Source organism: Malaclemys terrapin, chromosome 1 (assembly GCF_027887155.1).
Source record: "Malaclemys terrapin pileata isolate rMalTer1 chromosome 1, rMalTer1.hap1, whole genome shotgun sequence".
Taxonomy (NCBI): Eukaryota; Metazoa; Chordata; order Testudines; family Emydidae; genus Malaclemys; species Malaclemys terrapin.
Genome location: NC_071505.1, coordinates 195666711 through 195727702, shown reverse-complemented (window position 1 = coordinate 195727702; position 60992 = coordinate 195666711). Strand labels below are relative to the sequence as shown.

Genomic DNA, 60992 nt, shown 5'->3' with positions numbered 1-60992 from the left:
GCTTATGCTCCAATACATGTTAGTCTTAAAGGTGCCCCAGGACTCTCTGTTGAAATAAGGGAGAGTCCCTTAAACTGGGGCAGGCACACCCCCCCGACCTGTGCTACAGGCGAGCTTGCAAGGGTGGTGGCTGAGCTCTGGCAGGCAGCCTCCCTCGCCGGTGCGTACAGCGCCTTGCACAGGGGCCCGGACCCCGCCGGCTGCGGCAGCCTCGGGGCGCGACTGCAACAGCCCTAGTGTATAGCCCCGCCCCCACAGCCCGGCGCGGCGCGAGAGTAGGCGGCCCCCTCCGCGAACTACGACTCCCATGGTGCTTTGCTGGCGGGCGGCCGGGCCGGCTTCCGGTGGAGGGTGGTTTCCGGAGCGGATCGGAACCTGGAGTCCGGATTCGATCCGGGTCGGAACATTCCAAAAGCAGGTAACGCAAATCCCCGCATTCCAGCGCGGCGCGCGGCGTTGCCCGCCCCTGGCCGGCGACCCCTCCCCACCCCTACTGCCCCACCACCGCGCGCCGCGCGGCCCCCGCCCCCCTGGGGCTGCCCCTGGCGCGCGGGGCCCCAGGTCCGGCTGCGCCGGAGCCGCCTCCGCCTTCGCCTCCATCTCCATCTCCAGGCCGCCTGTTCTTTGTTACAGCGGCCGCGCCGCCGCCGCCGGGGGGGCCGGGCGGGTCCGAGGCAAAACCCGGCGGAGCCGCTCCCGGATCCCGACCCAGCCGCCCGCTCCCCCGGAGCCTTGGAGCTGCATCCCGGAGCCGGGAGCGGCCGGGTTCGGGGCCGCGCGGAGCCCGGCTGGGGCGGGGCTGGGGCTCGGCAGGTGCCGGGAGCCTGCAGGCCCCATGTCACGCTCTGATGGCTCGTGTGCAGCCCACCCCCATTTCCCCGGAGCGCGGGGTGTAAATGATCCGCCCTCTCCCCCCGCTGCACACCACCCCCCTGGGTTCCCAAGCCCTTCCCAGGGCTGCAGCCGCTGTGAGCTAAAAGCTACTAAGTCCGATTTTAACTATAGCCACCCCCTCGCCCCTCCTGGAGAGCCCGGCACAGGCTCGCTGCTGAGACCGGAGAGAGATGTTATCTGTTGTCGCAGGGGTGAAATCACCATAACTTAGGTGTTGATGAACAGACTCTTTGTGAGTCTTTCCAATCCATAAATGCGCAAACTGATTATTTAAACAGCATATTAAAATACAACGTGGAAACACTTTGCACGTCCACAGAGAGGCAGGATTTATTGTATATTTCCAGAGAGGGTTGTTATTACTTCTCTGTCTGGATACACAAGCCCTCTATGAGCTCTGTGCCGAGGTGAGATGCTTTGACTTCCGATTTTAAGGGGTTTGTTCTCCTGTCTTTGGGCTACACATTACCTAGACCTGAAAGGATTTAGCTGTGACAAAGCATTATTCTGCCACATAAAGTGAAACCTGTGCTAAAGACCCCCACCTCCAGTGAGGGAAACCACTGCTGTCAAAAGAAGCCACTTCAAAATCTCTCCAATTTTCTTCAATCTTTAAAGGCCACCTCTACCAGGCTGTGGGGCTTTTTCTGGTTGGTCCCTTATATATTTTTGAAGGATGACTCACTACTCTCTTGCACTTAATGTAAACAGGATCTTCGTTGGCAATGTTAACAGATTGCTTTGGGCCCAATCCTATCTTAAAGTTAAATTGGATCAGGCCCTTTGTAAGCAGGTTGGGAAGTGGTCTCATTTAGGAAATTATTATTAAGTATTATTTATATAATACAGGCATTACCATCGTGGTATTGATATATAAATTTCTTAGTCTTTTTACATTTAAAATAGCCAAGCTCTATTGGCCTCCAGGGGAAATGTACTTTTCAGGCAGTGGTGAGGATGAAAGTGGTATGGTCCTCTCCACCCTGTAACTGTCATGGTTAGTTCTGAATTGTCATTCTGGCCTGTGGAAATGGAAGACACTTGAAAGTTTTGCAGTAACCTTATTTTATTTCGTAACAGTTAGATTTTAGCCAAAAATGTAACATTTATCTGCTTATTGGGGTGCATCAAATGGTATAAATGAATGTATGTGATACCTAGGTTTATTGCTAAAGTATGTGCTTTAAAGGCGTGATGAAAAGTCAGGAAGACAGGACTAAGGGAGGGCAAGATAACCTTTCATGTTACTAGGAAGTACTTTGAGTTTTCTGATAGCAGTTAACAATGTAATGTTATGGTTTTTTATTTCAAGCCATTTAAATTATAAAACATATTGGTCCTATCATTTTGATTCTGCTTTGTAAGTGCTGGCCTATAACTTAACAAGGTGTGATGCTGTGGGTTGAATTATAAAGGAAAAATGCCCTTTTCCATGGTGCATTCAGTGCTGTTTCCTGTAAAACATTAATTCCTTGCTGATGCCTTTCATTAAATACACTTTGAAGTTTACTTTTTCTTAGTACACACAAGTGATTATCGTGCTCACAGAGGGGCTAAATAAAATATGCTGTTTTTAAAAGGTACAACACAAACTCAGAACTTTACATTTTGCTAATCTGCACTCTAAATGATTGGGGCATAAAAAATAAGACATCCTTTCCCCATCTCTCAGCAAAAAAATTAACAGTAGAATTGTATACTCAAGCCTTGTGTTACTAAACCTTTATTACTTGACAAAGTATACTGCAAGATATCTTTAGTATGGTAAGAAGTATTATAAGTAAACTACACCGTGAAATAAGTGAACGAAGTAAACTTCTGATGAATTTTTCTTGTTTTATGTGTGTATTTGCAACCTTCATTCAGTTGTAGTGTGTTCCAGTTATTTGGGCAAATTAGTGAAGTTCTACTGTAATGTAGAAAGGGAAACCTGTATCATACACTTTCATCCTCATTTGTTTTCATAATGACAGGTATCCTCATAAATTCAGACAGAATTAAAGGTTTGAGTCTATGCATCTTATGCTTGAGTTTTAAAAAATTATATTGTTTCCCTTTATATCTAGGTTACCAGTTCAGTTTGTGAAACCAAAATTGCGCATCTTGCCACTATGACCTACATTTTCCAACTCTGTGTTTTAAATATGTAACAATGTGCACTCACTCTGGTATGCTCAGATAAATGGAAATATTTTTATAAGAGCAATTTAAATATGTAGGTCCTGATCCTGCAACTGGCACCATATGCCTGTATAGACCCTCAGTGGGGCTGACTTCAATGAGGCTCCACATGGATTTTATAGTTCGTGCATATGGAAAAGCTTTCAGGATCGGAGCCTTAATACAATTGGAAAAAGGGAGTTTACCTGGTTATGTTCTCAGAGCTCTTGCTTACATACAACATTGCTCAGTTATAAAATCTGAAAATAGGCATCACCTACATTTACAATCTGCTGATGATTATTAAATTATTACAGTAATGCTGCAAACTTTTGAGGGGTGAGTAAAATTCTCCCATTTACTTGCAAAATCTTAACTGGTTTAACATATAACTATTTATAGGATGCTATCTATCACTTGGGTATAGTTATGTATTTTGGTAACTGAAGGGACAAACCAACAGATTCTCTTCACTAACTATTATATTAGAAGTATATCAGGCTGATGATAGCTTGCTGTTTGTGGGCTGACAGAACTCGTATGCTCCTTAGTGTAGATAATTTGCTAAAGAAACTTGGCTGTTCACACATGATTTCTTCAACCCTTGACCCCCAAAACAAGCGCAGGTCAGGAAGTCAAAAATCACCTATCAAGCTGATGTGAGTTTCTCGCCCTTTCTACGTAAAGGGTATACTGTCCTGCCCTTCCCGCATAGCTGAGAGTACACTCTGCACCTGTGATCTAATGGCCATTGTCCGCTTAGCTGAAACGATATTTGTAGAACTCCTCATGCATAGTGATGGGAACATTGCTGTTCATTTGCTTAGTCACCACTGAACTATTCCTATCAGTGTTGTTGGGCTTCGCAGAAGTTCATTATCATCTCTATAAGCAGATAACTATGTGCAGTGGAATGAGTAACTTAATAGATTTCTCCACTAGTACGAATTTTAGTATCTTAGGGAGGAAATGAACATGGTCTCAGGGTTAGAGCAGAAACTGGGAGTAACAACTACTGGGTTCTATCTTCAGCTGTGCCACACAGTGTGACTTTGTACAAGTTTTTCCACCTCTTCAGGCCTCATTTACCTATGTGTTAAAGGGGCATAGTAACACATTTCAAAAGGGTATTATGAAAACTTACTTCAGGTTTGCAAAGACCTTTGAGGTCCTTGCCTGAAAAGTTCTATGTGAATGCAAAGAATCATCAGCAATCCAGTTGTAGGGTTACGCTTCCTCCTTCGAATTTGGAAAAACCAAAGATGTAGAGACTAGACAGAAATCTGTATCAAGAGAGTGCATATAGTAATGTACAGTAGTCTTTGAGATCTCTCTCTGCACTTGAGGTGTTTCCTTTAGCAAATTTTATTAGCTCAGTCCCAGTGGATATATTTACACAGCAGTTTTGAGTCTACTTGATACAAAATTACGGCTTCTGGTTTTCAGGATTTTTTAATTTAATTTTTCAGGGCTTATTTTTAGCAAGTTTTGAGTTCCATGTAGATGTCCAAAATTGTTTTTTGGGGAGGGGCTTTCTCTTTGTACATATATGTAGTACTGTTTCAAAAACACTATGTTAAAGCGCACTAGGGAACTATTAGTGCACGCCAGCAGTCTGGACCAGTGGTGGACAACCTGCAGGCTGCCTGCTGCCCATCAGGGGAATCTGATTGCAGGCTGCGAGACATTTTGCTCACATTGACCGTTTGGAGGCACGGCCCCCTGCAACTCCCAGTGGCCGTGGTTCGCCGTTCCCAGCTACTGGGAGCTGTGGGGGGCTGTGCCTGCAGACGGTCAATGTCAGCAAAATGTCTCACGCCCCGCAATCAGATTATCGTGATGGGCCACAGGTAGCCCACCACTGCCTTAGATACAAGCTGGGGAGCAGGGACGTTGCCTGTATAAACAAACTGCACTTGGAAAGGGGTGATGTCAACATGAATTGAGTAACCATTTCTGATGTTTTTCTGGTGTTCATGGGATAAACAGCAATTTATTTAAGTGTTTCATTGGTGTTTGTTGGTAAAACCCTAAAATCATCAGCCTTATACATATTGCATTATCTGTTCTGTCAATATAATACAGTAGGTCATTGTGCTAAACTTGCTGAAAAGACCTCTGATGCATCAGAAATCACTGTGCTGTGTAGGAAACAAAAACACTTGTTTAGAAAGGTGGACATTAAGTTGATGTGAAACATTTACTGAGAATTAGTACCTTCTTATCAATTAATTAATGAAGTGTATTTGGGTGACCTCTTGTTTTCTATCCTCATCTCCTTAAAGGGTAGCATTATGATGTTACTGTGTTGTCCCCTTTCTCTGTTAAATCGCTCGCACTTTCCCAAAGCAAATAGCAGTTTTGGTTCTTCCACAACAGTACACATCCACATCCTCATTATTATCAAAAACATGTTTTGATTTAATCTGCTGTTTGTGAAAAATGCCATTCTGATAGTCCTGGAGCCAGAGTTGCTTGCACAACAAGTCTGACACAGGCAATGTGCCACACCAATGAGTCTCAGCCCAATTCTATAGGGATTACTTTAGGACCCATCCACATGACGTATGGAAACCATTGCAAGGGCACAGACTATGTATAACCTAGAATTCCACAAGTGTCACAGTCATAGCACTGAACACACTAGGGAGAAGCTGTATGGGCTCTTTTACACTAGAACAGTAGTTCTCAACCTGGTTACCATTGTGGGCTACATATGCAGCTCTCTGTGCATTATGTGGGCTGCATCCACACCATATATATACTATCTGTATGGCCCTGAGGATGTCACATGGGCTGCAGCTGTGTGCTGATTGGACCGTGGGTTGAGAACCACTGCACTGGAAGCACATTACATTAAAGCTTGAATGAGTGGCAATGGTTGGAAGTGGTGTCTGGTGGAATTCATAAGGAGACTGTGGATATCCAGACTATCGTCCCAGGGGGATGTTCGCTGGAGGACAGATCCAGGAGGAGTCCAAGTGACTGGACAATAGCTGCCCACCTTGTCCTCTTTCTTGCTATGGAACTTGCCCAGTGGAGTGTTAGCTCAGATCCACTTGGTAAGGAAACAATGTTGTGCCTAATTGATCGGAAATAGCTTCTTGATTTCAGAAGGAGGAAGAACGTGTTTAGTATCTCTGTGCAGAGCTGACCCTGTGTTTCAGTGATCATCAATACGGCTGAGAGCTGTAGGGGAAATATCAGATATTGCTTTCTGGTACATATATGTGATACTGGCAAGTCTGCAGCTTGGGCTGTTGTGCTAGGAGTGTGAATTGTAGGGAAATCTTAAAAATATCCCTGAGGCTCAATAGAAAATGTTGAGCATGAGTTGATCTCATTTACTTGGTAGGGCTGTTGATAAGAATGGCCATACTGGGTCAGACCAAAGGTCCATCCAGCCCAGTATCCTGTCTGCCGACAGTGGCCAATGCCAGGTGCCTCAAGAGGGAGTGAACTTAACAGATAATGATCGAGTGATCTCTCTCCTGCCATTCATCTCCACCCTCTGACAAACAGAGGCTAGGGACACCATTCCTTACCCATCCTGGCTAATAGCCATTACTGGACTTAACCTCCATGAATTTATCTTGTTCTGTTTTAAACCCTGTTATAGTCATAGCCTTCACAACCTCCTCAGGCAAGGAGTTCCACAGATTGACTGTGCTCTGTGTGAAGAAGAACTTCCTTTTATTTGTTTTAAACCTGCTGCCCATTAATTTCATTTGGTGGCCCCTAGTTCTTGTATTATGAGAACAAGTAAATAACTTTTCCTTATTCACTTTCTCCACACCACTCATGATTTTATATACTTCTATCATATCCCTCTTTAGTCTCCTCTTTTCCAAGCTGAAAAGTCCTAGCCTCTTTAATCTCTCCTCATATGGGGCCCATTCCAACCCCCTGATAATTTTAGTTGCCCTTCTCTGAACCTTTTCTAATGCCAGTATATCTTTTTTGAGATGAGGAGACCGCATCTGTACGCAATATTCGAGATGAGGGCGTACCATGGATTTATATAAGGGCAATAAGGTATATTCTCAGTCTTATTCTCTATCCCTTTTTTAATGATTCCTAACATCCTGTTCGCTTTTTTGACTGCCGCTGCACACTGCGTGGACGTGTTCAGAGAACTATCCACGATGACTCCAAGATCTCTTTCCTGATTAGTTGTAGCTAAATTAGCCCCCATCATATTGTATGTATAGTTGGGGTTATTTTTGCCAATGTGCATTACTTTACATTTATCCACATTAAATTTCATTTGCCATTTTGTTGCCCAGTCACTTAGTTTTGTGGTCACTATTTCCAAGCGGTCCTGTTATGGGTACCTCTTGGACCAGATCCTGCGCTCCACTCAGGACTAGATCGAGAATTGCCTCTCCCCTTGTGAGTTCCTGTACCAGCTGCTCCAAGAAGTAGTCATTTTAAAGTATCGAGAAATTTTGTCTCTGCATTCCGTCCTGAGGTGACATGTACCCAGTCAATATGGGGATAATTGAGATCTCCCACTATTATTGAGTTCTTTATTTTGGTAGCCTCTCTAATCTCCCCTAGCATTTCATAGTCACTATCACTGTCCTGGTCAGATGGTCAATAATAGATCCCTACTATTATATTCTTATTAGAGCACGGAATTACTATCCACAGAGATTCTATGGAACATGTGGATTCATTTAAGATTTTTACTTCATTTGATTCTACATTTTCTTTCACATATAGTGCCACTCCCCCCACCCCCACCCTGCACGACCTGTTCTGTCCTTCCGATATATTTTGTACCCTGGAATGATTGCGTCCCATTGATTGTCCTCACTCCATCAGATTTCTGTGATGCCTGTTATATCAATATCCTCCTTTAACATAAGGCACTGTAGTGCACCCATCTTTTTATTTAGACTTCTAGCATTTGTGTACAAGCACTTAAAAAACTTGTCACTGTTTATTTGTCTGCGCTGACGGAGCTTGCATGCTTATCCTATGCGCATTTTAGGAGCCATCACCCAGAATGACTATTGCTCCATTCAGAAGCAAGTGCTGGTGACTGTGAGATGGTTCTTGGATATTTCTGTTTGCTGGACAGGCAAAGTGCATGAAGCATGAATTTTTAAGAAATCTGGTTTGTACAAGAAGGGACAGCGTTTCCATTGTCAAGGGGGGTCTCTGCCTCTACAATGATCCTGGGTGACTGCTGTGCTAGATGTATCTTTGGTGAATGTTTCCTATGGCAGGATGAAGACCTTTCGAATCTCAGATCAGACTAGCTTTGCTGTTTATCACCATCTGCTGGGTGTGTCTTTAGTCTTTCTCCCTCCTCCCTCCATTTGCAGTTTTAATCTCTCATTCTTCTGCATTTATCCTCTCTCAAATGCATCCAGCCTCTTTCTCTCCTTCCTTAGTTCTTCTGCTGATCATTTTGCCTCCTCCTCTCCCACTATAGCTCTGGGAATAGTCTGTCCCTTGTTTGGGGGTTCTGCTTCTCTTTCTTATGCCTCTGGATATGTCACTACAGGACCAGAATGACCTCTCGGAGATGGGAGAGAAATGATCTTCCTGACCTTGTTTGTGCTTGCCCATTTTTTTGCTGTGAGCCCCAGATAATCACTAACAAAATATAGGGCCCAGTTATAACAACCGACCATTGACAGTTTAGGTTATTTAGACATCAGTGAGAAGCAATTATCAACATCAGTGAGAAGCAATTATCCAATGATTTTCATCCGTTAACACTCAAAGTGCTTTAGAAGTGAGGGTACGGGTTCTTAGCCTCATTCACTGGTGAGGGGAAACTTGTTTGCGTAGAGGTCAGGTGACTTGAGTAAGTACAATCACACAAGTCAGTGGCAGAGCTTGGACGAGATTGTGCATTTCCTAACTCCCAGTACTTAGATTGTAAGCTCTCTGAGGTAGGGACTGTCTTTTGTTCTGCGTTTGTACTGCGTCTACCACCGTGGGATCCTGATCCATGACTGGGGCTTCCAGTAATAATAATACTGCATCCACTCCATCAAAGCACGCTACCTCTCTGGACCAGATGTGCAAAGGCATACGTGATTTACAGCCACCAAAATTTAACCCGAGCTTGTGGTTGGTGCGTATCAAAGAAGTAACTCTCCTCTCTCAAATAGAGTTTTTCCTTTGTTGTTCTGTAATACCAAAAATAAATCAAATAAAATCAGCCTTCCACAGCTGGGGTTGCCGTTTTTAGAATCCCGGCTCCTTAGCTCTCTGACCCATGACCAAAAAACCCAGCATCATAACTTGAGCATTGGGATTCACATTGCAGCATTTCTCCATTCTGCTTGCTCTCTCCAATCTTCTTAGGGAACAGAGGACTGGCATTACGGATTCTTGTCATTTTCAGAATGTCGTCTTGTCTTGGCTCAGAAGAACGGTATTTGCAGGTGGAGGGAGGAATGATGTGACATGACTGTGCACCACACCAAAGCTGGCAGACCTCATTTCAGGCTTGTGAAGCAAAGGCATTGAGAAATGAGTCTTCTACTTCATGCTCAACTTGACACTTTATGGCTGAGAGTTGTGTGGGATCTGAGCTCATTGTGTGAGGTTATGTACCATGTGCTGTACTGTCTAGATCTGGGGTAGGCAACCTATGGCACGTGCGCCGAAGGCAGCGCGCGAGCTGATTTTCAGTGGCACTCACACTGCCTGGGTCTTGGACACCTGTCCAGGGGGCTCTGCATTTTAATTTAATTTTAAATGAAGCTTCTTAAACATTTTAAAAACTTTATTTACTTTACATACAACAATAGTTTAGTTATATATTATAGACTTATAGAAAGAGACCTTCTAAAAACATTAAAATGTATGACTGGCACGCGAAACCTTAAATTAGAGTGAATAAATGAAGACTCTGCACACCGCTTCTGAAAGGTTGCCGACCCCTGCCCTAGATGATAAATAATTAATGGAGATATCCCATCTCCTAGAACTGGAAGGGACCTTGAAAGGTCATCAAGTCCAGCCCCCTGCCTTCACTAGCAGGACCAAGTACTGATTTTGCCCCAGATCCCCAAGTGGCCCCCTCAAGGATTGAACTCACAACCCTAGGTTTAGCAGGCCAATGCTCAAACCACTGAGCTAGAGGGTATGAGTTCCTGAATAGTTGATGCACACTTAAAACATTTCTGTCCCCTTTTCTGTGAACCTTGCCTTAGCTGACACATTACTAACAGGTGCTGTTGTAATGTACAGTGGAATGCACTTAGAGTAAACTCAGAGAGAAGGTCAGTTTATAGTGAAATGGAATAAAAATCCCACATTGTTTAGTGGGTGTCTATTCATAGTGAGCCGTTATGTGGAAGGGAAAAAATACTTGATAATAAAAGAAAAAGTTGCATTGTGTTTATGTGCCTGCTTGTAAAGGTGTGATAGTGCATGAACTGCTGTGAACTGTTTGTTCATAAATGATTGTATAAGGATTAAGGATTGAAGTAATGTATTTTCGTTCTTTTCATTAAAAAAAACCCTGCATGAACAGAGTGGTTAGGAAAAGCATGATATTTATCATAGGACAGGTCTTGCAAGGCACCTGACATCACCCTTAATAGAGACATTAGTGGATCATTAACCACTTTAATTTGTGTTTTACATTCTATGAATGATATACTGTGCTAGGGTTCAATAATCTCTTTGCACACACATTGGGTCAGTTAATATTATCACTCAGTAGGTAACTCTTTCATTAGATCTGCACATTAGAACTGTGTCAGGAAGGAGCATTTACATTATGCTCAGTTTTCTCCTTTTGTATTTTGACAGGTTTCAGAAATGGCAGAAGATGGCAGCGATGAGACCATGTTTATTTGTAAGTACTAGAAGAATAATGATGGAGTCATAATGTGACGTGTATTTACAGAGCATTAATTTTAAAGCTCAGACCAACTTACTCTTATATTGTTTTCCCAAAGGGGATTATTGAAGGGAAATCTAAATAGTTTATGGCAGTGTGGAGGGAATCGCACTAAAGTTAAGAATACAAATTCTCAATTTTTTGTTGGGAAATGCAAGAAATGGCTAGATATGAATTAATAGCTCAGTTTATTAATTGCTAGCCTCCAAGAGACTAAGGGTATGTCTACATTGTAATTAGACACCTGTGACTGGCTCATGCCAGCTGTCTCAGGCTAAGGGCTCTTTAACTGCAGGACAGATGTTTGGGCTCAGGGTTGGACCCAGGCTCTAGGACCCTGCAAGATGGGAGGGTCCCAGAGCTGTGGCTCAGCTGGAGCGCGAATGTCTACACCGCAACTAAACAACCCCTTAGCCTGAGCCCCATGAGCCCGTCAGCTGGCACGGGCCAACCGTGGGTGTCTAACTGCAGTGTAGTCATATCCTAAAAGCCTAACGGTCATCCGTGGCTGAATAGTTTCCTTTAGGTTAGGTGACTGCTGCCACCTTGAGTGACACACTGGGGAAGGAACCGAGGAGCTCCAGAGTTAAAAGCTTGAACTGCTACAGCTGGGCTAAAGAGTCAAGACTCTCTAGTGGGGGCTGTGACAGTGTTGCATCCTCTGTGGATATGGCACAGAGGTGGAACTGGAACTGAAACACACACTCACCAGTGAGCTGCACTTACATAAGTGGACGAGACCTTGATCTATCTGGCGTGGGGAGATCAAGAGCAGATAGTGCTGCCTTGATGGTATGTGTCATAGTCCCTTCCCCTCGCAGTCCCTGTAGGTGCACTTCAGGGTTGGGGCTCCAAAGGTCAGGACGGGACTGACTGGGACATCTTCTCGCTTTTCAAAATTTGCTGGGGTTTCCCCCCCCCCCTCCAAACAGTAATGCTGATTCAGTTGATATAGTCTTATTTGGATTGTTCAACTCCAGAGGGAGCCTTCTTCCCCTGCCCCTCCTCAGAAGAGCTGTAGAAACTGGAGAGGACTAGGAAGCAGAGAAAAAGGCTCTGATCTCTATGGGTTTCAGGGGGCCAGTTATCTTGCCAGTTCCACAGATGGTGTATGTCAAACAACCCTCCTCCCCCAACCCCAGATGGGACAAGATGGATGAATTCATGAAGTTTCTTGCCTCCTATGTGAGATTTTTCCACAGAATTTAAGGGCCGCTTCTGTTTCAGAAAAGTGAATTTCTAGACCTGACATTGTGGGCTTCCATAGTTACTGACCGTCAATGAGTTTCATATCCAGTTACCTCAGTTTATAAGCCAGACAGCTTGTTTCTAAAATGCCAGCTCTTGCTGCTCAGTCTGGGGCCTGAAAATTGTGGCTGTCTCTTTCTGTTCCATGCAGCATCACCAGAAATAAGGGTTGACAGTCATGTTGGTAAACCTGAGGCCAAATATAACATGTGGTGCTCTTCAGCAATTATGATGACTTTGCAGTGCCAACAGCAGTGACACTTTTTCCTTTCTGCCAGCAAACTAAGCACGTGTGTCTGAAAAGATTCACGTAAAGTCCCGTACTTCGACTTCAGTGGGAGCAGGGAATTCTGCCTTTGAATTCAGTGGGAGCAGGATTGAGCTGTCATTAGGGAATAGGAATATGCAGTGGAGGGCATTGTAGTCTAGTGGTTAGAGCTGGGAATTGGAAGCAGACTTCATGTGTTCTGTTCATAACTCTCCCAGTGACTGTGCCAAAGTTTTACCCAGTTGCAAAATGGATGTAATACCCACCTCATATGTCACTAAGATTTAGTTGTTTGCAGAGTGCTCTGAGATCCTTGAATAAAAAGCACTATATAAATGCAAAATATATTAAGGTTTGTACTTTTAAAATATGTATTGATTAGAGTTATTCTTCTACCGTAAACTCAATTTTAAAAGGCATCTTCACTGCTAAAGCCCAACTGCATACACTCCCCTTAGAGAAATCTACGGTTTATCTCTTTGTGTCTGACTTTGTGTTTCTTCTGTGGTCGTAAGGCCTTAAGTATCACATATGGTGAGCACTCCGATTCAGGGGAGGGTCTGGTATGAGGCATCCTGTACAGATTCTGTAGACTTCAGAGACATATGTCAGAAAACGCTAGAGTTCCCCACTTCGATGATCTTTAATCCTCTAGCGGATGAACAAAAATGATATATGCTTCTTGTACTCCTAAATAGTGCTGGACAATAAGAAATGTGGAGAGCCCAGGCTGTACAGTGTGTGCTATCTTTGCACAAGTTTCAGGCACTCTTAATTCGAATGCTGAACATTGAGTGAAAGCTTCAGCTACAGCAAATCCTTTAAGGAAGTGCTATGTAAGTTTCACAGACAGGACCACTGCTGGTGAGAGGTTAGTTTCCCATTGTAAAAGCAAGGTGTTCTTTCTCACTAGCTACAGTCTGGAATTAAATTCTGTATCACATTAATTTACAAACATGTATGTAATAATATACTTGGGCAACCTTACTGAAGTCCTCAAGGTTCCCCATGTTTGACTTGAAGCAGAATTTGACAGCTGGGGAATATCCCCTCTGTGATGACTTCTTGTCCCTATCCAATCAACTGGCTTCACAGTAACATTTTGACAACTCTTTATGACAGAAATGTTTGTTTCAACTAGTCCTAAATTGACTCTTACTTTATCATTATCCAGGGCTAAAGGTTATTTCTTGGGATCCCGTTATCCCTGGATAACTTACAGTATTTTAAAATAAAAGTCAGATTAGGGGAACTGAAAGCTTGTATTATTTTGCCCTGTAATAAAGAATTGCCAGATTACATTGGAAAGGGACCAGAGGTCCAGAAGAGCTGTTGCCATAGTGCCAGCTTTCCCCCCCACCATACACATGCAAGGGAGGGTTGCATAGGTACAACTGTGGGCAGAGCTTGCTACCCAGAGTCTCTGAGAGCCCATCGGATTTTGACTGTGCATTTTAAACCCCTGGCTCCAGTGAACAGAATCGTGATTTTTTTAGCCGAGAGAGAGTAGCGCAGTGGTTGTTTTAAATCCTCCTGCCTTTAAACAAAATATTTACTAGAGTTTTGTTTAGCAAATATTCTCTTTAGGAAAATATTTACATTTTAAAGTGTCTTCTGGTAGTCCTAGGTATATGTTGAATGATACCTTTGATTCAATTGTGTATATCCTTTGGGGCGCAGTAAAATTTACTACTTTATTGTATGTCATTAGTTCAGTGTTCGAATTTTCTGTCTGGCTGCTGACTGAGAGAGCACTGCCCGAGGACAGCATTTACCTTGCAGCTCTATGTGCTGTTTACTTACAGGGTGCGAGGATTGTGGTCAGTACCATGATTCGGAGTGTCCTGAGCTGGGCCCAGTGGTGACAGTCAAAGACTCCTTTGTGTTGAGCAGGGCAAGGTAAGTAACTTTAGCATGACTATATGGCTTGCTTGTTTTTTAAAGAGAATTTCGTCTTTGTGAAAGGTGCCAGACTGACAGCTGAAAAATGAAGTCCTCTCTCGACAAAATAGATACAGCCTCAAGTAAACAAAGAATCGAAGCACATGCTTAAATGATTTGCTGAAACAAGGCGGAAGAGAGTCTGTTTATGCATTTCTTGGCAACTCTCAGAGATAGTACCAGTTGTGGTGGTGACTTGTTTCCTATATTGGTTGAAAATCTTTGACATTTATCCTGTTCCTCCTCCTTACATGTGCTGCACTACATTTTCAAATTTCAAAATGGTTCATGGGAATTTCCCAGTGGTGTTAATAAGAGTTACACAGCTTTGCACTGCCTCTGTAATTCCTCTACTGTGAGAAGCAAAACTTGGGGACTTTTCCATCTTTGTAAATCTTCTAAAGAGTGATCATCAATCCCAGTTTTGTCAGTAAATCTAGGTCTATAATACAATAGCAGAAATATTTATGCTCCCCAAAAGAAAATAAATTAAATATAGATTTAGGAATAGGATAAAACAAAATTGAGGAGTAAACTTTATATTGAAGCATTAAATGTTTCCAGTTGGAATTATATTCTGATGTAGAATGTTTGATTGTTTGCTTATAATGGCTGTTGACACATGGTAGGAACACAGGAAATCAGAGAAGGATACTAATCTCTAACGTATAGCATGGGGGCAATGCAGTGAATGTTTGATCAGTACCAAACTGACTCATTGAGAGCTAAACTGTCCATATCAACTTTCTTCTTCATAGCGCCTCTGGTGGATGAACACCCCCCTCATATCACCAGCAATGACAGTAATGCTTAGATAACCCAACTGATGTCGCTGTACAAATGTATTATAAGAAGAGATGATCCCTGTCCTGAAGAGCTTACAGTCTAAATAAACAAGATAGGCAACGGGTGGGAGAAATATTGCCATCCCTGGTTTACATTTGGGGAGCTGAGGCTGAGCGAGATTGACTTGCCTAAGGTCAAATGGGAAGTCTGCAGCAGAGCTGGGACTGGAACACAGATCTCTTAAGTACCAGTCCAGTGACTTAACCACAAGATCACCATTATAACAAATGTCCTTTCCTCTCTTATAACAACATGATCTCTTAGGATATTAAAACTGCTTTTAAAACTCTCCTTTGCTTTTCACGAAAAGTTTAATTGGTTTACTTTCTGTATTTCTCTCAGCCTTGAACACAGCCTCTGTATTTCTCTCAGTGAAAATAGACTGGTCAGATTCACCTTTGTTTACAGTTGATTTCTAGCCAATTTCATTCTCAGGTTCTCATGCACTAGAGCGGTGTTGAAAAGTTGCGTAGCTAACAATGCAGAGGGACGTTTGTCTTTTTATAAACTTGACTTAATTGGAATTTTAAAAATGTTTGGAAACCATTTCCCTTGAGCATAGGCTTTGTAACAACTTGCTTTTATAAAACTTATATTTGGGCCAAATTTGACTAGCCAGCATAACTTTTTGAAGGTTAAAGTTCTATAAATGCACGGGGTCAGATCACTCCTCCAGTAGGAAAACACATGGTGGGAATCTATGTGGGGGGAGAAACTTTGAATTACCCCATGTACCCCATCCCTCCCTTCTGAGGTGAGTTATTGAGAAGGAAGAGGGGCATGGATTTTGGAGGCTTTGCCCCATGCCAACCCCACACATCCGGAGAACTTGGGAGCATGGAGGGAAAGGAACTCGCTGGCTTTTCTTTCTTGTAACACAGCTGTTACTGAAGCTGAGTTGCCATTGCCTCAGTCCCCCTGCAGGTGAGAAGCGCCGCTCAGTGGGAGGCAATGACAGCACTAGCGGTATTATTTGCTGCCCGGATTTGCATGAGGAAATCTGAGCCCAAAGGAAGGGATGGTATTGTGGAGAGCAGCCCCTCCCTGGTCTGTTTTCCTTACCCTTCTACAAAGCCCTTTCAGCGCAGCTCTCACTGGGGGCATTCATGAGGGGCTGGAAGGGGGATAGTATAGAAAAATACAGTTCCTCCTCCCCATTTCTATGCCTAAAGTTTGGGCCACAATAAGTTAAATAGGAAAACAGATTTACTGGGTGTGGCTGCAACACTTGAATATAAAAGCATGCTTAGGCTTCTTATACCAACATATTTTTCTTCTGTTTGTTACACCAGTATTGAAGAACAATGGAGAATGGTTTACAGTCTTTTACATCAAGTTCCCATACAACTATTACCTAAACTACATGGTGGCTCTCGTCACAGGAAGTTATTTCAAATGTGTGTCACATTTGGACACGGTTCCCCTTAAAAACAGATTTGGAAAAATGGTGAGGCACCAATGACCAAGGCACCTATAATCTGAAGGAAAGCTACTGCTAACCTCTGGATTTAGAAAGGAGACAGGATTTGACATCAGAGATGGGAAAGATTCTGATTAAAGAGGAAAATATCTTGAAAGCAAGTGATCTTTGAAAAGGGCTCAGATTTGGACCAAAAAATAAATTATTTTAAAAATCAGCTTTTATAGAATTGAAGCTCAGTAGAAATGTTTCCATTGTTTTTGTTTTTTTAAATTCCAATGGAAACTAGTTTTATTCAGCATAACAACTTCCTGTCATTGCAGCATTGAGAAATGGGTGCTGATTTCTTTTGGACATTGCAAGAATTGTGTTCTGCACAGCTACTTTACATGGTATTTAGATTCTCTCATTTTTGTTTTCAATAGGTCATCCCTTCCTTCCAATCTGGAGATCAGACAACTAGAAGATGGGACTGAAGGAGTATTTGCAGTGACGCAGCTTGTCAAACGTACCCAATTTGGCCCATTTGAATCCAAGAGAGTTGCCAAATTGGAAAAGGAGTCAGCATTTCCACTGAAGGTACAGTATGGCACCAGCGAAATGATACTGACAGGAAGTTAGTTTTAAGGTCATCACCTACAGATGATGTAAAGAAGCTGATAAGTAGAGACGGGTTCAAGCCACAAAACTTGGAGTCAGTTATTGAACTGTCGGGTGCTCCAGGTATTTTTAATGAAGGGTTCGATTTGATCCCACTTCTCTAATAGGTAGTCACAAAAGCCAGTATGCTTTTGCCTTGACAAGAACATAAGATGTGGTGGTGCTGTTTACATAACATCCAGAAGAAAAGTTTGTTTCTTTCTCACTGGGATCTTCTCCCACTGGGAAGAACTCCTGGGATCTTCTCCCACTTTGCCACTAGCTTTCTGTGTGACCTTGTGGGGGGGAGGGATAGCTCAGTGGTTTGAGCATTGGCCTGCTAAACCCAGGGTTGTGAGTTCAATCCCTGAGGGGGCCATTTAGGGATCTAGGGCAAAAATCTGTCTGGGGATTAGTCCTGCTTTGAGCAGGGGGTTAGACTAGATGACCTCCTGAGGTCCCTTCCGACCCTGATATTCTATGTCATTTTTGTTTCATTCTCTCCCCTTGAAAAGTTCCAGTGAAAAACTACTTTGGGTGTTTCAATCCAGTCTTCCCTTCTCAGTAATATCTGATTCAGCAATAATGATCTAGAAACCAAATTCAAGGGTAATAAGTGTTCAGGATTTTTTCCCTTACCCTTAATAGGTAAACAAGTTAAATGACATTTCTGTTTTGAGGGAGGAATTGTGATCTAGAGGCTAAAGCAGCTTACTTCGAGTCAGAACTCCCTGGGATCTTCTCCCACTTTGCCACTAGCTTTCTGTTTGACCTTGTGCAAGTCTTTGTGCCTCAGTTTACACATCTGAAAGCATATGTGACGCGTACCTTGCAGGAGTGTTGAGGCTTGCTTTGTTTCTAAAGCGTTTTCAGACCCCTGGATGAAAAGCACCAGCAAGGCACTAAATACACACTTATTCATTATTAATAACAATAATGTGTTATAGGGCTGTCAATTAATCACAGTTAACTCATGCAATTAACTCAAAAAAATTAATCACGATTAATCGCAGTTTAGTCGCACTCTTAAACAATAGAATACCAATTGAAATTTATTAAGTATTTTGGATTTTTGTCTACATTTTTAAATGTATTGATTTCAATTACAACACAGTATACAAAGTTGACAGTGCTCGCTTTATATTATTATTTTTATTACAAATATTTGCATTGTAAAAATGATAAACAAAAGAAATATTATTTTTCAATTCACCTCATATGAGTACTATAATGCGTTCCCTTCATTGTGAAAGTGAAACTTACAAATGTAGATTTCTTTTATTACATAACTGAGCTCAAAAACAAAACAATGTAAAACTTTAGAGCCTACAAGTCCACTCAGTCCTGCTTGTTATTCAGCCATGCTCAGAGAACAAGTTTGTTTATATTTACAAGAGATAATGCTGCCTGCTTCTTATTTACAATGTCACCAGAAAGTGAGAACAGGCATTCACATGGCACTTTTGTAGCTGGCATTGCAAGGTATTTACGTGCCAGATATGCTGAACATTCGTATACCCCTTCGTGCTTCACCCACCATTCCAGAGGACATGCTTCTATGCTGATGATGCTCGTTAAAAAAATGTGTTAATTAAATTAGTGAACTCCTTGGGGGAGAATTGTCTGTCTTCTGCTGTTTTACCTGCATTCTGCCATATATTTCATGTTATAGCAGTCTCGGATGATGACCCAGCACATGTTGTTCATTTTAAGAGCACTTTCACTGCAGATTTGACAAAATGCAAAGAAGGTACCAATGTGAGATTTCTAAAGATAGTTACAGTACTCGACCCAGAGTTTAAGAATCTGAAGTGCCTTCCAAAATCTGAGAGGGTCAAGGTGTGGAGCATGCTTCCAAAAGTCTTAAAAGACCAACACTCTGATGCAGAAACTACAGAACTTGAACCCCCAAAAAAGAAAACCAACCTTATGCAGGTGGCATCTGACTCAGATGATGAAAATGAACATGCGTTGGTCCGCACTGCTTTGCATCGTTATCAAGCAGAACCTGTCATCAACATGGATGCATGTCCTCTGGAATGGTGGTTGAAGCATGAAGGGACATATGAATCTTTAGTGCATGTGGCACTGAATATCTTGCATCGCCAGCTACAGCAGTGCGATGCAAACACCTATTCTCACTTTCAAGTGCCATTGTAAACAAGAAGAGGGCAGCATTATCTCCTGCAAATATAAGCAAACTTGTTTGTCTGAGCAATTGGCTGAACAAGAAGTAGGACTGAGTGGACTTGTAGGCTCTGAAGTTTTACATTGTTTTGTTTTTTGAATGCAGTTACTTTTTGTGCATAATTCTACATTTGTAAGTTCAAATTTCATGATAAAGAGAGATTGCACTATAGTACTTGTATTAGGTGAATTGAAAAATATTATTTTTTTTTACAGTGCAAATATTTGTAATCAAAAATAAATATAAAGTGAGCACTGTACACTTTGTGTGTTGTAATTGAAATCAATATATTTGGAAATGTAGAAAACATCACATTTATTTAAATAAATGGTATTCTATTATTGTTTAACAGTGCGATTAATTGCAATTCATTTTTTAAATTGCGCAATTAATCACGATTATTTTTTTTAATTGCTTGACAGCCCTAATTTTATTATTTATTATGTTTGTATATATATGCATTTGTTTGTATGGGTGGCTCACAGGTTTTCCAGAAGGATGGGCCCCTGGTTTATTTTGATACCTCTAACGAAGATGACTGTAATTGGATGATGATGGTGAGAGCAGCCACTGAATATGAACACCAGAACCTGACTGCCTTCCAGCATGACAATGATATTTACTTCACCACCTCCCGGGACATCCCACCAGGAACTGAGCTGCGAGTGTGGTATGCAGCTTTTTACGCCAAAAAAATGGAAAAGCCAGTGCTGAAGCAGGTCACTAGTATTGCCAATGGTACGTTTTGGGGGCCTTTTTCTTCTTCCCTAAGGGCCCAGTCCAACTAGGTGCTGATCCTCCCCCTGAGCTCAGTGGCAGTTGAGGGTGCTCAGTACCTTGGAGGATCTGGCCCCGAATTTGTAAATTGTGTAAAAAATTGGACTCTCAGATGCATTTCTGCCCTACAAGAAAGAAGCCTAAGTTCTGCACCAAGAGGTATCTGAGTCTTTAAAAAAAGATGCATGTCCTAATTGGTTCTGCAGCGGTTTGAGACCCAAGACTGGAGGAATGGTCGTTAGCTGCAGAATCAGTAATTTCATCAAAACGTTTCTTCATGGAAGAGCTTTCCAGTCTCTTCCCAAAGAAATTCAAATGTCAGCACAGTGCAAACACATAAATAGATCACCCGAGAAGCAGTCGTCTTTTCTTTTAATTGCAACGAAGCTTTCTGTCCTTGCCATTGAGTGTTGTACAATTGGGAGCAATTACATACGCCTTCGCAAGTCTTGTGTAGAGCCCTGTGAAGCAAGGAGATGAGTTCAAACTGAGCTTTTGTTCCTCATGATTACTCGAGCTTCTGCAAAGGAAGGTAGACGTCTTTGGTAGAGTTCTTTAAATTAATGTTAAAGCTTCTATGCTTTGTGCTATGGTAATATAAATAATAATCATTTCCTCCTCAATTCTCTTCTACCTTTACATTTCTGCAGCCAAAAAAAAAAACTTCTAGTGTTATTGTTGCTGTTTAGTTGAGAATACTTTAATGTACAGTGTGGTTCCTGGGCTGAGAAAAATTTCCAGGATTATGAATGTAGCCATGATTGCTTAGTGATGTGCCAGCACCATCAGTGTGCTTGGTAACTTTGTGTTCTTGACAGTGCAGCAGGCAATCTGAAGTACCGTAAAGCTGATTGGTATTTAGGTCATTCTGGCAAAGTAGTTTTGGTCCCCCAAGATGTTTCTCAGTGGTGTAAATTGAAAGCCTACCTTTTGTTTGGTTGTTTTTTTTTCGGAGCAAAAGAGCACCAGGGTTGGTTAATCTTGTGAATGCGTTGCGAGATTAAATCAAATATCCTCTGTTCAAGTTTTCTGATTAGCTTAGATCAAGCTTCAAGTCTGTGCTAAATATTGGAATGAATATATACATTTGTAGGTTAATCCCTTCCAAATGACTTCAAAGCATTGGTGGCTTATATAGTGTTAGTGATCTTTGTTGTCGAATGAAAATACGGAGACCGTACATACCTCTGTAAGGTAGTATATCCATACACAGTGAAATCCATGTATTTGCATCCTGAGTACACACCTTCTGCTGTGCGATGCCGCTGTATCCCAGATTCTAAACTGGAAGCTATTCTGCAGAATTAAGGCATACGTAATGTTTTGCCTTGATTAGGCTCTCTCGCAGAGTAAGTTGTCGAAGACCTGCTGGGTGGCATAGCCTGCAGCACCCACATATGTCACACTGGCACCACAGCAAGGATACCAGTCAGATATTGGGAAAATAACAAAAAGGAACTATTTTTTCCTTCACCGCAGATATATGCTTAGTAGTGATGGAATGCGACAAGGAAGGGAACAAAATCTCTTCAAAGCCTCCCAGTGCAGTCTTGTCTCTTAAAAAAATCAAGAAGTCCAATGTGCCTGTAGCTGACTTTGCAGGTAAATAAAATATTTCATCCTCTGTTCCTGTCTGTGCTGTATGGAGCCAATAGTGACAGTTGAAGGGCAGATCTGGATGGAGCAAAGGAGCTGCTCAGTGCACAGTGTTTCTGCGGTGATGGAAACATCATGATTATGTGACGTACAGTAAATATGTAAGTGCTTAATCCATCTTTGATAGTTAATGGGGAGAGAATTTAAGTCTATGGATTTTCCCTTCCCGGGTGCTGTGCTTAAAAATCCACTGAAGATAAAAAAGGGAGTGAAGGGACATGGAAACTTTTTCAAGCAAATGTTTCTTATCCTAAATGCCACTTACTGTTTTTAATTTGTTTTTTTTTTTTTTTTTTCATATTACCTTTTTTTTTTTGGAAGACATAATATCTGAAATGTGGTAGAATACAGGAAGAAAACCAAAAAGATATAGCAGAGTGGGAGCAACGCCATTTTGGAAATGGCAAGAACAGTGGTTACCCCTGAATCTTGTGTTGGCTAAAGTAGAAGGATGTAGTTAAAAATCTTAAATAAACTTGTAAGCCAGGTGGATAATATTGATAAAGAACAGATCATTTGGAAAACCTAAATGTGTTATAAAGATTGGCTCCCACTTCCCATAGGCATGAAGCAGAAAAAAAAAATCTAATCTTTGGTAACTGGGGCAAAGAAAATTTTTAAAAAGCATTAAACTTTTAGAAATCGCCACACTAAAAACCCAAATCAGTGTACATTCATGATCCTGGAATCCAGATCAAAAAGAGATCATCTGGGATTGTTCTTTGAAAAGTAGTTACGCTAACTTTTGCATATTAACATTAAAGATGTCATTTTCTTGGTTGCAGAAGTGTAAAACACTCCACCAGAACATCCCCCCTTTGTTAGTTCCAGTACTGTTATTGCCAGAATGTAGAGCTGGACAGGAAACTGAAATTCAGTTCTGTGAGAAATTTTAAATTTTCAGAAAATTTTTCATCCACAATTGGGACAAAATATAAGACTCAAGACATTTTCATGGAATTAAGCTTCTGCAATATTCTGTGTTGGAAATGGGAATGTGTTTCCAAAATGGAATATGGCCCTTGGGATTCCTGGCTACCCACATGGCAGTCTGTGGGATTTCAATAGATTGTGAAATATTCAACTTTGGAGATCTTAAACAATCTGCAGAATGTTCTAGATTTCTCAGGTCCACCTGATGGATCCTTAGATGACCTGTTTAGAACTTAATCTCTGTTCACAGCGCACAGTTATTTAACAGTTTTCCTGATTCTGTTACCTTCCTTTTCCCTGAAAGATCCATAATAGCATTATGTGTCGCATGGTTACTTAAAATAACGTCCTATTTTTCTTTCTTTGTGTGTAAGAGCTGGGAAGTTGCTTAAGCAAAACATCAATATGCTCGTCTGGCAAAATATCCAGCTCACTAAACTGTTCAAATATGTGATTTCCTTATCACCACCCTTATTTACTTTAACCCAAATGTTAGTGTTTCCATGATGCTTTTCAGACAGTACTTTGTTCAGTCTGTATCCCCAGTTTGTCCAGAGCTGGGTAACTCCGGTTTTGAAGGTGCCCAAGATTGGTTGCTCCAGGTGTGCTTTTTGTACTGTTTCTTTCATCTCCACTTAATTTAGGGAGAAGGAGATCCAATCCACAACTCAGATGAGACGTAGGAAGGCTCCCACCTCATAAATCTCTCCTGTTTTTTTTCCAGTTTCTGTTTTGTCTCCTTAAATGTTGATATGAGAAAGTCCTGTTTGCAGCCTTCTCATGGAGTAAACATTAGACTTTGAGTGTCATTTCTGGCATTTTGTACATCTTAAAGTATCTGAGGAGGTGTGGTTTTTATCCCTCCTGTTCTTTACCAGACTACAATACTAGTGCCAAGATAGCAGCAGCTGCCTCCTGGGGTCTTTCATGACTGATTGATTGTAATCTGCTCTTCTGGGGACTTCCTTACAGGATAAACAAGATAGTAAATCCTAGAAAGTTGCTGAAGGGTTTGCTGACTTCATTTTAAAAACTTGTAATAATTTCTCCTTGGCATGTCCTAGTGAGCGCTCCAGAGAGTACCGGGACCCTTGAAGCGGAGTCCAGCCAGTGGACGTGTAAAGTGTGTTCATCTGTTTTCCCGGAACCTCAGCTATTGACAGGTAAGGGGAATAAGGAATTCATATAAAAAATATACCCAGAAATATTCTGGAAGTTCTGTCCTTCCAAGCCAACAGATTATGGGCAGGGAGGTGGCTGCCAAGAATTACACTTTTGTAGATTCCCTCCCCCCCCCCCCCCCGATCCTAAGGGGGGAAAAAAGTAAAACTGCAGTAGCAACTGATATTGACTGTAGGCATCCTGTCTGATAAAATGTTTGTGTTATTGGATCTGGAATGAAAGAAACACTTGTATAACATATGGTAGATTAATATTAAGACTCTCAAAGGATAGGGAATTGTATACGCAAAACGGTGCAAAATTAGTGACAGACTCAGTGTTGTTATCAACAAAGCGATTGGAGCTGAACGACACTATAAGTAAAAGCTAATGGAACTTGTCATTTTCATACTTTGTGTTTATAGCTATTGAGCATAATTTCTGAGCACCTAAAAGGCTTAGCAGTGGTGGTCCCATTGACTTTCAATGAAACTTAGGCTACTAAGTCATTTTTTAAAATGGCACGCTGTTAAATCATTGAGGTACATCAGTGGGCCGTAGGTCTGTTCAGTAAAATATAATGTAATCATCTTGGCTGATACACCAGGGATTGAACCAGGAACCTTCAGAGCAAAAAGTATGAACTGCCACAGCTTGAGCTAAAAAGGCAAGGTTCTGTAGTTGGGGTGTGTAACAATTCATATCCTCTGCAGAGTGGCTCAGAAGGGGGACCTGAGCACGCACTCACCAATTTAATAACAAGTATTAAAACCTCTAAAATTTCAATCCATCTCAATGATCAATTTAGTTTATAATAGAGAGCGTACTTTTAGTTAGAAAGGTGTTTTAACTGCAGTGAAATACTTGATCTAGGCAAGATTCAGTTCAATAAAGGAGATCTAATTATAAGTTTTGGTGCTGGAGCCGTCTACATGTTACATGACTGTGTTTCCCCCACATACACGCCTGCAGAACATCTGTTGAGTCACCTGGAACAAGCCAAAGGAGTCCCCCAGACAAGCCAAAATGATGCAACTCCAGAGAAGCCTGCAGAGGCTCCCATTGCTGATCAGCCTGTGACTGGCGAAGGTGCTGGTGCCAACGTAGACTCCAGGAGGACTCCACGAAGGGGAAGAAAGCCCAAAGCAGCAAAAGCAGAAACACCTCTTGTCATCACTGAAGATAAAGACCCAGCAGGTGAGATGAGAGAGGTTTAATAAAAGTAGTTGCCAAACATGCTTCCACCTTAATGATCTATTCTCAGCAAAGTCTGCTGAGCTTAGAGTCTAAATGGGGAAACCTGGAGATTTTTTTAGTTCACATAGAAAACCCTAGTGTCATTGCAGAAAATGATTGTCAGTCTTTTCTAGATGCCTCAGTGCTAAACACTGCAGCAGCTGCGTTTAATCTGGTGGGCAGATTTACCACTGGGCAGCCAAAAGAACGCCCAAACTTTCAAGTTCAGGTCCAAGTCCCTTTCTTTAGGGCTGGTTTTAGTAAAGCAGAAGTTGCAGAAAGACTCAAAGACGCACAAAATACTGGGTAATGGAGGCCTAACTTGCTTTCCGCAAGCTGGGAAGGGAAAAGACACATCCTTCTGCCTAGCCTCTCCTGGCTGTCCCCTAGGCCTTCTGCCTTGCTCCCATGAAGGGACTTCCCTCAGGATCTTTCCTCGATCCTCATCTTCCTAAGATTGAGCCAGGAGCCTTCCTTTATATTGTCTCCAGTAGGGCGTCACATAATGCATGGTCAGCCAACCCTTCATTGACATGTGCCCTGTCTTGAAACCACTGTTCTTACAAGGCTGTGCCCCTGTGACAGACATATTGGCTGTGCCTCAGCTACAGTCTGGCACTCTGTTACACGACACCTGTGTTATCAGTGAAGCTGTTGAATGTGCCAGTGCCACACAGGGCATAGCACCTGCTGTCCATGCTCTGCACACCAAACTGTGAACAGCTCTAGCTTTAGCACTCCCCTGGGGGAGTGGCTTGTGAACCTAAGTCTGCAAAATAAATTTGACACCTCGTCCTTTGCAGTACACTATTCCGTGGGTGTAAAGTTTTTGTCTGAGGCGGTTAGCTCAGCAGGAAAAAAAAATAGATTGGACATTTATGTGGCTAACAAGAATATCTACAGTTACATTAAATAGGATAAAAACAAAATTTGGAAAGGAGATAAACCCCTGTGTTTCTGGGAGAATAAGCCAAGCTCTAACTTGAGTTTGTTGGCAGAAACATTTCTGATGGGCAGATTTTTCTGTAATTGCCTACTTCCAGCTAAACATCTGAATCCTGAATACTGCTGGTGCTGACTAGAGGCTGTGGCAATTCTCTTGTTTCTGTTCTTATTGTAGATCGAGGTGGGCAAACTTTTTGGCCCAAGGGCCACATCAGGATTGTGCAACTGTATGGAGGGCCGGGTAGGGAAGGCTGTGCCTCTCCAAACAGCCTGTCCCCCACCCCCTATCTGCCCCCTCCCACTTCTCGCCCCCTGACTGCCCCCCTCAGAACCCTCAACCCATCCAACCCCCCCGCTCTTTGTCCCCTGACCGCCCCCTGGGACCTTCTGCCCCATACCAACCAATACCCCACCCCTCCGTTCCCTGACTGCCCTGACCCCTATCCACATCTCTGCCTCCTGACAGCCCCCCTGGGACTCCCACACTTATCCAACCCCCCCTGTTCCCCTGACCACTCCCTCCCAGAACCTCCACCCCATCCAACCTCCCACTGCTCCCTGTCTCCTGACCGCTCCCCTGGGTCCCCCCGCCCCTTATCCAACTCCCCTCTGCTCCCCGCCCCCTTACCATGCCACTCAGAGCAGCAGGAACTGGCGGCCACGCCACCGCGCTGCCCAGAAGGAGCAGTGGGCCAGAGCGCTGGCGGCGTGGCGAGGTGAGGCTGTGGGGGAGGGAGAACAGCAGGGGAGGGGCGGGGGCTCAAGGGTTGGGCAGGATGGTCCCGTGGACCAGATGTGGCCTGCGGGCCATAGTTTGCCCACCTCTGTTATAGATAGATCTGTCTGGAGACCTTGGTCTCTCTTATGTAAAGAAGGGTCCTGTGGAGAAAGAGAAATGTTTTCTTTTCTGTTCCTTCTGAGACTAAATTGTTCCAAAAGAGTCCTGTCCTGCCCTCCCCACATAATCAGATGGTTTTGTTTGTCTTGGAGGTGGCTGTTGAGTTGGGTTCCCATTATGGACTTGAATTTGAATCTTCATTTTTGACTGTCCTATTTATTTGGAACTCAATCGGATGCCAAGAGTTGAAGATTCATTTCAGTTTATTTCTGAATCAAGAGTGTGTCAAAGTAAATATAATGGTTAACGTCTGCCTCAGAAATATTCTGAGTTTTATTCCTGTGTGTGTGTGCGTGCGTGTGTTTAAAACTCTTCATGCAAATATTGTATTTTTATAATAATGTATTCACAGTGGATCGAGTAGCTGAAATTATAACAGAGATCCCACCTGATGAGGCAGCCCTTCCCTCTCCAGCAGAAGAGAGGATTATGGAACTGGTTTTAGGAAAGCTGCCAAGCACCACAAACAACATCAGTTCAGTAACAAAGTAAGTCAGAGTGGGATGCAATCCTTCATAACGGGGTAGAACCTTCTCTCCTAACATCTGTAAAGCACCATTGTAGTTTCCCCCTGTTAGCATGGAGGAAGGGCTCATTTGGAGCAAGTGATGAGAGCCATATACACTTAGACAGACTTCTTCAGAGTATAATGACTCTGATGAGAATTTGGACACATAGCCATATCCATTCAAAGCCTTCTGTCTTGTATGTGCATGCGCACACATGCATGCTGCCGGTGGAACAGCTGGTCAAGGAGTCTCTGCACCCTTGTATGCCACAAAGGGGGATTCATGCAGGCCCAATGCACTGATGCTGGGTTGTAGCCATGGGTGATGCGAGATCGGTGACATGATTTTCACTCTCAGAGTGCAGTGCAATAGGATTATTTCTCTGTCTTGCTACAGTTTTGTACAGTGGGATATTTGAAACCCATTAGAGGCTGCAAAGTTAAATGTTACTTCCACTGAATGTTGGTGCTAGAGATATGGATGTTTAAATAACATGCCTGGGAGAGATTTTGTCTCTCACTGATATTTGTAACTTGTGAATTGCGTCTCTTGCGTCACTGCGAATTTCAGGGTTTGTAATAAACCTTGAGCAAAGGGGAAAAATGTCTATGAAATTTACAGAACCTCATAGAGGCCTTTGTTGTACATTTAATTACATATTTAAAAACTTGTTCCAGTGAAGCTAGCTTCTTGAGAGACTTGGAGGTGATTGATCCGTTGGTGTTTTAAGGTTCTAGTTCATAATGCTATAAATAAATTGAAGTCCACAGCAAGTAGATGGCAATAAGAAAGTACACATTCAAAAACATGTGCCGAATGGCATTTAGACAGTGAAACAGAACAGTGCTGCCTGATGGTTCCACGCATGCTCATTTTGTACGGTTCTTGCATGAAGACTATAAAGCTTTTATGTGAAAAATGACATTGAGATACCTTTGGAGGGTGAGAAGAGCAGTTCCTGTGAGAGCCCTAAACATACAATCTTTGACTGTGGTGGCCACTGTTTTTCTGCCTGAGAGAGACTGGAGCAAATTCTCTTCCGACAGATCAGCTACTCTTCATATATGGCCAGGAGGAGTCACCATTGTCCGAACGAGAGGCTGACTTCCCCCTAAAGGCTGAGGTAGCCCTCCTAGCCTTTGTCAGCGGATGGAACTCTTTTAACTTTTTATTTTATTTTTTAACTATGGAATGCTGTTCACTCACTGCCTTTCTTTCTCTAATCCAGTAGGTTTGCTCATCACCAAAACACCATGTCCCTCAAAAGAAGTTTAATTCTCTCCAGTAGACATGGAATACGTCGAAAGCTCATAAAGCAACTTGGGGAACACAAACGGGTATATCAGTGCAACATCTGCAGTAAGATCTTCCAGAACAGCAGCAACCTCAGCAGGCACATCCGGTCTCATGGTGGGTTTCCCTTCAGCTCCCTACTATGCTGTGGTTCTCTCCAGTCAGTTCAGGGGTTCGGCAGAGGAACTGAGATATTCGAGATGCAGATGTTTTTCACAGGTTCCATCATTAATTACTAGAGGGCTCCTCAATCAAACAGACAAAAGCATGATAAGATCCAATGGCTGGAAGTTGAAGCTAGATAAATTGAGACTGGAAATAAGGTACAGACTTTCAACAGTGAGACGGTGTCATGTGTTCTCCGTCACTCTGAGTCTTTAAATCAAGATTAGTTGTCTCTCTAAAATACATGGTCTAGTTCAAGCAGGGGTTATTTGGCATGTAGAACTAAATGCAGGAATTGTGTTGGGGAAGTTCTATGTCCTGTGCTATACAGGAGATCAGACTAGTTGATCACAATGGTCCCTTCTGACTTCAGACATCAATGAATTAATCCTTTTAATGATTGAAGCTGCTCACATTTCAGCTGATTGATAGCCTATTTGTTTGGAGCAACCTATAGAATTGTTCAGATATCACACATGGAGTTCCCAGTTGGTTACATCAGTCGCTCACTCTTTGTTTTGTCTTGATGGATCCCTCAGGTGACAAACTGTTTAAATGTGAGGAATGTGCAAAGCTGTTCAGCCGTAAAGAGAGCTTGAAGCAGCATGTTTCATATAAACACAGCAGGAATGAGGTGAGTAGAAATAACCAGATGGTTCTTCATGAGGAGAGATGAAAATGTGCTGAGAGTTCAGTGCTGATGATTGGGGTGTGTAAGTCAGTCCTGTGTGAATGGATCCCTGGTATGAATTGCCTATGGAACAGTGCTCAGGCATTTCTTACCACACGGGGGAGTGTCACTGAATCAGAGCTAGCTGGAGACTCAGGGCAGGATCTAAAGGTGTGCTCTGACTGCTGTTCACTGTACTAAGTAGGATTGTTTCACTTGTTTGCGTGTCCTCTCTGGTTATTGCCACCTGTTGTCTCTTGTTGTATGTTTAAACTGTGAGCTCCCTAGAGCAGAGAGGGTCGTGTGTGTGTGTGTGTGTGTGTGTGTGTACAGCGTTACTTGCATTGGGGCTCTGATCTTTGATTGAGGCCTCTGAATGCTACTGCAATACAATTCATAATGCTAGTAAAACCCATTAATGGCAATAAGAGTCTTTTGACTAACTTTAGTGAGTTTTGGATCAGGCCCTAAACTCTCAGATTACTGGCATCTGATGCCAAGAATATTGTGGAGCCTGACTATGAATCAGAAAACATCTTGTTTTTCCTAAATCAAATTATTCATGGCAGGGCTTAGAGTAGCCAAAAACACACACTCTCTCTCACCTACACACGTACATATGTGTCTTTTATAGATCAGTAAGTACAGCACCGTATTTTTTGCAGCAAGTTTAGAATTAGGAGTCATTCTTTGAAATTTAAAATGTCAAAATTCTGCGCTGAAATGTACTCAAATGTTTTGAAGAAAAATATTTCTGTTGAAGAAAATGAAATGGATGTCACAATAAAAAAGCAACCTAGAATTTTTTGCAAGCTCTCTTTCCATTGTGTATGGTTTGTGTTTCTTCTCCCTCTTTTAAATGTTTACTGTTTACAATCCTCAGGTTGACAGCGACTACAGGTACAAGTGTGCTACATGTGAAAAGGCCTTTCGGATAGAAAGTGCATTGGAATTCCACAATTGCAGAACAGGTGATGACTGCTCACCAACGTTATCTAATCTTGAATCAGCTTTCATAATTTCCCATATATGATGGCATTTACAGACCCCTCACTTAAGACTAAATGAGCGATGGAGCAGTACTGGGCCAAGAGGGCCCTGCCCCTCAGCCACTGTAGAACTTGCTCCAGATGTAGGACCTGTTTAAAAGGGGAGTCTGGCACTCAAGCAGGCGGGAGAGTGAAGAAAAAACTGTCTGCAGGAACGAAGCCAATTGGTTGGTAGCTTCTGGGACAGGAATCCACAGGGGAAGGGCCTGGACTGTGGGTAAGACCTGACGTAGCAGCCAGAGGCTGGACCCCTTTTCCTCTCCCCTTCTCTCTGACGGGGAATCACTGGACAATGCGAAGGGAGCTGGGAAGCCCTGAATGACTATCTGAATTGTTGAGAGTGTCTGAGCAACCCTCCCTGGTTGAGCGTGCTGTGACCCTGCCCCAAACGGAAGAAAGAATAGGGAAGATAGGAAGTAGTCCAAGGGTGGCTGGTCTGGTGTACCAGCAAGAGGGGGGCTGAGACACTCCTCCCCCTTTTCCCCCTTGGGCTGGGACCCAGTGGAGAGGGAGGGCCCAGGTCCCTGTACCCTTCGCTCCCCCCCTTTGTCCATCTGGAAGAACCCAGGGAACACCGGAGGAAGACAGCTGTAACTCAGCTGCAGGCCCTCAGATTGCCTGACAAGGCCATCCCATGATTTTGGGGACTGTTGAGCCATGGCCTATGGACCCCCAAGTGAAGTCTGCTACACCATAGTTCATCTCTATAGCAACCAGGAGGGAAGAGTAGTCATTTCAGGCTTCACCTTCCTCACATTACAGCAGCACTGTAAAAACAAACATCTGTTACCGCATCATGGAAAACTATTTCAGGCAATCTGTACAGCAACAATTCCACCCATGCGTTGTATTTTATCTCTTTCCCTCTCTCGAATCTCACATCCCCGGCTGTGTCTCGGATATCTCCTCCCAGATATCCTACCACTTTCTCCAGCTTGCTTCTTCTAAAACTAAACTTCACACCTTTCCTCTCAGTCCATCTCTGCTTCCTCTTATCTTTATCACCATTGAAGGCTCCAGACTTGCAGCCTCCAGTTTCCCAGACTTGCACTCTTCACCTGCTTTCTCATTCCTTCTCCCAGTAAATCCAGTCTCCCACTAGGTCCTGTTGTTTCTTCCTCTGTGATATCACTAGAACTGTCCTTTCCTCTGCATCTCCTCCCTAGAGCCCTTAGTCACTCCTTGGACACAAAATATCCATCAGCCTGGAATCCTCTGGGTAATTGTTCCTCCAAGCACAACTGGAGGTAACCTTACTTAAGACTTTTCTTCCAAGGGGCAATGCTTGTATAAAAGGACAGATGGTGCCAAGACCTCCCAGTAATCTGCCTTCATCAGTGGCAGCTCTCTCTCTCTCTCACAGAGTTGATCCTTTCCAAAATTAAAAACATTTTGGACCTATTGTTAACTGGCCTAATACTTCTTTCTTCTGTCTTATCCCTGTGGCATCTGCAGGACCATGCAACAACCCTCAGACTTTTGAACAGCCTCTGAGTTAGGAAGAAACTTCCCCAGTAGGCCTCTTGTTGTTTAACTGTCCATTATGGGGGTTTTACGCCTTCCTCTGAAGCACCTGGTACTGTCTGTTCTTGGAAATCAGGTGTGGACTAGGTGTGCCTTTGTTCGAAGCTGGGATAGCAATTCCTATGCTACTGTGTTCCTCAGACATTGCCGCTCCAAACAGGACGTCATATTTGGGAAACCTGTGACTGAACCCAATTTGGATAGAATTAATGAGAGTATGCCAGACTGCAGGGTCGGGGGCCTATATGAGAAACTTATTTTGCTAGAATCAATGTACATGTTAACATCTTTAATATTTACCATTGCTGAATTAACTTTGGAAGCAATTTTGGTGTGTTTTGGTGACTTCCAGATTTTCATAGCGCAAGATAAACCTGAGGGAGCAAGGGGGGGAATCTCTAGTAGAGTTGCCTGTGATTGATTTTGAGGAGCAGATCTTAACCTGTCGAGATTCTAGATTGACTGATTTGATTTTATTTTTTGACAGAAGACAAATTGACAAGTAAGAACGAAAAACTCATGTTCTGCTTTCCCCAGATTCATGTGTGGTGCTTTGTAATGCCAGATCTAACTATAGAATACATTTCTTATCATATTTTAAAAAAAATACCATTTTTATCTTAAAATAATTGCTTTATTTTCATTACCTACAGATGACAAGACATTCCAGTGTGAGATGTGTTTCAGGTTCTTTTCCACGAATAGTAACCTCTCCAAACACAAGAAGAAGCACGGGGATAAGAAATTTGCATGTGAAATCTGCAATAAGATGTTCTACCGGAAGGATGTCATGTTGGATCATCAAAGGAGACACTTGGAAGGTAAGTACACTTGGCATGAAGCTGATTGTTGCTTTTGAAGTGTCAGTTGGCTTGGGGAAATTAAGTAAATCATTCTGCATCAGTTTTCACTTGATGCTGGCTATCATTTCAAAACTAATTAGCTGATCTGGTGTAGCTTATCCTTGGGAAGGTTAGCAAATTTTTAACAATAAGGATAATGAACCATTGGAATTGATTACTGAGGGAAGTGGTAGATGCTCCATCATTTGGAGTCTTTAAATGAAGATTGGGTGTCTTCCTAGACTATATCCTGTAGTTCAGTCACCAGTTGTTGGGCTACATGCATTAACTGCCTGGTGAAAATTGTGTGGTTTGTGTTGAATAGGAGGTCAGACTAGATGATCAGAATGATCTCTTGTGATGTTAAAAATCCAAGTCTTCTGAAATTTCTGTGGTAACTGAAAAGCTTGTTGGCAGAGTTGCTGTCTTTCATTGGAATTGGACGGCAGTGAGTAAGCACAGATCCATTCCAGAGAATAATATGGGATTATGACTATCAGTTTAACAAATAAATTGAATGCGGCACAATATGTTGCCTTACAACATTTAGAGCACTTATGAAACCAGACCAGAAGAGCTGAGCACTCACAAATCTCACTGAAGTCAGTGGGCATTGCAGGTGCCCAGCACCTTTGATAATTAAGCCGTAGCCTCTGAAGGAAATGATAGTCACAAAGAAGAGGTTAAAAATGAGAACATACAATGAAATTTGGGTATTTGTTTTAAACTGCCACTAGTAGTTTTTAGGGACAAGATTGAAAGTAGTTTAGAAGTAGGGCCAGATTAAACAATCTGGGTCCTAGGCACATGACAAGAGAGGCCCCTCCTTTTGTTCTGCCCCCCATACCACAGCCCCATCCCCCACTTTGAGTGGTGTTGGGGGCAGTGGGTCTCCCCTCACCTGTCACAGAGGCTGCGCCAGTGACCTGGGGCCCCCTTCTCCCCTCGAAAGCAGCAGGGGTGGAAACAGGGGTCTTTGTTAAACATGAAGTGCCTGGGGTTGAGCGGCTGTGCATCTACAGCACCCACTGACTGACTGACTGGCTGGCAGAGTTTCTATGTTAAACTGCTCCCCACCCTAGATAAATCACCTCGCACCGGGTAGACTTTACTGAAACAAATAATGAAAGTGATTTGCTTACAATAGAAGTAGCTTTTCTCGCACTTTAAGATTGGTACAAGTAACCAATAGGAAAACAAAAATATATCTTCAACACGCCTCTCTTGTATTTCTAAGATCCCTTTCACTGCTGTAACTAAGTATTGGTTCGTTCATTCAGAGACAAAATTACGCATAGAGCACTACTCCCCTATCTCACTGCGCTTTACAGGAACAGTGTGTATTCGACTGAAAAGGCATACAGGAGTGGAAAATGTGGTTTATTTTATTTTATTTTTTTTTGGTGGGGACTGTGACGTTAAGGGGTGAGGCGTGTGAAAAGAGAAGACTTTGAGCACAGCACGGAGAACATGGTGCGCTACAAGAAGGAACCCTCGGGATGCCCTGTGTGTGGGAAGGTAGGCTTTTTTTGCCAGTTTGTGTCAGATAGAGCTTTGCATTCAAGCTCCAGCAATCCTCCAGTCCTCACTACAGACGCACCAAGAAATACTCTGTAGCCAGCGTTCTGAGGAGCTTTTCACTTAAAGCAGCATTAAACAAAACCCTAGTCCAACCTCATATTTTCCGAGGACCAGTTATAAACTGTTACGCTCCAGATTTGTCTGTTAATACAGTCTCTTTATTTGGCTTAGGTTGGAGTGAAGGGTTTGTGTTGGAGTGAGAGGAGCTGGATGTGGGCTTTGTGAGCAATTCTGCATTAGAACTGAAAGTGAGCGTGTGGCATAGTGATGGAGGCCACGAGTGCAATTGGGCAGTGTTGGGTGGTAAAATATGCAATCCAAGATTAGTGTGAATGTGAATGGCATGGATGAGAATGTGGACTTAACTACTGTTTCCAAGATGTTTAGTGATTTGTGTTGGTGGAATTTGCACTCAAGCAACCTTATTTCTAAGTAAATGATGGGTTTTTTTACTTGGGAATAGCTAAGTGTCACTGCAGTGTCGCATATATAGAAGGGGACCACCCTTCTTAGGCAATCCTGTTTCAAGGGACCATCCCCAAATATCTCCAAATGTATTAATTGTAATTCTACTCCACCTATATTAGATGTCCACCTCTGTTACATAACCAATCTCTGCTAATCCTTTGAGTGATTATTGATGCATAAGTGACTATGTTAACAGCTTGTGTAGCCTGGTGTGGAGTGGATGATGGGAGCTCTTACTTCTCTGAAACACAAACAAATAGGTTGCTCTGCCCAGGAACAAGTAGAGCAGTATTAAATACCTCCTAAATCTAATTGCAAATTAAGTTATGAAGAGGAGTAGCTCAGATGCCTCTTGAGGCATGACAAGAAAAATATTCTTCAGTGTTCTTCTACCCTAGGTATTTTCATGCAGGAGCAATATGAACAAACACCTCCTGACACACGGAGACAAGAAATACACCTGTGAAATCTGTGGACGTAAATTTTTCAGAGTGGACGTTCTTAGAGATCATATTCACGTCCATTTTAAGGTATTCTGTTAATATTCTGATAACTTGCATTTTTTATTGGAAACCTGTTCGAGAATACTAAGGTGGTGTGATCATGCTGGCCACGTAAGAGGGATCACATACATCTCCTTGCCCCGTACGTACATCTCTATAAGGGTCTGTTACACCTGTTTCTCGATTCAAGCCAGAATTTGGTGTTTGGAATCTCAGAAACAACAGTTTTGGGTTTTTTAAGGTAAATCCTTTGCAGCTTATCTTCAACACTGTGGGTGGTTAAGTATAAAAAAAAAACCTATGAAATAGGGGAGTTGAGGGAACCATCACTTTAAACATTAATAGATAGGTTACATAGAGGAGGTGTTGTCTAATAGTTATGGCAAGCAACTAGAAGTTAGGAGGACAGCTTAGTTCAGGTCCCAAGATTGACCCCTGACACTCTGCCTGACCTTGGGCATGCCACTAAACCACAGTGCTTCAGTTCACCCACCTAAAGCAAAGAGAACACTTACTTCCTTTGCAAGGTGTGGCAGCTCAATTAACTAGTGTTGGTATGATCCCTTTTAGAGCTTTGGGTGGAAGGTGCTATGCGAGTGTTGGGTAAAAGTATTATTGATTATTATAGCAGTTGTCACCCTGATCCACAGAACACAGGCTGGTGGTCCGCAGACATGGTGCTGCTGCTCCTCCTCCTGGTTGCCAGCTGCTAAACTGCATTAAAAGGCAGCTATATACTGAATCTTTTCTTGATGTTACTTTTCCATATAAGCAATTGCTATAGTTGCTACAGGGCTGTTAAGCAATTATGAACGGGAGAGGAGGCATGCCTGAAATAGTCTCTCTGCTATAATGTGGTCCATACTCTGAAAGTCTTTCAGAATCCCTGAGGTATTGCAGGATCCTCACAGGGAAACATCTTGCCTGTTGAACTGTCTGGAGAACCCTTGTAATGCAGTTAAGAGTTAAGTGGTTTAGTGAAATGGTGCAATTTCTTTAACACAAACTGAAAGGTGTTACACTCTTCAATGGTTCCATTAAAATGGTGCTATGGATTTAACACGGCTGCAGTTTGGTCCCTATTTATACTAATATTAATAAAATATGCATATATTGGCATTTAAAAAATAACAACATTGTGTCTGTACAAACTGGGGAACTTTTGCAGGTATTTCATTATATGGGAGAATGCCTTGAATCACATTATTGTTGCAGTTTATGTAGTTAATCAGTGTCGCAAAAGGGTTGGAGCTGTATTAACTTTTGACATTAGATCTGATTAAGATGGAATCTCCTTCCCCACCCTGTATAGGACATTGCACTAATGGATGACCACCAGAGGGAAGAGTTCATTGGTAAAATCGGAATCTCATCAGAGGAAAACGATGACAACTCTGATGAAAGTGCAGATTCTGAGCCTCACAAGTATAGCTGCAAAAGGTGCCAGGTAGCTTTAAATTCTCCTTTCCAACTAAATGTGTGTGTAAGTTTCTTCTGTCAAAGAAAAAGTTGTTATAATCAGAATTTCACAGAACATTGAAAATAAGCTAAGAGAGGGCCAGTCTGATGGTCTAGCAGCAGCACAATTTGGGGGATTCAAGACCATGACCTAATTCAGGTCCTGCACTCCCACATCAGCAATGAGAGGGTGCCACACTCCTCCCTGACATCCGACGCTAATGGAATGGCATTCATGGCCTCTGGAGCATACTTGATTGAGCCATCCACTGTTGGAGGAAGAGATGATCATCACAGGGCAGGGATTTTGGGAGTTGCAAAGAAGTGTGTGGGGGTGGGAGTTGTGGCCAGGGGGAAAATGTCATCCTCAAGATTCTTAGAATTCTCTATCAGAGAACTGATTGGTTGGGACAGCTAAACTGACTGAATTATTACTTATGTCAGAAAGCCAGAATGGATTTGTCATACAAGTAATCATAATAAAGATGTGTGACCTCAGCAGTGACATGCCTCACTTTCAGTTCAGTACAGTTTAAACAGCCGAGAAGCGAAATCCCTGAGACGGTGCTTTGTGGTAACTCTTCAGGCTGCCTGTTGTCTCCTTCATGAAGAGACAATTTCTCTGTATCCTCTCCACTTCCCCTATGAAATGGGAAAGATCCTTAGGCCTTGGCTACACTTGCGAGTTACAGCACTGTAAAGGCTCCCCCAGCGCTGTAACTCACTCACTGTCCACACTGGCAAGGCATTTGCAGCGCTGTATCTCCTTGGTTGCAGCGCTGCATGTACTCCACCTCTCCGAGAGGAATAGCAAGTGCAGCGCTGCTACTGCGGCGCCAGTGTGGCCACCCAATGCTCTGTGAATGGCCTCCAGAATTATTCGGCAGTATCCCACAATGCTTGTTCTAGCCACTCTGGTCATCAGTTCAAACTCTACTGCCCTGGCCTCAGGTAACCAACCATGTGACCCACCCTTTACATTCCCCGGGAATTTTAAAAGTCCCCTTCCTGTTTGCTCAGCCCGGCGTGGCGTGGAGTGCTATCAGCAAATCTTTCCAGGTGACCATGCCTCCACGCGCCAAGCGAGCCCCAGCATGGAGCAATGGCGAGTTGCTGGACCTCATCAGTGTTTGGGGGGAGGAAGCTGTCCAGTCCCAGCTGCGTTCCAGCCGTAGGAATTAAGATACCTTCGGGAAGGTATCAAAGGACATGATGGAAAGGGGCCATGACCGGGACGCCCTGCAGTGCAGGATTAAAGTGAAGGAGCTGCGGAGTGCCTACCGCAAAGCCCGCAACGCAAACGGCCGCTCGGGTGCTCCCCCTGCGACCTGCAGATTCTACAAGGAGCTGGATGCGATACTTGGGATTAACCCCACCTCCACTCCGAGCACCACCATGGACTCTTCAGAGCCGGGGGGGGGGGGGGGGGAGTGGGGAGGAGGAGGAGGAAAACGGGAGTGATGGTGGTGGGCCGGATCGAGATACCCCGGAATCCCTGGAGCCATGCAGCCAGGAGCTCTTCTCGAGCCAGGAGGATGGTAACCAGTCGCAGCGGCCGGTACTTGGTGGAGGACAAACAGAAGAGCAGGTTCCCGGTAAGCGTTTTTTGTTTTTTTTTTTCCAGGAAGGAATTTTTTCGGTGCGGGCTCTTTGGGAGAGGAGGGTTATGCATGCATGCCTAGATGCAGTATAGTGCATTGATGTGGTTTATCACATCGCGGTAATCAGTCTCGGTAATCTCTTCGAATGTCTCATCCAGAACATGTGCAATGTGCTTGTGCAGGTTTATCGGGAGAGCCACCGTGGTCCTTGTCCCAGCCAGGCTAACGTGTCCGTGCCACTGTGCCATGAGGGGCGGGGGGACCATTGCACAGAAACCCAGAGGACAGTGCAGCCCTGAAACAATCAGTCCCCCTTACTCACCATTTGGAGGCTCCCGTGGGATATGTGTGCTCTCTTTCGGACGGGAAAATTATGCTATTGTGTAGACCTCGTGTGTTTTCTACTCCTTAAGTGTGGGGGGAATTATTACTCTGTCTGCTATAAACAATGCTGCCTCTGTTAAATGTTACGTTTTGCTTATACAGCTGCATCAACCTTGAGACCTCAGCTGTCCCTCTTATCGCCTGCTCAGAGACTGCAAAGACTCAGGAAGAGACCGCGAAAAAGCAAAGAAGGCATGCTGCAAGAAGTGATGCGGCAATCTATTAAAGAGAACGAGAAGGCACAGGACTGGAGGGAGAGAGAAAGCAGGCTCCGCCAGGAAAACGCAGCGCACCGGCGGCAAAGCACCACGCACCGGCAGCAACGCACTGATAGGCTCATCAGCATCCTGGAGCGCCAAGCAGATGCTATCCAGGAGCTGGTAGCCATGCAGAAAGAGGAGCAGTACCGAAAACGCAAACGCCACCCCCCCTACAGCCCTTGTCCCCAAACTCTTTCCGTTGTGCCCCACTGTCACCTCCAACCCACTTTCCCCAACTTCCGTGTTCTTCACGCCACCCGCTGCCTCCAACACCAGTACCTTCACCACCCAACCCTGAAGACCACCCCCCTACCCTCTGCACTCAACCCCCATCACCATGCAGTATAGCCATCCTGAAGTGCAGCACTCACTGCACAGCACACCAGACAGGACATACACGAATCTGTGATTGCACTGTTCCCCACTCCACCCCCTTGTTTCTTTTCAATAAATTTTTTTTCTTTTCAATAAATCGCTTCTTTGGCTTTGAAAACATTCTTTATTATTGCATAAAGTAAAAGACTCCTTAGCCCAGGAAATAAACAGGCACTGCAAGTCTGCTTGTCTGCTAAGCAGACACTGATTCCTAAAGATTGGAACTACGGCACTTCACTCCCGTGCAGGGCACCAGATATCACTACTGGTTTTCAGCCTCAAATTGCTCCCTCAAGGCATCCCTAATCCTTGCAGCCCCGCGCTGGGCCCCTGTAATAGCCCTGCTCTCGGGCTGTGCAAATTCAGCCTCCAGGTGTTCAACCTTGGAGGTCCATGCCTGAGTGAAGCTTTCACTCTTCCCTTCACAAATATTATGGAGGGCACAGCACGCGGATATAACTGCGGGGATGCTGTTTTCGGCCAAGTCCAGCTTCCCATACAGAGATCGCCAGCGGGCCTTTAAACGGCCAAAGGCACACTCCACAGTCATTCGGCACCAGCTCAGCCTGTAGTTGAACCATTCCTTGCTGCTGTCAAGGCTCCCTGTGTAGGGTTTCATGAGCCACGGCATTAACGGGTAAGCGGGATCTCCAAGGATCACAATGGGCATTTCAACTTCCCCTACCGTGATCTTCCGCTCTGGGAAAAAAGTCCCGGCCTGCATCTTCCTGAACAGCCAAGTGTTCCGAAAGATGCGGGCGTCATGCACCTTTCCAGGCCAGCCTGTGTTAATGTCAATGAAACGCCCACGGTGATCCACAGGCGCCTGGAGAACCATAGCGAAATACCCCTTCCGATTAATGTACTCGGATCCTAGGTGGGGTGGTGCCAGAATAGGAATGTGTGTCCCATCTATCGCCCCTCCACAGTTAGGGAACCCCATTTGTGCAAAGCCATCCACTATTTCCTGCACGTTACCCAGAGACGCGGTTCTTCTGAATAGGATGCGATTAATGGCCTTGCAAACTTGCATCAACATGATTCCAACCATCGACTTTCCCACTCCAAACTGGTTTGCAACCGACCAGTAGCTGTCTGGAGTTGCCAGCTTCCAGATTGCAATAGCCACCCGCTTCTCCACTGGCAGGGCAGCTCTCAATCTCGTGTCCTTGCGCCGCAGGGTGGGGGCGAGCTCCTCACACAGTCCCATGAAAGTGGCTTTTCTCATCCGAAAGTTCTGCAGCCACTGCTCGTCATCCCAGACTTCCATGACGATGTGATCCCATCACTAGGTGCTTGTTTCCCGAACCCAAAAGCGGCGTTTCACGGTGCTAAGCATGTCCGTGAATGCCACAAGCAATTTCGTGTCGTACGCGTTACGCGGCTCGATAGCATCGTCGGACTCCTCACTCTCACTGTCACGTTGGATCTTAAGGAATAGTTCAATAGCCAAACGTGATGTGCTGGCGAGAGTCGTCAGCATACGCCTCAGCAGTTCGGACTCCATTTCCCGCAGACAGATCGCGCTGCACAGAAACCGTTGAAAGATGGTGCCAAAGGTGGATGGAAACAAAGGGATTTCTGGGATGCGAAGCGATGCATCACGGGGCATTGAGACAGGACCCAGAATCCCTCGCACCCACGCCCCCTTCCCACAACCCCCGGCGCCAGAATGGGAAAAGGTGCTCTGTGGGATAGCTGCCCATAATGCACCGTTCCCAATAGCGCTGCAATTGCTGCAAATGTGGCCACGACAATGCGCTGGCAGCTGTCAGTGGGGACAGACTGCAGCACTTTCCCTGCTCAGCTGCACGAAGTCAGGTTTAACTCACAGCACTGTACATCTGCAAGTGTAGCCAAGGCCTTAGAGTCCAAAAGCTACTCTCTCCCTTGCAGGTTTGCTGCATTGATGGCTAAGGGAGGTTGGCTGTAGCTCCCTTCAGGGCCAGAAATAATCAGAGGATTCCTAGCAGAGCAGTGTGAGACATTTTTTTCCCATCTCCAGCGGCTGAGTGAATTGCCTCTGCCGCATTCTTAGACCCTGGGAGGGGAGCATCAACCTGCACTAGTATCCCAAACTACAGTCTCCCATGTGGAGGGACTGGTTTTGGATGTTCTTTATAGTGCTTAGTACCTCAGTGACAAAACAGGTTCCAGGAAGGAGTATAGATTTCCCTGTACTCTTTGATAGTGAGGACAGTATTTCTGATTATTGGCTATTTATGCTGTAGATCCCAGTACTACATTAACTGGTCACTATTTCCTGAGAGATTTTTTTCCCGTGCGTTCACTATTGGTTCGTTCTGCAGTTAACCTTTGGCAGAGGGAAGGAGTACCTAAAACACATAATGGAGGTTCACAAGGAGAAAGGCTATGGCTGTAGCATCTGTAATCGACGATTCGCCTTGAAGGCAACTTACCATGCTCACATGGTCATTCACCGGGAGAATCTGCCTGATCCAAATGTGCAGAAGTAAGATGACATGTCTGACTAATATTGTATGAACTACTCTTTTTTTTTTTTTTTTTTTTTTGAGATCATGGTGGCTGTGCCAAATAGGGGTGCTTGGTTAGTGAGGGATAGACACACATTGACATTCTTGAGGCTTTTCTCTTTAATGTCAAGGTACCAGGAGAAATCCCTTCTTTTTTCAGTTTCTTTTGTGATGTGAGTTGCTGATGTTTTCTGACATTGTTTCAGGTTTATACAGTCCTGCAGTTCTTGTGTCCCATTGAGACCTCTTGCTTCATTAAGGGTTGTAAGATCAGGTCCTCATTTACTGAAGGGGTAAAACATACCCCCGATTGTCAATATATCATGTCATATATAGCAGGTACACCATCGGGCAGATAATAGTTCTGGATTTTTAAAGTAAAGATTTTTAATCAAATCAAAAAATGACTGTATAATTTGAGAGAGCAATACTGCCTGGCCACGCTTACTTTGTGATGCACTTGTATGTTTTTTTAAGGCTTATTTTATTTAACCCTATTTTACCATACACTTATATTGCAAGGAAACCTTGCCAGTAACAATCTTTTCAAACAAATTCCAGTTGCTGATTGAGATTACTGAAACCATAGTCCTGTCAAAAAGAGAATGGCAGAGTCTGCTTCTTTTTCTGTTTCAGATACATCCACCCATGTGAAATTTGTGGAAGGATTTTTAACAGCATCGGGAATTTGGAACGACATAAGCTTATACACACAGGTAACATGATGTTGTTGTTGTTCCTTTATTATTAATATCAAAGGTTTCCTTTTCTGGATGCTTTCTGAGGCCATACTTTTACTTGTCAGGAAGAAACTTGTTATGGTAGTTTACAGTAAGAACCCATACAGTTATTGCTATTTTTATGGTTTTATGGCAGGCCAGTTTTATAAAGTGTGTGTGTATGTATGTATAAAATTGATGAGGGTAAATGATACCAGAGCATGATTTAAGAGATTCCCTGATTATATAATTTAGCTTTCATCCAATAAAAATGTTGGCTCTCTACTTATCTCTGCTGAAATACTCATCCGGGCCTTCATTTCGTCTCACCTTGAGAACCGCAGTTCCTTCCAGCTCTTTGGCATCTCAAAGTGCCAGCTCTTTACTCCAGCATGTGCAGAAGGCTGCTCCCCATCTCCTCTGAGGTGGAGAGGAGCAGGTCCACATCCCTTCATCCTTAAATGACTTTGCTGGCTCCCCACTGTGCATTTCAGAATGCAGTTCAATCTAGCGCTCTTTGGTTTTTAAAAATCTCCAGTCAGACTTCTGTCCCTTGTCTCCATCTACCCCCCCCCCCCACTTGCTCACTTAGCACCACTCACTCTTCTGTCCCTTTACACAATCTCAGCACTGTTGATACAGAAGCATAAGTCTCTACGCTCATCATGAGATCCTTCTCTACAGCTTTCTTCCATCTCTCGCTGCCTCCGTCTTGTTTCAAAGCTCAGATGAAAACCTCTTCTCTCCCTTGCCTATTTCTCATCATTCATTTTGGGATTCAGTTTGTCTGAGAGGAGCTGTTCAGGAGACAGTTGGATTATTGCTCAGTGAATCTATTGCCAGAGGTTTGTCAGCTTTTAGCAACACACATTTTCCCCTAGAGATTCTGCTTAACTGCAATAACCTTTTTTTTTTTTTTTTTTTTTTTTTGGAAGGTGTAAAAAGTCATGCGTGTGAGCAGTGTGGAAAGTCATTTGCCAGAAAGGACATGTTAAAAGAGCACATGAGAGTCCACGATAACATCCGAGAATACCTGTGTGCGGAATGTGGTAAAGGTACAGACATCGCCTTTGAATTAGACATTTTGTTTGTTACATTTCCCATATTAAAACCAATAGCTTCATTAAATACCAGGAAAGTCCTCAAAGTAATGAGTCTTGAATAGGAAGCCATGCTGATCAGGATGTTAGGGGCCTGCCTTAATTTTACATCCATCAGTTCCCTGGCCTGCAGCAAGCAAACCTGACTTCTAAATCATAGAATCATAGAATATCAGAGTTGGAAGGGACCTCAAGAGGTCATCTAGTCCAACCCCCTGCTCAAAGCAGGACCAATTCCCAGCTAAATCATCCCAGCCAGGGCTTTGTCAAGCCGGGCCTTAAAAACCTCCAAGGAAGGAGACTCCACCACCTCCCTAGGTAACGCATTCCAGTGTTTCACCACCCTCCTAGTGAAATAGTTTTTCCTGATATCCAACCTGGACCTCTTCTTCATCTGTGCTGCTGCTAATTTCAGGAACGCTTGCCTGCCTGACTTCCATCGCATTTACATCCCAGAAAAGAGTCAGAAAGAACACAGTTTAACTGTGCGTTCTAGGCTGAGTTTTCAGGACTTAGCAGCTAGAATAAACATTTTTCTTTACTCTGTTACTTGAACAACCTTGAACTGAAATCCCTGCAAGACACTAATATGATGCCTTAGATTATGTTCTTGTCAAATTCCCTGTCTCTCCATGCTTTTCTCTTACCCTCCTTAGTGATTGTTTAAATGTTTTTCATAGATTTTTTTTTTAACATAAAAAACCCAAACCCACTATTTAAAGAGCATTTCTAGATCACCTATGAGCATTCGTTGACATCTTCTATTAGGGATGAAGTTAGGATCATCTGTTTGAAACATGCTCATCTTGAGTCCTTACTCAGGGTGGGGGGTGAAGGGTAATGCAGATGAATTTTCCCACCATGTCTTCAGTTACATCTTCATGGCTCACAGGAATGAAGACAAAACATGCTCTGCGTCACCACATGAAACTCCACAAAGGGATTAAGGAATATGAATGCAAGGAATGCCATCGTAAATTCGCACAGAAGGTCAACATGCTGAAGCACTACAAAAGGCACACAGGTGAGAGCAACCCAGAGGACCAGTCATCCTGCAGAAATCACACTTAATCAGTTAAATGGTTGTTTTGGAAATATATGACATTACCCTGCTCTGAATAGTCAAAGAGCATGAGCAACACAGTTAAAAAGAATATGCATATACTGCATTTTAAAAGGTGTGAAGACTTTAGCCTCTCATGAGCAGAGACCTGCCCACTGTGTCATGGTTTGTTTTTTTAACATAGACCATTGGGTGTAGGATACGCTTTTTGTCTCGAATTAGGGTTTGAACTCTGATCCCCCGAGACAAACGTCTCACCCACTGCGCCAGCTCCCATTAGTGCCTGCATTTCCTACAGTACTTTTGCAAACAATGGAAAAAGTGGCTAGTGAAACTGATTTTTCATAACCTAAGATTCACAATTGTACCAGGTACCTTAGTCTATTATCACTCCAGTTTTAAATGTAATCTCTCCATATAGGAATCAAAGATTTTATGTGTGAGCTCTGTGGGAAGACATTTAGCGAGAGAAACACAATGGAGACCCATAAACTGATTCATACAGGTAAGTGCACTAATGCAATGTATCGAAAGACAACAGCTTGACATTCTGCTTCAAGGAATCCTGAGTCCGCATTCTGCACTACGTAATTAAAAAAAAATGTGTTCCTCTTAATGCACTATTACAATATTCACCTTTAGGGATATCTACTAACTCCTTTTCATTTCATTTGCCACCAGTTGGGAAACAATGGACATGTTCAGTCTGTGATAAAAAGTATGTCACTGATTACATGCTTCAGAAGCACATCCAGTTAACTCACGATAAGGTAGAAGCTCAGAGTTGTCAGCTCTGTGGGACAAAGGTTTCTACCAGAGCTTCAATGAGTCGACACATGAGGCGCAAACATCCAGAGGTGAGATCTGTGGCAGATGGATTGTGGCTTATTATAAATTCACTTGGCGTAGCTATGACTTCAAGTGAGTCATCTACTTCCTCCTCCTTGCATTCTGGCAGGAGTGATTTTGGTTATTTGTAGACCAAGTGTCTGTGTTAGGCTTGATTTTCTGCATTAATGGCAATTCCACAACCCCTTGTCCCTCTGTTTGTGTTCCTTCTAATTGCTGATTCATAAACATTTAATAATTCCTTTTTCCTATTAATTCAGCTAATTTTTTCTGCTGCATCTTAACTCCGTATTTTTCTGTTTTGTCCTCGTCAACTAGTGTGGATAATTGATCCCCGTTCCTTTTATGGCATCCCTTGTTGACAGCTATCATGTCTTCCCTCAGAATTCCTTTTATCTAGCTCAGCTATGACCTGCTCTACTAACTTTTCCCTTGGAGATCTTACTTTATAAACCGTTTATCACTATTATTACTCTTCCTTGATCTCTTTTTTGTTTCCCAGTGAAGGCTGGGAAACAAAATAAGGGGCAAAAAAACTCTTGCCCTCTCTCTTTTGCATTAAAACCAAGCTGAGTAATAAAGTACCTGAAATGTGGAGAGCTGGTTGTTTCGGATCTTCAGTGAACTGAGATTTATAGATCCTGTTGTATACAGTGGAGCACGCCACCCTCAGAGACTTGTAGTTCAGGGGCGCTGTAATTTTTGTTGCTCACTGAAGCATCAGGGCAGGTAAATGTGGGTTTGTCTTCTCCTGAAGTCCTCCAGTTTTAATGGGATATTGTCTGCCTAGGAAGCAAGGATGAAAAGATGGACTGCAGCTGCTGTTATGTTTAAACAAAATTTCCAGCGGTGTGGTCACTTTGTTCACATGGCAGTATAGTGACCCATATATTATGCTTATTTTTTCCCACAGAAAGCAATGAGATTTTATGGAAACTAAATGTTATGGAATTGGTTGCTGTGGTGTCAGTGAGAGGAAGGAAGATTATATACCATAAGATTATTATTATCAATGAAAGTAAAACACATTAAACCTATTATATTGATTAATCAAATCAATTAAAATGCGTTCGGTTGCATGATCCTGTCCTGTGTTGTTACTTGTCAGTGGAGCTCTCCATTGCTGTTCTGTACTGGCCATAATTTATCAAGCTGACCAGGATCTGTTTATCTGTAGGTTCTTTCAGTTAGAATTGACGATTTAGAGCAGCTCCCAGAAGCTACCACCATTGATGCCTCCTCTATTGGGATTGTTCAGGTAAACTAACCGTGGCAGAATCCTAAATTCTTCTGTGGCTTTGGGTCCTTACCATTCACATGCTGTTTCCATGGCACTGAATGACATACACCATAGCATCCACCATCACTGGTGAGTGACCCCGGATAAAATTGGAACCTGCTCATGAATGCTGGGGTTGGATTCAGGATCCTGTATGCACTATGGGCAAGTGTTTTGCATTTGTCCCAGGCTTAGTCTTAACTGAGGATGAACAAACTTCTTTTTCTGAAGGTGGAAAAACAGGTTTGAAAACTTTACTCAAACACTGTAGCTTATTGTTACGGTAGTGCCTAGAGACTCCAGTGGGGTTTGGGTTTGTGCTCTGTTTATAGAGATAGTGAAAAAAGAAGCAGAGAGAAAATGCAGTGGAAAAATGGAGCAGAGAGTGGGAAGAGTTAACAAACATTATTATTAAGCGTTTCGGTACTGTCATTGTGTTTGGCTCTGTGTCGAATAGATCAGAGACAGGGGCCCTGCTCTCAAGGGTCAGACCTGTGGCGATCAGACTGTGAAAGAAGCATCACAGGGCAGATTTGAGCTGGGGCTTTATAGGCCTTGTGGAAGAAGTGTGCTTTATGGAGGGACAGTAAAGAGAAGAGATTGATCAGATCGGAAGCAGGATTCTGAAGAGGAAAACAGAAGGTGAAGCCCTGGTCTTACTGAAGTTAATGGAAAAACTCCCATTGAATTCAACTGAGCCAGGGTTTCAGAGAGGAGTAGGAGAAGGAAATGAAAGAGGGATGTTAAGTGCTCAGGTAGAGCAACAGGGAGCAAGTGAGCTTGAGTAGTAAGAGATGTAGCGGTCAGGGCGCAATGCTAGGCAGAAGGTGATGACAGGGAGCTTTAATTTTATGTTAAGTGAGCAGAAGGCAGTGGAGGGATTCAAAGAGGCAACAAACATGATCAGACTGTCTGAAAAATGGAGCAGTGAGGGGACCAGCAAAAACTCCAAGAAAAAAATAGAGTGACAAATAGAAGAGGGGAGTGGGCAGAGTGAAAAACAAATCCAGAATGAGTGTGAAAGACTGTGTCGAGAGGAAGAAGAATTCTAAGGAAAACCAGATTTTGTGCCTACTGTAAATAAGGGTTATGTCCTTTGCAAATATCTTAACTGTGTTCAGCATGGTTGGTGGGGAATGCATTTTTCAGTGACTCAGCTCAGCTGGTGTAGGTCATCTTTTTGACTGCACTACAGAGATGCTAATAACCTCTCTGCTTTGTGGTGTAGTGGGGGTACTGGTATTGTAAAGAGTTAATTACAGGGAGAAAAAACATTCCCTCAAATCTGGTCATCTTCACCTGGGGATGGACAGAAAACCAACCTCTGGTGACACACTCAGATCTATGCTGAGCTAAATGACTTGAGTAGCGACATTCAGTTGTACTGCAAACTCTCTTCTTGTAGCCTGAGTTAACCCTGGAACAGGGAGAGTTACCCGAAGGCAAGCATATGAAAGCTCCTAAACGTGGCCATAAGCGAAAGCAGAAGCCGGGTGAAGAGGAGGAAGTGCAAGTGCCTGAGGACCCTGCCTTCAATGAATACACAGAGAAAGAACCTGAATTCACAGGGAATGTGGGAGATGAAACCAATTCAGCTGTACAGAGTATTCAGCAGGTGAGTTCCCATGAAAAGCTACTGGACAGACATTGCAACAGTGGTTGATGGTGTTGGAATCCTAAGGCCTAATGTGAATGAGCTAGAGATTTAAAGCTGAAGGTAGAAATCACAATTCAAAGAGATATAGAAAGATGGGGAAGGAAGAGGAGTCTATTTAATCCCCTCCACTTCCACTAAACTCCTTATCTTCATTTCAGCCCATTCAGTGCCACTGCCTCTTGCTGAAGCTGTGCTTGCAAGTTTGGAATTAATTCAGTGAATCGTTATCAATATTACATTTGTCTCTAGCTTGTTAGTTGCTTTCTTCCGCTTACAGCAGCAGATTCCCTTCAGCACGATATCCATGGCCAGCAGTAGGGGCACCAAAATGGTCTGCATCCAGCTAACATGTTTTATTTCAGAGAGCCAAACAGCAGGTTGAGGTTTTATTTCTGTTTTTCCTTAGGTGGTGGTGACCCTTGGCGACCCAAACGTCACGGCCCCTTCTAGTTCTGTTGGGTTGACAAATATTACCGTCACCCCGATTACCACGGCAGCCGGAACCCAATTTACCAACCTCCAGCCAGTGGCTGTGGGCCACCTGACTGCTCCGGAACGCCAGTTACAGCTCGACAATTCAATCCTTACTGTGACATTCGATACGGTCAGTGGTTCTGCCATGCTGCACAATCGCCAAAACGATATTCAGATACAGCCTCAGCCAGAGGCCGCCAATCCCCAGTCTGTGGCCCATTTCATAAACCTGACAACCCTGGTGAACTCCATTGCTCCTCTAGGGAACCAGATCGCAGAGCAGCATCCGCTGACATGGAGGGCAGTGCCTCAGCCCGACGTCCTGCCGCCCCAGTCGCAGCAAGCACAACAGCAGTCAGGACAGCCGCAAGTTCAAGCAGAGCAGCAACAGCAGATGTACAGCTACTGAGTGATACTTGGCAAGGCTGGAGAAGGACTGGGCTCTGAGACAATTTTAAAAAAAAGTGGGAAACGATAAGTGAATGGTTTGCTGGATACCAAACGGAGATGGGACACTGTTTATACAATGAAATGTAAACTAAAATTGGCATAGCACCCTGCAACACTGTGGTCTTGAAATTCACACACTATTTCTAAACGCAGCACCGCCTAGCAGTCTCGTTCTAAATTCAGCACCCCAGTGTGGTGGTGTGTTTTGTGCAGTGCTGGTTCTGGGTTTTGACCAGAGCATCGCAATAGACCTTACACAAAGAGGGGAAATCACAAATAGTACATACGACTAACCCCTCAGCCATACAATTTAATTGTTTTCCAGTCTGGAAGGAATGTATACACTGAGCTGGGGTTCACTGGTTGTCACCTTCTAGAGACTGAAATGTAAAGATATAATTGAACCCCCAAAAAAGGATTGTCTTGCTTTTTCCATTCTTAGAAGGTCTTGTATCTCTGGTAAAGTAAGGGTGAGGGTTTGGGGCTGGAAGTGGGGGAAAGTCTATGGGGTAAAAGAAAATGTACCCAATTTCACAAAGTATTTCCATTGTGGTGATGGAAAAATCTTTTATCAGTAAAACATGTCAGTGCTACCTGAAGCAAATAGCCAGTCTGATGTTAAAACAACTTTACTAGAAGACCATAAAAGTTGTTTGAATCAAACCGGTTATGAGCTGAAACCATAATGTGATAAAATTTTATGTAATTTTGTCAAAATTGCTCTTTCAATATTGCTTTTAGCTAGGAGGCTTGAAGAGCAATCAGTCCCCTTTGATCAAGTTCAGGATGTGAATTTACCAATTAGTCTTCTTTCATCATGTAATAAACATTTGAGAAAGTAATTTTTTATATAGCCTTTGTATTTCACTGTGTGTTCTTGGTGGATATTTACGTATTAACGGCTGGTCTGACTTAGTTCCATGTATCTTTTCATCTCCTTATTCTTCTGCATGGCAGAACTAGTGTGTGGATTCTGCTTGTAGAACTTCCAAATCTCATAGCCACACACTGGCTGTCATGAAGTCATAAAGTGCAATGTCTAACATTCTTGTATACTGCCACAAGGAGGCACTCTGAGCCAATGGATATAGGCCTGCCTGGATATATGACCCATCTATGCTGAGACTGTCATTTCCAATGCCTGATAAGCTGTATCCTCCATATCTTCTGTTTGTGCCAGTGTGCAGTCTGGATTGTTGCATATCAAAATGACGATGATATCCTCCCACACAAAGGACAAAGCACTGCTGTTGTCAAAGAGCAGTGAACAGTAAAAGTTGCTCTCTGCCACTGGACACCTGAAAGGCAAATTTTCCAAACCAGCAATGGATGAAGAAAAGGTTCCTTTGCTGCATTACAAACAGAGGCACTCAAACTTGCTAAGAGGGATATTCCTTCATACGGCAATTGCTGCACTTCACAATGGAGACAGACTGATGTTAATGAAAAGCCTATCTGTGCCTAACATATTAATGAAAATGTTCAATTTGTAAACAAAAACGTGATGAGGAATGAGTTAAACTTGAAAGTGTGTGTCAGCAAGATCTACCTCACCCTTAGAGAATGACTTATAGTATCCACAGAAGAATAATTCTACTTAGAAACAAAAACAGATCCCTCAGAAGTATGAATGCCTGGAAATGAATAGTTAAGGGATGTGCAACCACTTTGCTCATTATTAATTATCTGTATTGTAGCATTGTCCAGAGGCCTGAAATAGGAGTGGGACCCTGTCGTGCCAAGCTCTGTACAAACATTCAACAAAGAGTCCCTGCCCCAAGGGGCTCACAACAAAAATAAAATTCAGAACCATATATTCTATTGCCCCATGCAAATTACACCTTCCCACGCAACCTAAATTATGCACCCTTGTTGTGGTCTGAAATAATAACAGTGTTAGCGAGATAAAGAAGAAATAACATTCTGTTTAATTAGAACTGAAGATTTCAAAACTAACAAATCCTGCATCTTGGCAGGGTGTTAGACTAGATCAGCATTTCTCAAATGCGGCCACAGCCTCCTGGGCAATGATTGGGGGAGGGGGCAAAGCAGCAGCCTCCCCCTACCCCCCCATCCACCCCCAGCAGGGGTTGGGCCCTGTCCTCTTCTGCAGACACAAATGCTGGAGGAGCAGGCAGCCAGTGAGTTCCCCACCTTGGGGGGCGGCGGGGGGAGGGGGTCAGGTTTCAGCCCTGGAGTGGTGGACAGCAGCGGGGCTCCAGACTGCAGTGACAGGCTCCTTACCCCAGCTGCAGTGCTTCAGGCTCTGTCTCTGGGCCCCATCCCCTAGGCGCGGGGCTTCAGGTTCCATCCCCCAGCCATATGATGACAGACTCCAGCTCCAGGCTCAGCACCCCTCCCTCATCACCCTTGTGTCCCACTGCCTTCTCTGGCTCAGGGCTTCAGCCACACTGGGGCAGGCTCCAGCCCTGGGCTTATCCCCTATGACCCCTGGCCTTCACTGCCTCCTCCAGCCCTAGGCTTCAGCCACGCAGCAGTTGTCGGACACTGGTCCCTGCTGCCTTCCTATCCACCTCCCCATTCAGGGCTTAATTTGTCCCCAGGCTTACCAGGGTTGAATAATCTGCAGTGAAAGTGCTATTTATATGTTTGTTAATATCACTTTTCACAGCAAAATTAGTAGCTAGCTGGGAGGCTGTGATATTAACATACAAGCATCACTTTTCATAGCAGCAGATTTACTAGACTTAAGTCTAAAATCAAAAAAGCAAAAGGGACAACAGAAAAGACAAGAATGTGCAAAGCACCTTATTTGTATTTCTATTCTGTTTAGACCCAGTAAAGAATAGAGACAACTGTACATTATTTTTATTATTGAGTCTGCAAAAAAAAGCCAACCCTACATAAGTGAATTACATTCACATGTCCAAATCAGTGTACATATTTGTTTTTCCTAAAGTTAATTAAGTATTTTAGGAAAAATTGACAAGAATGGCCACCACCAAGAGTTGGTGGCTGCACTCTGAGGCCACCAAAAAAATCGTTATGAGAATCCCTGGACTAGATGACCCTTGCTGTCCCTTCTAACCCTTATGGTTCTATGATTCTGTGCCCCAGGGTACATTTGCTTATGTTGGAACTCAGTTTTCTGCAAAAAGAACAGGAGTACTTGTGGCACCTTAGAGACTAACAAATTTATTTGAGCATAAGCTTTCGTGGGCTACAGCCCACTTCTTCGGATGCATAGAATGGAACATACAGTACGAAGATATATATAACATCTTAAGAGTTTGTATGGCAACTTCCACCTTTTCATGTTCTCTGTGTGTGTATATATATCTTCATACTATATGTTCCATTCTATGCATCCGATGAATTGGGATGTAGCCCACGAAAGCTTATGTTCAAATAAATTTGTTAGTCTCTAAGGTGCCATAAGTACTCCTGTTTTTTTTGCGGATACAGACTAACACGGCTGCTACTCTGAAACCAGTTTTCTGCAAGTGTGTTGTGCTGATCGAAAGTGTTTTTGAGAGAGAGAGAGAGAGAGAGAGAGCGCACTGGCAAAAAAAAAAAAATTGTGGCGGAGAGAAATCATTATGGAGTTACAAAATGTGTTGCTATATGTTGGTGTAAAGTTAACTGGTACATTTTACCTAAATTTACTAACAAACATATGTATAGCTTTTTAAAAAGTGTACTATATGTTAGAGCCATATCAGACTGAAAATAGACCTCTTGATAAGGAAATGTTTGGGTTTTTTTTTTTCTTCTTTCATTTTCCTAGAAATATGTTTTCAACTTTATATGTATTTATGCAAAGTGAAATTTGGCTGGGAGGTGTAAATTCATCAGATGGCGGTAAGTAAAAGGAGTATGTGGCATGAGTGTGTATTTAGTTTCTTTCATTTCTCCAGAGCCTAGTAGATTGGTGTTTCTGCAATATAAATAATGAGGAAAGTGGCTTCATCCCTTAACTGTTCATTCCCAGACTATCATATTTGAGGATTTTTTAAGCAGAAGCATTATAATACAGGTGCAGTGGGACAGGATAGGCTCTATTGCTAAATGCTTTCAAAATCAACTCATTCCTGCTGTAGTTTGTTGTTTATGAATTTCCCTGCTTTTTTCTCCTTTAAGTGCCAAATGTTGAAAGAGGGTTGATGTTTATATGGTTTGCAATAGAGAGAGCCCTACTGAGACAGATTTTATGAGGACCAATGAAGCAGAGCTGCTTTCCTCTGGATGTTAGCGAGTCCCGGGTGTGGAAGAGTTCCCTGTGGGCGGGATCAGAATGGGCGCAGTGGAGAAGGAAAGGCTTTTATCTGTGTGATCATATAATGAATGTTTGCATGCCACCCATTTATTTGATCTACTGTAATATCAAAAGAAATGTCTCTTTTGATCCTCCAATAGCCTTCCCCTAACCCTAAAATACTAAAAGGCATTTCACCGCAGGAGAACAAAAAGATAAACATTGAAGTTCCTTGACCAGGCCACTTTGAAGAGATTATGAGCTAAAAAAGTATTAGAAAGTTTTTCAAAAATTAAACTTCAGCTACATTTTTCAGAGCACCACAAGTTTAAAACTGTTCTACTTGGGTCAGTATACTGCAAACATCACGTTTATCAGAGTATTTCTCCTAATTTTTTTCACTAAACTTCCCCCCAAAAAGCCATGTACCCAGGGTGAGATGCCACGTGTGGAACTGCAGCACAATTGATGTCTTTTTGGAGAAGTTGGGGGTGGAGGGTCTTAAAAATGAGCTGATCTTGGAGAGCTAGTGCATGCTGCAGCTTCACAACTGCTCTCCCTGTGAAAACATGTCCTTCGCAATGCTCCCTCAGGATTGGCCTGCTTTTACCTTTTTTCCACAGAGTTTGTCAAGGCTTTTTCTTTAATACTTTGGCCCAATATGAGGAACTTGCTTATCTGAGCAGTTTCTATATCTCCTATGCTCAAGAAATATGGTCTTTAGATAAAACGAATACCAAAGTTATGCCCCTTTTGTTTCAAAGTAAAAATACAAGGGGTGTGTAATCCAGCACAGAGACGTGCATTTATTGAACAATATCTTTGCCAATACATCACCAGCCTCTTTTGACTAACGTTAAGTTATTCCCGGTCTTTTCAGCAATGATTTGGGAATTTTGCACATTGATAATAGCAAAATATTGAATTATTTGGAGCCAAAATGGCAACATTGTATAGCGATCCATGTACATACAATTGTCTATTGGTAAAATATTTATTTAGTTGAACGGTGCTTATGGCACATTGACACTGAAACAAAGGAGCCTCAAGCTACAGAATCTTTACTAGCGCGATCATTCAAAACCAAAAAGGGATTAGTGTACCATAGGGCTTTGCCTACAAGTTACATAGACTTGCTGTAAAGGTAATAGGCTTACTCAGTAGTTATGTCACGTTACATTTGTACATACCACAGAATACAAAAACACAGGGTACGGTTTTCAAATAATTATACTATAGCAGTGCCATTGTAAAGAAGTGGGATGAGGAAGAGGTTAAGTCCTCCTCACTTGTAGTCTGAGTTCTCTCAGGAAAACGTACTGTATCAAGTGCTATTACACTGTCTACTATTAAACTTTTTTGAGACTTCTCAGTATGGAAGGTGTATATTTTATGTAGAAACTTACATATCACTTTTCCCTCTGTCTAAATAGCCAAGTTCTCTGTACCTTTTAATGTTCTGGAAATTTTGTCTGAAGTTGACATGTGGGTAGGTATTCAAGAGTTAATTTTTCAGAAAAGATTTCCTATCACTGTGTAATAGAACAATCCAGTAAATGGTGCTCTGTGTGTATGCAAAGGTAACTGAATTTCTCATCCTGAAACCCATGAGTAGAGCCATATACACAGCCTATATAAACACAGACTATGGATGCCATAACATCTCCAATTCCTGGCTTCCTTAAAGAAGGGAAATTCATTGTATCTGCTGTGGACTGGGCTTCCCATTGCCATTCAGGGGGCTGGAAGAATTTTGTAATTTTGCCTTCAGTTAACAAGTTGTGAGTCACTGACTTCATTCATAGCATTGTTGTTCTCACCTAGAAGCCAAAGTAGCAATGGTAGAAAGAACAAGGAACAGCTGCAGACTCTTCCAGATTCTGATGTTACTTTGAGAATCTATATGAATTTCAAGTTACAGCTGTTTGAATATTAGCTAGAAATTTACATTTCTGTTCATTCCCGATGTAACAAGTAAAGACTCTCCCTGGTGGGGTGTCACAGGTCTGAGGAAATAAGGGTAAAAGCGGGAAATCAAATTGCTATTTTTATTCTTGGAGCAGAATAGCTATCTGTGACAAAGTTCCTCCTCTATCTTGATGGGTCCTGCGCTTATTGTCAGATTTTCTTGCCTCAAAGATTCACCATGTGTGTTGGGGAACAGCCCAGAGACCTTCCCCTCTGGAAGAACCCACAGTCCAGGTCAATTGGGAGGTTTGGGGGGAACCCGAGCCCACCCTCTACTCCAGGTTCCAGCCCAGGGCCCTGTGGACTGCAGCTGTCTATAGTGCCTCCTGTAACAGCTGCATGACAGCTACAACTCCCTGGGCTACTTCCCCATGGCCTCCTCCAAACACCTTCCTTATTCTAATCACAGGACCTTCCTCCTGGTGTCTGATAATGCTTGTGCTCCTCAGTCCTCCAGCAGCACACCCTCTCAGCTCCTTGCACCTCTTGCTCCCAGCCCCTCACACTCACATCACAAACTGGAGTGAGCTCCTTTTAAAACCCAGGTGCCCTGATTAACCTGCCTTAATTGATTCTAGCAGCTTCTTCTTAATTGGCTCCAGGTGTCCTAATTTGCCTGCCTTAACGGGTTCTAGCAGGTTCCTGATTACTCTAGTGCAGCCCCTGCTCTGGTCACTCAGGGAACAGAAAACTACTCATCCAGTGACCAGTTTATTTGCCCTCTACCAGACTCCTGTACCCCACTGGTCTGGGTCTGTCACATACCTTATACCATTACAAGTATAAGATCTTACAAGAGGGCATTGGAGGACATCAGGAACTTAGTAAAGAAATGAAACTGAATTCCTCGTAAAAGGGCAGGGGACGGGGTTCAAAATACCATTGAGACAATATCCAAAGGAGAAAATCCTATTGAAAGTGAGGATACTTATTAGGCCACTGGAGCAGCATGGGGCAGGGATCACTAGCAGGAGGGTCTCAGCCGATTGAAGTCACTAAAACACAGGATTGGGGACTTCAACGGCAGAGTCCAGGGAAGGGTCTTGTGGCCTGCATCATGCAGGGGGTCAGACTAGATGATCATAATGGTCTCTTCTGACCTTAAAGTCTATGAGTCTATGAGCTGGTGAGCCTTGCAGGGGCGAAAGGGCAATGTGGAGCACATACTTCTCACAACAAATGTGGCATTTGTACTTTGCAACTCCATCACTCTGCAACCCCAAATAACAACAGACAAGCTCATGCCAGCTAATGTCCAAAAAAATTAAAAATCACTAGTTTCAAGAAAACAACTGAACATGGGGAAAGACACAGATGGTTGTTATCAGGTTTTCCAAAGGATGTTTCCTCCAGCTCTGAGATGTTTTATTTTTCTACCACTAACCCATTTGCACTGCAATAGGTAAGAAGCAGCTGCAGTTTTCTTGATTAAACCCCTGATTTGGAAACCTTTATAATGCTGCTGTAACAATTTACTTCAGGCTCTGACTTGCACAAAGTGTAGCATACAGCACATTTTAAAACAAACTTTGAGAACAATTGTCTTGGATGTTTTCTTTGTACCTTTCTACACACACTACTGGTTTGAGCTACGGAACTCACATTTCCATTTCAAACTGAAATTCATCATGTGAAGCATCCATAATATAATCAAACCACATTTGAAGTTTTGGATTGTTTTCTGAAGAATCCAAGACATCCCCCACTGCCCTTCTACAGGGCCCTGAGCTCTCCCTGACACTCTGCTGTCCTCGGTCCTGAGTGTTCTCATGCATGCTGTCTCAGCACCCACACACGCAGTCCCCTACTGCTGCCCTGCATCCAGCTCTGAGCTCTTCCCCAGATAGATAGGCTGAAGAGCACCATCCTCACCAGGGGCCCAGCAGTTCTAGGAACCCAAACTGCATTCTGTGTGTCTGCTTCTCCAGGAAAAACCAAATACCCAGAGCCAATCCTCCCAGGTGCCTGTGACTGGGGATTCCTGGTTAGGGTGACCAGATGTCCCGATTTTATAGGGACAGTCCCGATTTTGGGGTCTTTTTCTTATATAGGCTCCTATTACCCCATACTTCCTGTCCCGATTTTTCACACTTGCTGTCTGGTCACCCTATTCCTGGTGCTACCTGCTTTGCTTCTCCCAAAGGTTGGGAGTGCCCAGGGACACCAAGACTACAAAATGTGGCACATGGAATTGCAGTGCCACGGAAGGGTCTGGACTGCTCCCTCATTGTGCCCCTGCCTAGCAGCAGGGCCTCTAGCCCCACGCACCACCAGAAAGCTCCTGGGCATGACTGTGCCAGTAGTCCTCCCAGAGCTGTGCTACACAAGCTGCAGGGCTTGACTCGGCAAGGTGCTCAGCACACTGGCCCCAGTTCAGCAACTCACCTAAGCATGTGCTTAACCTTCAGAAGCATAGAAGTCCAGGGGAACTACTTATGTCCTCAAAGCAAAGAATGTGCTTAAGTACTCTGCTGGCTGAGGACCAGAGTGCCCAGCACCTTGCAGGATCAAACCCACAGTGCATGGACTCCCTGCAGCCTGTTCTCCCGTCCCGTCCCTATTGCACTGGAAGTGCAATAGTTCTGCTGTGCTGGGTACCCTCTGCTTCCCTGCAGAAAGGTGAAGGCTTTGGGCTTTAGTTTTCTTTTGAATGTTCACAAGACTGAGCTTTTATCAAAGGTACCTGTAGTATTCGCCAGGAGCAAACGCTTAGCAACCTGCAAAATGTCAAGTATGTGGGGAATACTATAAGAGTGGATGGGTTTTTGCCACCATAACAATAGATGGGAGGTGCATAGGGAGTGGGGCTGAATTGACATTTATCTTGTACCAGCCCTAACGAGGTGAGCTGGTGTCCAGTTATGGAACTGCAGCAGACTGTGTTTTCTGTCTCATCATCCATCATCTTCTGGTACAAAAATAAGGAAACATGATTTTGACTAAACGACTCTAAAAAAACACACCAAGGGAACACACAGGACTGAAACAGCTTTTGGCCTCCTGGCACACTACACACTTCTCTCATGTGCTGCACTTAATATCTAATCAACTTTTGTCTTCTCTTCTGCTGTAGACAGTGGAGCTTAAGTTCACTTAAGATTATTTTAATTTTTTTCTAATAATATGTTCTGGGTTTTAATATTTAGTTTTGTTATAAATTTATTTAATGTTTCTAATTGTTCCATTAAAGGCCATTGGCATTTTGGGTGCAGAGGGAATGAAGGATCAGGCAGTCACTTAATAAACAGTTATCTGGTAAAAACACTTTTGTTTCAAGGTTCTTTAGAGAAGGAACTGAGGAAGACTGTCAGAAGATTATTCTAGAAACACATTCCAGTCCTATAGACAGAGCTTGGTTGGGCAACCTCCTGTCCCACACGGAGCACTTCTTTATTATTATTTGTCCTACACCATAGCACTAAAAGCCCCAAAACAGATCACAGACCATAGTACTAAGCACTATATCAACACATAGTGAAAGATAGTTTGTGCCCCAAGAAGCTTACACAGAAGGCCTGGTTTACATCTAAAACTTAGGCTGACCTAGCTATATTGCTCAGGGCTGTGAAAAATTTCATGTGTGGTGCATATATAAACTCTCTCTCTCCGAATTTTTCATTTCAGTGTCGGATGGGACATAAGGCTTGAGAACAAAACTTGACTGTTTTGTATATAGCAGCAGAAGCCTAACATAACCATAGCATTTTACTAAGGAGTACAGCTCCTTGATTTTTTTCCTGACCGGTTACAGCACAAAATTCTTACCTGCCTTCGCAAAATTCACAGTGAAAAGGATGAACATCAGAGTGGCTCAGTTTGATGTGCATTTTCAAACCTGCCACTGAGTTGATCATTTCATACAATTAATATTTTACTCGATTAACTGAAAAGAAAAACATTCTTATTTCTACTTGCAGTGGTTCGATAGGAAAGGCAGATACGCAAAAAATACATGAACAGAAAAATTTTCCTGGGTTGTGAGCACTTATGGAATAATGACATCACAGTCTCTAAATAGCCCACTAAAATCCCTAAATATTTTGGGGCAAATTTTGCACATCAGTTACACACTCGCAAATCCAACAAAAATCTTTTCTTAGGCAAGTGAGGGAAAGTACTCCTGGGGGAATTCTGCACCACTGCGCAAGCACAGAATTAATGACCCCCCACAGATTTTTTCTCCCCTGCAGAATAATTGTTTCTGACAGGGAGGTGAAGGGAAGCCGCAAGAGCGGTCACACACCTCTCTTGGGCAGCAGTCCTGAGTGGGTGCGTCAGTTTGGGTGTCGTGAGCAGCCGGGGGAGATATAAATCATTCCCTCTGTTGGGGGGGACGGGGTAGGTGGGGCTGGGTGTGCGTGCAAGACTCTGTCCCTTTTGCTTCCTATCATCAGGGCTGGCCCATAACATTTTGGCACCAGAGGCGAGGAGCTCAAAGGATGCCCCAATCCCCCTTGCTTGGGCCAAAACTTTGAAAGGCCTCAATTCTGCCTTCTTCCTGTTCTACTCCTCTCATGGTACTGCTCTGCTACCAACCCCAATAAAGGAGAACTAACAACTTAAACTGCCTTGTTCAAAAATTTTTAAGTAACATTTAACTTTCAAACGCCTGAACAGCAAATGTAACTTTTCTTGTCTGCATAGTAAACACTGGCATTTTTATCTGTTTGAATAATCAAAGTGATGCTCTCCGTGCCTTCTTGGTTGCAAAGCTTTGACCTGCTTCCTGCCGAAGGTCCACAGTCTGGGCCAGTTCATGCTCTACTGAGATGGTTGCAAGGCTGACCAGTCTCTCCTGTGTCATTGTGGAGCGTAGATGTGTTTATATTAACTTCTGCTTGGAGAAGCTGCGTTCTCCACTGGCAACTGTTACAGAAAGTGTTAGAAATATACACAGAGCAACAAAAGCATTTGGAAAGAGGGTGGTCGTCTTATTTGTGCACATATATTCCAG

The 60992-nt window shown here is 43.3% G+C and overlaps 1 protein-coding gene across 3 annotated transcripts; it reads left to right on the top strand.

Annotated features, from left to right (window-relative positions):
- The first annotated feature begins 364 nt into the window (after positions 1 to 364).
- PRDM15 (PR/SET domain 15) lies at positions 365 to 50707 on the top strand. 3 transcript variants are annotated; one of them, XM_054049551.1, is made up of 24 exons: positions 365 to 418; positions 10840 to 10885; positions 14252 to 14345; positions 17079 to 17232; positions 19966 to 20218; positions 23911 to 24009; positions 24980 to 25204; positions 27439 to 27574; positions 28824 to 29005; positions 29593 to 29687; positions 30607 to 30694; positions 32950 to 33117; positions 34562 to 34656; positions 35586 to 35717; positions 37003 to 37137; positions 42078 to 42241; positions 42900 to 42979; positions 43918 to 44037; positions 44975 to 45106; positions 45567 to 45650; positions 45827 to 46002; positions 47172 to 47252; positions 48679 to 48888; positions 49337 to 50707. In XM_054049551.1, the coding sequence occupies exons 2-24, from the start codon at positions 10849 to 10851 to the stop codon at positions 49811 to 49813; spliced, it is 3417 nt and encodes a 1138-aa protein (XP_053905526.1). In that variant the 5' UTR covers positions 365 to 418; positions 10840 to 10848; the 3' UTR covers positions 49814 to 50707. The 3 variants fall into 3 exon arrangements, with proteins under 3 accessions (XP_053905526.1, XP_053905520.1, XP_053905537.1); XM_054049545.1 differs by lacking the exon at positions 365 to 418 and adding an exon at positions 7025 to 7089; XM_054049562.1 differs by lacking the exons at positions 365 to 418; positions 10840 to 10885; positions 14252 to 14345; positions 17079 to 17232 and having other exon boundaries at positions 19991 to 20150.
- Positions 50708 to 60992: the final 10285 nt, after the last annotated feature.

Excerpts from the sequence above, each read along its gene's own strand:
- PRDM15 (XM_054049545.1), top strand. The coding sequence starts at position 7,066 with ATGGATTTATATAAGGGCAATAAG. Across the intron at positions 30,695-32,949 it reads ATTCCACAATTGCAGAACAG|ATGACAAGACATTCCAGTGT; the intron begins GTGATGACTGCT and ends CATTACCTACAG. Across the intron at positions 47,253-48,678 it reads CCTCTATTGGGATTGTTCAG|CCTGAGTTAACCCTGGAACA; the intron begins GTAAACTAACCG and ends CTCTTCTTGTAG.